The 71,640-nt window shown below is 47.0% G+C and overlaps 1 protein-coding gene and 1 non-coding gene across 2 annotated transcripts; both read left to right on the top strand.

The window, feature by feature from the left end:
* Positions 1-12,865: 12,865 nt before the first annotated feature.
* On the top strand, positions 12,866-68,034 carry CAPN13 (calpain 13). The gene is made up of 20 exons (XM_068981028.1): positions 12,866-13,063; positions 21,530-21,608; positions 23,233-23,348; positions 28,801-28,934; positions 35,233-35,407; positions 36,327-36,401; positions 41,237-41,322; positions 45,789-45,863; positions 47,844-47,992; positions 50,005-50,156; positions 56,139-56,341; positions 57,606-57,642; positions 57,981-58,037; positions 59,667-59,724; positions 59,817-59,875; positions 61,777-61,845; positions 64,047-64,122; positions 66,216-66,344; positions 67,386-67,441; positions 68,008-68,034. Exons 1-20 carry the CDS (start codon positions 12,866-12,868, stop codon positions 68,032-68,034), a joined length of 2,010 nt encoding a protein of 669 aa, XP_068837129.1.
* On the top strand, positions 26,199-26,270 carry TRNAC-ACA (transfer RNA cysteine (anticodon ACA)). Its single transcript has one exon. It is a non-coding gene; the product is annotated as a tRNA-Cys (tRNA).
* Positions 68,035-71,640: the final 3,606 nt, after the last annotated feature.

The following is a 71,640-nucleotide window of genomic DNA, read 5'->3' as shown; positions in this document are numbered from 1 at the left end:
TAAATGTCCCTGGTAATTTTATCCCTGGTAACACTCTTTGTTATGAAGTCTGACTAATCAATCTACTAAAAACATTCACACCAGCCTTCTTATGATTACTTTTTTCCACTTATATTTCTTTTTGTCCATTTTTTTTTCAAATTATTTATGGCTTTGCTTTTAAAGTATGTCTTTAATAGGCAGAAAATAGTTTAGTCTTACTGTCAATCTCTGACTTTTACTGGAATTAAATTAACATTTAATTATTAATATAGTTGGATTTAGGTCTATTTTATTTGTTTTATCCATCTTCCACTTTAATTGATTTCTGTTGATTATTTGAATATGTGTTTGTATTCCATTTTAATTTGCCTATTGGATTTTGGGTATATCTCTTTTTGTTAGTGGTTGTCTGGGAATTAGGGTGCATATACTTAACCTTTCTCATTCTATTGTACCATTGCATTCTAAAATGCAGAATATTTGCAACTATATGCATCCCTTTAATTCCCTTCCACTATTCCTTATGTTATAGTTATCATATGAATTATACCTGCATATATTTAAAATCTCTCCCGATAATGTTATAATTTTTGCTTTACACAAATATGTATTTTAAAGAATTTAAGAGGAAAAATAGTCTTATATATTTATTAAGATATTTACTATATACCACTTCTGAAAATTCAGTTTTCCCTATTATTACTCCCTTTTATGATTTATTACTGTTCTTTATTATTTATTTATTACTTCTTTTATTATTTCTTCTGAGACATATCTCTGCATGATGTCTCTTCATTTTTGTTTATCTGAAATGTCTTTATTTTTATTCTTGAAATTTTCACTGGATATGGAATTCTAGGTTGACATTTCTTTCTTTCAGCCTTTTAAAGTTACTCCACTGATTTCTGTCCTCCATGGCTTTGGATAGGAAATTTGTCAGTATTGTCTCCATTTTTCCTTTCTGTTTAATGTGTTATTTTACTCTAACTTCTTTCAAGAATTTTTCTTTCTTTTCTCTAACTTCTTTCTTTATCTTTGGTTTTCAACAGCTTGATTATGATGTGTCTAGTTATGGTTTTCTTGACTTTGCATGCTTCTCTAGTTCATAAACTCATCATCAAATTTGGGGAGTTTGGAGCCATTATTTCTTCAGGTACTTTTTCTGCCCTGATATCTTGATCCTCTCCTTCTGGGTTTTCAATTACACATAAATCAGACATTTTGATATTACATCATGTGTCTCCCTGTGGTTATATTCTACTTTATTTTCAATGTTTTATTCAGTCTGTTCTTGGGATGGATACTTTTTATTGATCTTTTCCCTCATTCCACATATTCTTTCCTCTGTCACCTTCCTTCTGCTCTTCAGCCCATCCAGTGAATTTTTTATTTCAGATTTTATATTTTTAAACTCAAAATTTAGCTTCGATTTGTTTCCTTTTTTTAATAACTTCTGTTTCTCTATTGAGATTGCCTACCTTATCATTCATTTCTAGTGTGCTTTCCTTTATTTCATGGAGCATAGTTTCGTAGTTGCTTTAAAACCTTTTCTTTGTAATTTCCACATCTAAATCATTGTGACATTCTCATTTGTCAGTTGTGTTTTCTCTTGTAAATAAGTCAGCTTTTCTTAGTTCTTTTATTTTGAGAAGTTTGAGATTATATTCTGGACAAAGTGGATGTTATGTTGGATAGATTTTGTGTTCTGTTATAATCTTCTGGGGAATGTTGATTATTTTTAGGAGCAGGAATCAATTTTATTAAGTTCAGAGTATACATTCTAGCTCACCTTCTGTGGAAAGTGACTCAAATATCAATTTATTTCTTTAAAGCTCTGCTGTACTGATTTGGCTCTGGACCACACATCTATAATACAGATAGGTTAGGCTAAAACAAGTGCAAGCTTGCTAACATAATTAGACAATCTCATTCTCTAGTGCCCTCTCTTCTTGGCTTCTTTTCCCTAGAGTCTTTCTCCCCAAGTCTGTAGGAATTCCTTTCCCAGAAAAACAGCAGGGTGTCCATCAAAGCTTCAGTTATCTGTACTGGGACACTTGATGACTGAGCCCCGTCCTCATAGCAAAAGTATAAGAGGGAAAAATCAAAGACCTGGAAATTCACCCTCCTGCTTTTTTCTTCTCCAAGTTTTGACTCCCCTGTACAATTTGCCAGCTTTTGTTTTCAGATTCCCAGTTTTTATTGTTTCCAGAGGTTATAGTTACAGTTATAATCAGGAGGACAGGTAGATTGTATAGGGGGCTTCTTATATTGCCATAAAGGAACTGGAACTCCTCTCTATAATTTTTAAAAGCTGAAAAATAAGGAAAAGTAAAATAATTCAATATAGAAATGCATAAATATGTGATAAACCTGTTTTTCAATAAAAGCAAGAAAATGATAAATACAACATTCTGGTTTTGGCCTCCTCTTGGAGAGGAAAGCACAAGTACCTTCATAAGTATTGGTGTGTTCATAACCTTGGTGGTAGGATCATGAGTGTTCGTGAGATTATGATATTTCATAGTCTACATAGCTTATGTAGGTCAAAGGCTAACAAATTGAAGCAGGTCAAAGGCTAACAGAGTTTTGCCAAGAGAACGTGCTGATCATAACAAACACTCTCTTCCAATAGTACAAGAGAAGACTCTACACATGGGCATCACCAGATGGTCAACACTGAAATCAGATTGATTATATTCTTTGTAGCCAAAGATGGAGAAGTGCTATACAGTCAACAAAAACAAGACCAGGAGCTGACTGTGGCTCAGATCATGAACTCCTTATTGCCAAATTCAGACTTAAATTGAAGAAAGTAGGGAAAACAACTAGACCATTCAGGTATGACCTAAATCAAATCCCTTACTATTATACAGGGGAAGTGATATAGTTTCAAAGGATTAGATCTGATAGACGAAAGCCTAAAGAACTATGGATGGAGCTTCATAATGTTGTACAGGAGGCTGTGATCAAAACCATGACCAAGGAAAAGAAATGCAAAAAGGCAAAATGGTTGTCTGAGGAGGCCTTACAAATAGCTGAAGAAAGAAGAGATGCTAAAGGCAAAGGAGAAAAGGAAAGATATACCCATTTGAAGGCAGAGTTCCAAAGAATAGCAAGGAGAGATAAGAAAGACTTCCTCAGTGATAAATGCAAAGAAATAGAGGAAAACAATAGAATGGGAAAGACTAGAGATCTCTTCAAGAAAATTAGAGTTACAAAGGGAACATTTCACGCAAAGGTGGGCACAATAAAGGACAGAAATGGTATGGACCTAACAGAAGCAGAAGATAGTAAGAAGAGGTGACAAGAATAAACATAAGAAATATAAAAATAAGATCTTCATGATCCAGATAACCATGATGGTGTGATCACTCACCTAGAGCCAGACATCCTGGAGTGCAAAGTCAAGTGGGCCTTAGGAAGCATCACTGCAAACAAAGCTAGTGGAGGTGATGGAATTCCAGTTGAACTATTTCAAATCCTAAAAGAGGACGTTATGAAAGTGCTGCACTCAATATGCCAGCAAATTTGAAAATTCAGCAGCAGCCACAGGACTGGAAAAGGTCAGTTTTCATTCCAATCCCAAAGAAAGGCAATGCCAAAGAATGTTCAAACTACTGCACAATTATACTCATCTCACATGCTAGCAAAGTAATGCTCAAAATTCTCCAAGCCAGGCATCAACAATACATGAACTGAGAACTTCCAGATGTTCAAGCTGGATTTAGAAAAGGCAGAGGAACCAGAGATCAAATTGCCAACATTCATTGGATCATCAAAAAAGCAAGAGAGTTCCAGAAGAATATCTACTTCGCTGTATTGGCTACGCCAAAGCCTTTGACTGTGTGGATCACAACAAACTGTGGAAAATTCTAAAAGAGATGGGAATATCAGACCACCTGACCTGCCTCCTGAGAAATCTGTATGCAGGTCAGGAAGCAACAGTTAGAACTGGACATGGAACAACAGACTGGTTCCAAATCAAGAAAGGAGTACGTCAAGGCTGTATATTGTCACCCTGCTTATTTAACTTCTATGCAGAGTACATCATGAGAAATGCTGGGCTGGAGGAAGCACAAGCTGGAATCAAGATTCCTGGGAGAAATATCAATAACCTCAGATATGCAGATAACACCATCCTTATGGCAGAAAGCGAAGAAGAACTAAAAAACCATGATGAAAGTGAAAGAAGAGAGTGAAAAAGTTGTCTTAAAACTCAACATTCAGAAAACTAAGATCATGGCATCTGGTCCCATCACTTCAAAGCAAGTAGATGGGGAAACAATGGAAACAGTGAGAGACTTTATCTTTGGGGGCTCCAGAGTCACTGCAGATGGTAACTTCAGCCATGAAATCAAAAGACACTTGTTCCTTGGAAGAAAAGCTATGACCAACCAAGATAGCATATTAAAAAGTAGAGACATTACTTTGCCAACAAACATCCATCTAGTCAAGGCTATGTTTTTTCCAGTAGTCAAGTATGGATGTGAGAGTTGGACTATAAAGGAAGCTGAGAGCCGAAGAATTGATGCTTTTGAACTGTGGTGTTGGAGAAGACTCTTGAGAGTCCCTTGAACTGCAAGGAGATCCAATCAGTCAATCCTAAAGGAAATCAGTCCTGAATATTCATTGAAAGCATTGATGCTGAAGCTGAAACTCCAATACTTTGGCCACCTGATGTGAAAAACTGACTCATTGGGAAAGACCCTGATGCTAGGAAAGATTGAAAGTGGGAGGAGGGGAGGACAGAGGATGAGATGGTTGGATGGCATCACCAACTCAACGGACATGAGTTTGAGTAAGCTCCAGGAATTGGTGATGGACAGAGAAGCCTGGTGTGCTGCAGTCCATGGGATCACAAAGAGTTGGACACGACTGAGTGACTGAACTGAACTGACATAGCTTATCAGTTTCTCATGATGTACTCTGCATAGAAGTTAAATAAGCAGGGTGACAATATACAGCCTTGACGTACTCCTTTTCCTATTTGGAAGCAGTCTGTTGTTCCACGTCCAGTTCTAACTGTTGCTTCCTGACCTGTATACAGATGTCTTAAGAGGCAGGTCAGGTGGTCTGGGATTCCCATCTCTTTCAGAATATTCCACAGTTTATTGTGATAGTCAATAAGGCAGAAATAGATGTTCTTCTGGAACTGTCTTGCTTTTTTGATGATCCAATGAATGTTGGCAATTTGATCTCTGGTTCCTCTGCCTTTTCTAAAACCAGCTTGAATATCAGGGAGTTCACGGTTCACGTATTGCTGAAGCCTGGCTTGGAGAATTTTGAGCATTACTTTACTAGCATGTGAGATGAGTGCAACTGTGCGGTAGTTTGAACATTCTTTGGCATTGCCTTTCTTTGGGATTGGAATGAAAACTGACCTTTTCCAGTCCTGTGGCCACTGCTGAGTTTTCCAAATTTGCTGACATCATCTTTCAAGATTTGAAACAGCTGAATTGGAATTCCATCACCTCCACTAGCTTTGTTCGTAGTGAAGCTTTCTATGGCCCACTTGACTTCACTTTCCAAGATGTCTGGTTCTAGATTAGTGATCACATCATCATGACTATCTGGGTTGTGAAGATCTTTTTTGTACAGTTCTTCCGAGTATTCTTGCCACCTCTTCTTAATATCTTCTGCTTCTGTTAGGTCCATTCCATCTCTGTCCTTTATCGAGCCCATATCTTTGCATGAAATGTTCCCTTGGTATCTCTGATTTTCTTGAAGAGATCTCTAGTCTTTCCCATTCTGTTGTTTTTCTCTGTGTCTTTGCATTGATCACTGAGGAAGGCTTTCTTATCTCTTCTTGCTATTCTATGGAACTCTGCATTCAGATGCCTATATCTTTCCTTTTCTCCTTTGCTTTTCGCCTCTCTTCTCTTCACAGCTATTTGTAAGGCCTCCCAGACAGCCATTTTGCTTTTTTGCATTTCTTTTCCACGGGGATGGTCTTGATCCCTGTCTCCTGCACAATGTCACAAACCTCATTCCATAGTTCATCAGGCACTCTATCTATCACATCTAGGCCCTTAAATCTATTTCTCACTTCTACTGTATAATCATAAGGATTTGATTTAGGTCATACCTGAATGGTCTAGCGGTTTTCCCTACTTTCTTCAATTTAAGTCTGAATTTGGTAATAAGGAGTTCATGATCTGAGTCACAGTCAGCTCCCGGTCTTGTTTTTGTTGACTTTATAGAGCTTCTCCATCTTTGGCTGCAAAGAATATAATCAATCTGATTTCGGTGTTGACCATCTGGTGATGCCCATGTGTAGAGTCTTCTCTTGTGTTGTTGAAAGAGGGTGTTTGCTATGACCAGTGCATTTTCTTGGCAAAACTCTATTAGTCTTTGCCCTGCTTCATTCCGCATTCCAAGGCCAAATTTGCCTGTTACTCCAGGTGTTTCTTGACTTCCTACTTTTGCATTCCAGTCCCCTATAATGAAAAGGACATCTTTTTGGGGTGTTAGTTCTAAAAGGTCTTGTAGGTCTTCATAAAACCGTTCAACTTCAGCTTCTTCTGTCTTACTGGTTGGGGCATAGACTTAGATAACTGTGATATTGAATGGTTTGCCTTGGAAATGAACAGAGTTCATTCTGTCATTTTTGAGATTGCATCCAAGTACTGCATGTCGGACTCTTTTGTTGACCGTGATGGCTACTCCATTTCTTCTGAGGGATTCCTGCCTGCAGTAGTAGATATAATGGTCATCTGAGTTAAATTCACCCATTCAAGTCCATTTTAGTTCGCTGATGCCTAGAATGTCAACGTTCACTCTTGCCATCTCTTGTTTGACCACTTCCAACTTGCCTTGATTCATGGACCTGACATTCCAGGTTCCTATGCAATATTGCTCTTTACAGCATCGGATCTTGTTTCTATCACCAGTCACATCCACAGCTGGGAATTGTTTTTGCTTTGGATCCATCCCTTCGTTCTTTCTATAGTTATTTCTCTGATCTCCAGTAGCATATTGGGCACCTAATGACCTGGGGAGTTCCTCTTTTGGTATCCTATCATATTGCCTTTTTATACTGTTCATGGGGTTCTCAAGGCAAGAATACTGAAGTGGCTTGCCATTCCCTTCTCCAGTGGACCACATTCTGTCAGACCTCTCCACCATGACCCGCCTGTCTTGGGTTGCCCCACAGGCATGGCTTGGTTTCATTGAGTTAGACAAGGCTGTGGTCCTAGTGTGATTAGATTGACTAGTTTTCTGTGAGTATGGTTTCAGTGTGTCTGCCCTCTGATGCCCTCTTGCAACACCTACCATCTTACTTGGGTTTCTCTTACCTTGGAGGTGGGGGTATCTCTTCACGGCTGCTCCAGCAAAGCACAGCCACTGCTCCTTACCTTGGATGAGGGGTATCTCCTTACCGCCACCGTTCCTGGCCTTCCATGTGGGATAGCTCCTCTAGGCCCTCCTGTGCCTGTGTAGCCATCGCTCCTCAGCTTGCTTCTCCCAGCTGCAGGCCCTGGCCTTGGGCATGGGTGGCTCCTTCCAGCTGCTGTCCCTAGCCTCGGGCCTGGGGTGGCTCCTCAGGGTCACCACCCCTGGCCTTGGACATGAGGTGGCTGCTCCCAGCTGCCGCCCCTGAACTCGGATGCGGGTGTCTCCTCTCCATCGCCCCTGACCTCGGACGTGGGGTAGCTCCTCCCGGCTGCCACTGACCTCGGACACAGGGAAGCTCCTCTCGGGCGCTGCCCCTGACCTCGAACACAGGGTAGCTCTATTCTCGTATATATCAAAATGGCCTATTTTAAAAACTAACAAATGCAATTGTTTGTAAAGTTTAAAGACTTTGGCCGTGCTGTGTTGTGCTTAGCTGTTCACTTGGGTCTGACTCTGCTACTCCATGAACTGTAGCCCACTGTCCATGGGCTACATGGACTGTAGGCTCCTCTGGCCATGGGATGCTCCAGGAAGGAATACTGGAGTGAGTTGCCATGCCCTCCTCCAGGGGATCTTCCCAACCCAGGGATCGAACCCGCATCTCCTGCCTTGCAGGCAGATTCTTTACCATCTGAGCCACTAAAGAAGCCCATGTATTCTTACAGCTATCCATCTCTGAGTGGTAGAAATGCATGAAAGTTTAGGACAAGTTTATTGGAGTCAGAGAAATAAGAAATTAATTTCTTTGTATAATGCTTCATGATTTATATCTCATCCCACCTATCTTTTCATTTTATTTTTCAACAAAGTATCATTGTACCCATTTGACAGAAAAGAAAACTGAAGTTCTAAGTGTTTAGAAAACATTCCTGGGCTCATATGACTGATAAGGGGCAGAATAAAAACTTGAGTTGGAATCTTCTGAAGTCATTTAACTTTGGGACATTTTTTTTCTTCTGAAGTCTTTTAATTTTCGTCCATCTTCTCTTTATGTTAGAATGGCTATCATTAAAAAGTCTACAAATAATAAATGCTAGATAGGGTGCAGAGAAAAGGAAACCCTTGTAAACTGTTGGTAGCAATGTAAATTGGTACAGTCACTATGAAAACCAGTAAAAAACTAAAAATAAAGCTACCATATGATCCAGAAATCCCACTCTTGAGCTTATATCTGGAAAAGATGAAAGTTCTAATTCAAAAATATACATGTACTCCACTGTTAATAGCAGTGCTGTTTATAATAGCCAAGAAACGGAAGCACCCAAGCGCCCATCAACAGATGGTTTAAAAAGATATATAAATATACCGTAGAATAGTGCTCAGCCCGCAAAATATTGCCATTTGCAGCAATATGGATGGACCTAGAGAATATCATACTAAAAAAGTAAATAAGACAAAGAAAAATATGATATAATTTATATGTGGAATCTAAAAATTAATACAAGTGAATATATATATAAAACAGGAAAGATTCACAGACATGGAAAACAAACCTATGATGACCAGAGGGGGAAGGATAAATTAAGAGTATGGGATTAACAGATACAAACTACTATATGTAAAACAGATAAACACCAAGGATTTACTGTAGAGCACAGGGAACCATATTCAATATCTTATAATAACCTATATTGGAAAATAACCTGACATATATGTATATATATATACACATATATGTCTGAAAAAAACTTTGCTGTACACCTGAAACTAACACAATATTGCAAATCGACTATACTTCAGTTTTAAAAAAGAACTTGATTTCAACTCTTTTTGCCATTTTTCTAGCTTCTCCTGTGCCATTTTCATTTTGAGGTCCATAGGATACTGCAGCAGCAAGACTAGGTACATTCTGACTATCAGGTAGGCCTTCCATCTTTCTTTTTTTCTTTCTGTTTCTAAGATAGCTGAGTCTTCTCCTGCCTTTGTTTATTTTGCAACGTGAAGCAAGTATGATATAGAAGAAAAGGAATTAGCCAAAGAGTCCTTGCCAAAGTGACAGGTGGAAATATTGTTTGGCCTTTTCTACTGCACGCAAAAGGGAGATGTTGTCAACTTCTGTAAACCCTTCATGCCCAAGAAAGCAAGTCTACAGGCTCTTCCCTGGCAAAGCCATTACCAATTCAGAGAGCAAGAAGGTGAACCCAGTAGGTGTGATATCTGTGCCTATGGAGGCTCCCTTCCAGCCTATTCTCTCTTCCCATCAGTATTCTCCTCCCTCCTGGAGCAGCAGACCACCTCCTCCAGCAACGGGGCCAGGTGGCAATGGAACCAGGTCTGCCGCCTGGCCCCCAGAGTCTTCTCCTTCCTCACTGCGCTCTTGGTTAGTGGATACAGAGCAGTGGCAAAGCCAAGGACACGGGTCTGGTGTACCACTCCTGACCCTTACCCATGCTGGCCCTTCTGGGCCTGGCCCATCATTCATAAGAGCAAGTCCTCCTCTTACAGGGTGTATGACTTTTGCATGTCCTTTCATGGCCAAAATGATAGTAATGTTAATTGTGCTAATAACCACTGATCAGTGGCCAGTTTCTGTTGATCAGTCAGTGCTAAACATTCAGCAAGCATGGTTTCATCTGAGTCTCACCACAGCTCTATAGCTTGTCTATTAGTGTCATCTCCATTTCACAAAAGAGGAAAGAGAGTCTTAGAAAGGCGATTCCTAAAGCTACCCAGCCCACTGCCCAGCAGTGGGCAGTAAGGGCCCTGCAGATGAGCCTGGATCTGATCCCCAAACAGAAAGCCTTTTTTAAAGATTCTCGTGGAGAAGTCAAGCCAAACTCTTCTGACTCATTTTTAGCTGTAATTAAGAGCTGCTTAAGAATAGTCCCATAATCATAGGTCAATGGCTTGGCGGTGCTGTATTGGTTCCACCATCCCTGAGCATGTGCAGCGTTGGCAGACCCACAATTTTCACAACTCTCCCTTATCAGGTGTCGTTGCCTTGTCTTTACTTGGAAACCAAATTCTATTATTTTCTTGTTCTTGAATTGTACCTGACTGTTATTTCAGCTTTATCACTCTTACATAATTTGTTGTAGGTTTTCCTCTTAACCCTATAGTGAGTGGTGAGGTACACTGACATATTTTCACCTGTTATTTTCCAAGAACTAGAATGAAGAAATGTATATATCATACAGGACTAAACCAAATAAAATTGCCCATATTTGCTTTCATATGGCCCAACCTAGTAGTTTACATATAAGTTATTCTTACTTCATTTATTAGGCAATTGTATATATAATTCTCTCTAAATATGTGTGTGCAGTGATACTTCATTGGTGCTATTCTGTGTATTTATTTGTGTTATCTAAATAATTTGCAATATACTATTATATATTAACTGTAAGAAAATTATAAATTATTTTTTGTTTGCATATTTTTTCTGTGATCTGAAATCTTGTTTATAAGCTCATATTCTTTCTTTATGAGTTGTTCATGTTCCTCTCTAGTTCTTTGTCATCATTTGATTGCTTTTTCACTGTGAAGTAGGTATGGATAGGACATATGAACCTTGGGGTCTTTTGTGTCACCTTAACAGACTCTGGTCAAAGAAGCTTGAAAAGTACTAGTTTAAGAGCTAAACAGGCTTTTCAAGTCCCGCAGCTAGTAAGTGTGGATTCAGGTCCAAGCCAGCTTGTCTAGCAGATGGAGGATGTGATACACATTTTGTTAAATGGCAGCAGTTACACCCCTGTAGCTTCCTGAACAAGAAAACCCAGACTTCCTTGACTTCTCTTCAGAGAAATTAGGACGCTGGCATTTATTGGCTGCCTACTGTTGCCAGGTGGCTCAGTGGGTAAAGAATCCTTCTGCAATGCAGGCCATGCAGGCAGACATGAGTTTGATCCCCTGGTCGGGAAGATCCTCTGGAGGAGGGCATGGCAACCCACTCCAGTACTCTTGCCTGGAGAATCCCATGGACAGAGGAGCCTGGTGGGTTACAGTCCACAGGGTCACAAAGAGTTGGACATGACTAGAGTCTGAGTGAACTCCGGGAGTTGGTGATGGACAGGGAGGCCTGGCATGCTGCGATTCATGGGGTCGCAAAGAGTCGGACACAACTGAGCGACTGAACTGAACTGAACTGAAGTGACTGAGCATTATTCAGTCTGTTAGGTTCAACCTCATTTAATACAGCAATAAACACTCCAAGACTGGTATCATTAACCTGTGCAGGTGGAGAAATAGGTTCACAGGGCTGAATACTAACTCATGATTGCAGAACTGGATATGTAGGTGGTGAGAGCAGAAAGCAAACTCAAAACTTATTTGATTGTTCATCACACTGCCTTTCCTTTTTCCTACCCCACATCCCCATATTCTACCTATATCAAGCCCTATATATTCTACCTATAAAATGACTCTGGAATCTCTCTCTCCACCATCTTCATGACCACTGCCGTAACACTGACCTTCCCAAGGACAAATGCAGCAGCCTCCCAACCTCCGCCCTGTCTCAGACCCTCTCCACTCTGCCGCGTGGCCTCCAACTTGCTCTGTAATCCCACAAATGGATCTTCAATGGCCCTGCAGCGCTTGAAGGGTAGAAAACAAAAACAATCCAGCTTTCCAACCTACCTTCCTGGCCTTGTCTGGCAACATTCTTTATCCCCAACTCCCACTCCATTGACCCTCCAGCCCCTCCCATTCCTTCTAACACCCATGACCTTTCCAATCCAACTCCTGGTCCTCCATGTACTTGCTACTCGGGAGGGACTTTAAAAATATATATATATATATATATATTTATTTATTTATTTTGCTGTCCTGGGTCTTAGTTGTGGTATGTGGGATCTAGTTCTCCTCAGGGATCAAACCCATGCCCCCTGCATTGGGAACACAAAGTCTCAGCCATTGGACCACCAGGGAAGTCCTGGAACTTTTTTTTTTAATCTACCTACCAGTTCTCCACCTGGAAAATTCTTTTCCCCCAAGGCCAATTGCAGGGTGAGAACTCGTGGGAGAAACATCTCTTGGCAGTTCCTAGGTCCTCCTCTTTATATCCACAGGACAGGACTTTTTACACATTTTTAAGTAGACCATTTCTGTTGAACGATAGCTAGTTGTTGAAATGTCTAATATATTTTGCCACTTGATAACGAGCCTCCAGGGGATAAATATCATGTCATATTTATCTTTGAATTACCGGCATTCAGAAAAGTGCCTGGTACAAGGTCAGTATTTAATAAATGTTCATTAATGTGCAAATAGTCTCTCATGCATGTAAAAGCATCCTGAAGTAGGCAGATTGAAAACTGACCTGGAAGGAAGTTTTCTTGGATTCTAGTCTGGGTTTACCCCCCACCAACTGGCTGGGTCCACAGGGACAGAACTTACCTGGTTCCAGTCTCACTTGTGAAGGTGGCAGACATCTGAATGCCTTCCAGGGCTCACATCCAGTGATGCAAAGTCCCTGACAGCTTATCCCTAAAAATACCTCTTTTTCTCACCCAAAAGGAAAGATCTGGTACCTCTTCTAGGAAGAATCATGGCACACAACCAGCAGTTTCCAGCCAAGACCCCCATCATCAAATTCAAGGAGCAGGACTTTTACTCCTTGTGGGATCATTGCCTAAACAGAGGGCTGCTGTTTGAGGATGAGACATTCCCTGCCGAGACTTATTCCATAGGTCTGCAGCTCCTCAAGGGAAAAAACCTCTCCAACCTAAGCTGGATGCGGCCAAAGGTGAGTGAAATTCCCCACCAGGGACATGCCCATCTCCTGGGCCCTTCGACTGTCTCCCATGGTACTTCCCACTGAAAGGATGGGCTTGAAACCCTGTTTTCAGGGCTGGCCCAAACCAAACTGGAAGGAGACTGAAATTCGTCTGATCCCCTCAGCTATAGTGTTGCATCCACAGTGGGATGGAAAGACTCTATACCAGGAAACAGGACCCCTGGGTTTTAACACAGTTCTAACACAGCATATCACTAGGTTACATGCCTCAGGATTCCCACATAAAAAATGGGGAAGCAAAGGTATGAGGATTGTAGTAGTAGCTGTAGGGTCTCTTCCATCTCCATAAACGAGCCCCTCTGTCAGTGTTCATCACTCTTTATTCTGTTCAGGTATCACTGTCTTTTTCTTTTTTCTTTCCTAGTTAGAGTTTACTCAAAGGGAAGATAACATGTCAATCACTTGTACAATAGGATGAATTTCAACAGTTGCCTTGCCTCTCTCACATGTATTTGTATTTTTAGTCTTGTAAAGGCTGATCACCTATGAAAGAGTTTTAGACATCAGTTGTAAAATTAAAGAGATATTTTGTGGCAATGTTCAAACCCCCTGACTCCCCAACCCCAACAGATGACCACTAACTCCACCTTGCAGCCAAGTGAGCCCTCTTGGTTTTTCTAGAACCATCTCACTCCAGTTTCAGGACATGAAGCTCCAAGGGAAATTTCTCAGTCCACTAAACATTCTCGTGTCGTCATTTTCAACGATACAAAGGACCTGGCTAAGGGCCACTTTGAGGGCACTGATGCTCAAACATCCTGTTCATGCTTCCAAAAGCAGACAGCAGAACCTAAAACAAGAGGGCAGAGTATAATGTCTAGTAAGCTAATGATTATAATATCACCAGGGTTACTGAATGTGAATGAAACGCCAAGAACTCTGTGGAACACACTCAATGAAGCCAGGTTAGGTTATACAGAATAGATGTTTTCTGATGATGGAACAAGACATAAACCCTGGAGTAACCATCTCTTGTCCTAATTCAGGACCGATTTGTAGCTTTGGGGAAGGCGAGGGTGAGTGGGGATCTGATGGAGTTGAGGATGCTGCTTAGTTAAGATGAGGGTGCTTCAAACTTCTAGGATCCATCTCACCAGCCAGAAGCAACAAGTCCCCAGTGACTCTCTTCTGGACTTCACTCCTAAGGAGAACTGGGCAGAGAACTCTATTTGAAGCTTGGAAGGATTATATTTTTCCTCCCTTTGTTATTTTCAGATGAGATTCTTTTAGAATGTTTTTTTTTCCCCCACAAGGTACTGAGGAATAGATGTGAGACTATATTTGTAGTGTTGGATTTATAACATTTTTATTTAGAAAGGATTGAGTTTTTTATTATCTAATTCCAGCAACATCTCAACTTGTGATGTCTTTTGGGGTCAAGGAGAAACTGAGGCAAACAGAAATGAAATGACTCACACAGAACCATTCCAGGAACCCATAGCAGAGGCAGCCAGGGGCCAAGTACATTTTACTCCAATTCTTCATCTCACCCAAAAGCTTATCCATCCAAAAACTCTACCAGGGGATCAATTTTCATTCCCACATTTCTTTTAAAATGTATATGAGGATATTTCTTTGTATCCCTTATCGCAACTGGCAGCACTCAACACTTGTATTTTTCAGAGCTTTCCATATGTCTTCTCTCTCTCTGTTTTTTGTTCTTTCCCAGTTTTATGAGGGAACAGGTTCAGACAGGTGATGTGACTTGCACAATGTGACATAGTTAGGGATAGAGCAGGATTTAAACTAAAATCTCTGACTTCACATACTATGTGCCTGCATCCTCAGTTGCTGTCATGTGACTCCTTGTGACCCCATGGACTGTATGTAGCCCACCAGGCTCCTCTGTGCATGGGATTCTCCAGGCAAGAATACTGGAGTGCATTGCCATTTCCTTTTCCAGGCGATCTTCCCAGGGATCAAAACTGCATCTCCTGCATTGGCAGGCGGATTCTTTACCACTGAGCCAACTGGAAAGCACCCCCTCCTCCCCATACTGCACTTTCCCTCATATTGTGTTTTAGGCTCCTGTTTGCTACTAATAATATCTTGTGCATCAATAGAATCTCCTGCTTTGTCTGAGTAACCAGGAATCAATCTCTGTCTGTGTTCTGCCCTTCTTTTCATTTTTTTTAGGTGAAAAGAGTGAGGATAAAAATGGTACCAATGCCTAACAAGATTATTTTAAGGAATAAATGAAGACAATACATAGAACATTGTCTAGCACATTGTAAGAACTTACTAAACACTAGTTATTGTTACTCCGATTAATTTGAGAGGGATGGCATAGTGTAGCAGCTACAGGGGCCATCCCCTAGGATTCCTTGGGCTTTCACTGTCCAGTCATCTCAGTTCCAGTCTTCAGCCAATTTCAGCAGACACTTTTAAGGAGAAATGTGGGTCAGAGGAAACCATCTGGGGAGCCCAGAGGAGGCTGGCAGGGAGTGTGCAGTGTCCTCTCACATTCTGCTGTCTATCTCTGTTAGAAGGGTGCCTCCCAATCTAAAGCTTGCTCAGTGCCTGGCCAGAGACCTGACTGGCATCCCCTGAACTTCAGGTATATAGCAGCTGAGGTGGCACCAAAGCTCCTTAGGCCATTTCTGCATTCTGTGTTTTCTAGACAATGGGAAAGCATCATACTCTAGGGAACTGCTAAACCAGCATGGATATCATCCTACCTCAAGTACTCACTCAGGCTTGGTAGGTTCAGCAACAGAGCGAGAGTCAGGGACATGAAACGAGGCTTGGCTTTCTACACGAAGAAGAAAGGTTGTTTCCCATGTAGCTTATGCTCTCTCTCGTTTTGTCTACCTCTTCCTTCTTCTTACCTCCTCTCTCTCTAACAGTTAAACCTGATCCATTTTGCTACTGTAGAAGCTCCTCCCATTGCTTCCTTCAGCTTTTCTGGGTTTAAGGAATCAGTAACCCACTCCCCAGACCCTCCCTTCCCCTGGCCAGCAGGCAGTCAGGTTCCATAAATGCCTGTGACTGTGCCCAGAGCAAAAGGCGCTGAAAGGACCCAACTCCTCATCCTCCTCAACGCTTCCTGCAGCCCCAGCCTCGGGAGGAGAGATGCTGAGAATTACGCCTGTACTCAGAGACTCTACATGAGATTTCCTTGAACTAAATTTGGTAGAGTCACTTTCTTCTAAAAATTTTATCTCATGAATAATATCAAATTCCATTTATCAAGCATATCTCTATGCTAAGTATTAATCTAAGCACCTTACATACAACATTTCATTTAGTTGCCATAACAGGCCTCTGAGGAAGATGCTATTGTCTGTGCGTGTGTTAGTCGCTAGTGGTGTCTGACTCTTTGCAATCCCATGGACTGTAGCCCTCCAGGCTCTCTCCATGGGATTCTCTAGGAAAGAATACTGGAGTGGAGATCCAGGGGATCTTTCCAACCCATGGATCGAACCCAGGTCTCATGCATTGCAAGCAGATTCTTTACCATCTGAGCTACTAGCGAAGCCCAGATGATATTATCCTCATTCAATAGATCAGCACCATCCAAAAGAACTTTCGCAAGGATGGAAATGTCCTTTCTGCAAATACAGGAGCCACTAGTCGCATGTTGGTATCAAGCAATTGAAATGTGGCCAGTGTGACTGAGGTGTTGAAGATTTAATTTCATTGAAATGTAAGTGGCTAATATAGCTTGGGGCTACCATATTGGAAAGCACAGAATTGTAGACATAGATCTTCGCAGCAGAGTTGCCAATATATCAGGCTATGTATGCATGTTCAGTCATGCCTGACTCTTTGTGACTCCATGGACTGTAACCCCCAGGCTCCTCTGTCCATGGAGTTTTCCAGGCAAGAATACTGGAGTAGGTTGCCATTTCCTTCTCCAGAGGATCTTCCTGATCCAGGGACTGAACCCATGTCTCTCATGTCTGTTACACTGTCAAGCGGGTTCTTTACCAGCTGAGCTGGATTTAATTGAATTTGAATGTAAGTAGCCAATATGGCTTGTCGCTACCATATTGGAAAGCAAAGAATTGTAGATATAGGTCTTCACAGCAGGGTCACCAATATGTCAGAGTAAGAGATTGAAATTTCATCTTTGTCTTCATTCTCTAGTGAAAAACATGTTCATTACACACCTGAAGAATGGGCTGTGGGCCCAAAACAGGTTCAGGGTTCAGCACCCAGGCCCACTGTGGATTCTGGCCTGTGGCAAGCCCAGCATGTCACTTACCCAGATGACAACATTCATCTTCCAAGTAACCAGAGCAGAGTTTGCGAAAGGACCATTTACTAGATGTGATTCATCTTGGTTCCAACATAAGTTGTCCCAGAAAGGAAGGGGTTAACAATAGGTAACAGAAGGCAACAGACAGAGAACACGGCAACAGACAATTAGCACAGCACCAAAGAACTTTGATTCCAATAAAGCAAAGTTCTCTAACAAAAAATAGAAAAGGGAGTGACGCTGCCACCTGGCCCTGCCTGAACTCTGGTCACTGGCTGAAAGGGGCTGTGTCTGAAGGCCAGCACGCTAAGCCTGGTGTTTCCCCATCCCAGAGCAGCAACCGTCTGGGGCAGGGCATGAGGAGCTAGTGAAAAGAACACAGGAATCATTGTCCAGAACATAGGAAGTGATGCCACATTAGAAAGACCCCTCCAAGGATGACTGCAGTGGAGTGCCTGTCATACCACTTCAGATATGGGTGTGGGTGTGGATGCAGAGAGGGGAGAGGTCGAGATCTCCTATAGGACATAACCAATAGTAACTGCACAGATATAGCCTGTGACTTCATCTGTTATGAGGAATTGGCACACGTAGTTATGGAGGCAAGACATCCCACAGTCCGCTGTCTGCAAACTGGAGACGCGGGAGATCCGGTGGTGTAGTGTAGCCTACACGGGAAGGCCCAAGAACCAATGGGGCTGATGACGTCATCCCCAGCCCCTGGGCAGCAGTCAGGTAGAGAAGGGGTGCATTCTCCCTTCCTCTACCTTTTGTTCTGTTCAGGCCCTCCGTAGCTTGGATGGTGCCCATCCACGTTGGGGAGGGCAGTCTTCTTTACTGAGTCCCTTGATTCAGATGCTAATTTCATCTGGAAGCACTCCTTTGAAATAATGCATAGCCAAATATCTAGGCACCCTGTGAGCCAGTCAAATTGACACATAAAATGAACCATCATAGCTTCCTTCTGTACGGATGATGTTGCAGAGGCCTCAAAGGGCCAATCTATGTCAGAGAATCAGAAAATACTGAAGACCCTGCCTGCTGGTGTGGTCCACGGCAAAGGCACTCTGTGGGTGGAGTGTCTAACGCACAGCCTGCCTCCTGTGTGACCTAGGATAAATCACTTAATCACCGGAGGAGCTATGTAGATCCTGAACTCTACCTCCACTGACCTACATCCAGCAGCCTGCATATCTGCAAAACTTCTGGGTGATTCTGAGTCACTCCCGGGGTGGAGGCTGCCCATCACCAGTCCTGCCACAGCCCCTTGCCGTCATGGTGCACCCGGCCCACGTGGTGACAGGGCACCTACCCAGAGCCAGAGGATTTTTATCTTCCAAGCATATTAACCTGTTTTCTCTGAGGGCCTGGTCTCAGAAAGCCGGCCCAGCAGACTGAAATGCTTCTGGGTATGATTTCTGTCTCCTCCTTCCTTTGCTCTTTTGGGATTGCCCAGGACTCTTCTTAAACCAGGGTGAGGAAGGAACGGGTGGCTCAGAAAAAGAGACAAAAAATGCTAGTTTTGTGCCCAACTTTGATGCACACACTTCTAGTGTTTGTCCATGAACTTGATGTTGATGACTGATTTTTGGTTTGAAATAATTCCCATTTAATCTTCAGAATGTTAAAGTATCCTTCTGTTACTACTTGGCAAAATTTGCAGTTTTTTAATTTTAATATTCTGGTGAATCAGAAAAAGTTGCGCATTTATGAAATGCCTTCATGGCATTTACTGGAAAGAGAGCAATTATTTTTCTTTTGGCCTACGTAAATGTCATTTGATGTCATCAGATATCCTGATAGGAATCCATCCTGGCATCCTACATTTCTATGGCAAACCCTACTTGATGATAGTGGGTTAGTTGTATAATTTATTGTTGATTCCCTTGCCAGGTATTTATTTCAGTATTTTTCCATAAGTGAAATCAGTCTGTGAGGGGGCAGTGTGTGTGTGTGTGTGTCGGGTTGGGCATCCAGGCTGTGCTGGCTTCTTAAAATAAACAATGACAGGATTCTTTTTTTTTCCCTAATGCTGAAACTATAAGCAACACAGGAGTTGTTTATTCCCTGAAAATTTGAGAGAACTCAGCAACAAAATTGTGTGTAGAAGCCTTGGCAGAGATATTAGGAAGATATTCTTTAATCATTTAAAAAAAAAACTATACCAAGGTCATTGATTGTCAGGTGACTTACCAACTTGGATCATTTTGGGCCATATTAACTTTTATCCCACAATCTTCAGTATGTTTTAAACCAATTAGTATAGAATTTTACATCATGTTTTTATATTGTTAAACCAAGATTTCTAATTTTATTTGAAATAAGATTCTCTACCATATTAGCCAAAGATTGGGTCTAAGTAAACCTTCTCCCCAAATACAGTGTATTTGCTGATCTTGCTGTGTTTCTATTGTGTAATTCACCAGTTGTTCTCTTCATCATTTTCTCCCACCTATATTTGTGAGGCTCTTTTTTTCTTTCTTTTATTTATAATTCGACTGTGTAATTCATGTTTTTATTCTCTCTTGTTTAATAATGAATGCATTGGAGACACTAGGTTTATCCATGAGTGTGGTCTTTTTTAATTTTGCAAATATTACAGAAGCAGGGAATCAATATTTATTGAACAGGCCCCTTGTCTGACGCTACGCTAATATTTCACATCCTTCCTCATTTGTAAAATAATGAAGACTCCTGTTTGGCAAGTCCGTCAGGAGATCACTGTGAATGAAGCATCTCGTCCTCCATGAGGGTTGGGTCACAGCAGCCGGGACATCATGACTTTCTCATTTGATGCCCATTTTCTTACACTTGAAGAAACCGAGGCTCAGCAAAGTAAAGGAAGTTGCTCAAGGTCGCCCCAGAAACAATGCAGACAGGATTCCACACCAGGTTCTGCTCTTCTGACCCTCAGCACACCCACCCCTCTTCTGCCCATCAGGGTGGTAAACCAGGAGTAAACGACAAAGAAGCTGCAGCGTTCTTTATGCAGTGGTCAAGAATCCTGAGCCAAAACCCAAACGCCTTCACCCTCTTCTTTAACTCCCTTGAGTGGAGGCTCTCCAGCCAGCCTCCACTAAGACCTCGAGTTCCCTCTTCCAGAAAGGGAGGGGACAACTAGAGCCACCGAAGCACCCCAAGTTGCTTTGACACTGGGAGAGCTGATCCCTTTAGGACCCTGTGACAGCTCTGCCCTTCCTGTTGGTGTTAAGAGAGACCCTGAGTTCTGTGCAGCCAAGGGTAGGGCAGAGGGTCAGCTCAGGGGCTCCACTGCAAGGACCTGGGCCTGAGGGCCCCCTTCATGGTCATCAGAGAGGGCCAGTTGTATGCAGAGAAGATGGTGGGAGGAGGCCTGGTGCAGTGGGCTGGCTGACTTGTTTGCAAGCACTCACAGCTTTGTGTGCCCCATGAAGGCTCCACCAGGAAACTGGAAGGCAGTTTATGAAGGGCTGACAGGTCTCACAAGCTACAGGACTTCACATGTTCATGGCTGTTGAGCAGATGAATCCGTTTCCAATTTGCAGCCCCGTTTTCTGGGAACTCTCTTGTCAATGTGAAAAGAAATTATACAGGAACAATTATACCAAATCATGCAAATCCATGCAATGGAGCTACAGGACACAGAGAGGACGCTGAGGAAATCCTGTGGGCTCCTGGTTGCAGGAAAACCTAGAAGCTGCCTGGGGTCTTCCAGAATCAGTCTGGGTGTTAGCCAGGGAGTGGGCAAAGACCTGAGTAATACACAGCCTGCATCCTGTACAGCACGTGGCTGGACTTGAACCTGGAGCTCCGAATGCCTATACTGACTTCTGAGAGATGACATTTCACAAGGACAGTGTGATTATGTTCGTAAAAGTTTCCTCTAGTAAATGCATCCTTTTCTTTCTTGGCTGTTTATAGACTTAATGAGACACTGCTGTTGGGCCCAGGATGGCTGATCATTTGATGTAAGGATCCTGGTCCTTATCTCCTCGTGCAGTCTGCCCATGCATTCATAGCCTATCTGGGCAGTTACACATATGCCCCTCTGACATCTGCCTCCCTGTTAGCAACAAAACCTGAAGAATGAGGGGAACTTTCCTAACTCAGATCCTAAACACCTCTTTACAAAGTAACCTCTACTCCTCAAAGACGAGGAGAGTGATGTCTTGGGTACCACCCTGGGAGACAGAGGGATAAAAGATGCTCATGGCTTTCCCCTGCTCTTTTCTAAGGATTTATTGAAGGGTAAATCAGAGCCTCTCTTCATCCTGGAAGGTGCGAGCAGATTCGATATCCAACAAGGAGAGGCAGGTAAGAACTCAACCTCTTTCTTCTTGGACCTGGATGGAGGCAGGCTGCCCATAGTCCACCTCTGAGCAGCAGTGGGTGGAGAGAAGTGCCCCTACCCAGCCCCATAGAGGCCGGCACCCTCAGTGTTGCTGTGGTTGGACTACTCATGCTCAGACCTTCAGCCTGCAAATCAGCTTAGCTTAGTTGGGTGTGCAGAGCCCTTTAGGGAGAGGAATTGTCAAAGAAAAGGACAAAATATGCACAGAGTTTAGTCTGAGCACTGAGTAGAGGGAAGTAAATGTTTATTGAACTTCTGCAAGGCTTTGCTAGATACTTTGCATGAAATAGTTCATTAACCCTGCAACATCCTCATTTTATATATGCGGAAGCTAGGGGTCCAAGGGACACAATGATGTCTTTCATGTCACAAAAGCAATACATGACAGAGTTGAGTTTGAATATAGAGCTGTGTGACTCCCTCCAACCCACTGGACAGGCACAGGGCGGAGTTGTTGCTGAGACCTGAGGAGTGTGGCAGAAGAAGGGAGGCCCCTGGGCGGTAGCAGGTGTGGCCATGCAACACCCCTGAGCAAGAGCCCTAGGAGTGGGGGGCGAAACTCCTTGGGGTGGGCAAGTAGGCATGGAGCCCAGAGACATAGCAAAATAAGGTACAACCCTTGGGACTCCCCTGGAGGTTCAGTGGCTGGGGCTCTTTGTTTCCAGTGCAGGGGGCCCAGGTTCGATTTCTGGTCAGCAAACTACATCCCACATGCCAGAACTAAGACCCAGTGCAGCCAAATAAATAAATAAGACACAACCCTTCTGACAGCAGGCCTTACGCCCTTAGAATGTCACTTTCCAGTTGATGCCCTGGCACTTGGAGTTCACCTGGTGACTTTGATAGAAGCCTGCCTGGCTTGCTGTCTGTGTTGGAGAAAGTCCCCTCCAGCCAGTAGCCTCCTGACGGGAGAAGGGACCTCTCCCAGGGCATCCTTGTGGCTTCTGCACCCAGCAGCATGCCTGACTTGAAAGGGCATTCAAGCCATTGTGTGAAGATGGAGAGAAGACTCAGGAGAAGAGGGTGAGCTTACTCAAAAGGGCTCACAGCGACCTTCAAGGAGAAACTCAAAGCCATGTTCCCTCAAGGGGGAAGAGGGGAGAACCTGGATATGGGCTGGAAAGGCCCCCAAACCAGGAGGGACTGAGTAAATATTAGCAAAGAAAAACAGAAATCTGTTCTCCCCAATTTTAGAGTGCACCATTGCCACCGATGCTGGCAACAAAATTTGCTGTAACTTTGGTTCTGGGCACCTTGGGCCAAAAGAGAATCAGAAGGCAAGTTGGCCCATCCGCTTGGCTGGGGCTCTCCTGACTACACTACCGTCACCATCATAGCAGCACCAACACCACCATCCCTATCACTACTCCACCCCTATCCCCACCACTGTCTCCATAACTATCACCATCACCTCTATCTTACTTGGAACTGACCCCAGTAAATCTTTCCCCCAATTCTGCTCTCTCAGACAGAAAAAAAAAAAAGCATTATTAGGGAGGAGGTACGCCAACTCTGAGCAGCGCATGGGGTGGGGCTTTCAGGTGTGTCCAAACAGCATCTCATGACTTACGTCCCCCTCCCCTCCAGGGGATTGCTGGTTCCTGGCAGCACTGGGGGCCTTGACACAGAGTCCAGGGTATCTGAAGAAGATCCTCATAGACCAAAGCTTTTCATACCAGTATGCGGGGATTTTCCATTTTCGGGTAAGTATGCTGCTGGGGTGCTCCTTAAATGGGATTCTCTGTGAGCCTAGGGAGGCAGCTGTCTTGAACGTTCTCTTGGTCTAGCAGCCTGAGATGGGGGAGAGACACGTAAGTGTTAGTTAATGTGTGTTAGCTCCTCAAAAGGATTTGAACTCAGGATCTGGCAACACATAGAGAAGAAAACAGTTAACATGGTTTCGTGTAAATATTGGATTGGCCAAAATGTTCATTTGGTTTTTTCCATAGCATCTTTTTTTTTTCTTTTCTTTTTCTTTTTTTCCGTAGCATCTTATGGAAAGATCTGAAAGAACATTTTGGGCAACCCAATAAAAAGTATGGCAGAAACAATCAGCCAAAGAAAAGAATTATTGATCAAAGACCCTGCACGCCATTGTGATTTTGTCTGTCTGGCCTGTGCCGCTCCCTGTTGTTTTGATTTCAGCAGCTTCAGAGTGAGCTGTGACAGCTGGTGGCACATGCTCTCCTTCATTATTCAGTGTCTTTCCCTCAAAAATATTTTATCTTGTTGATTCTTGCACATTTGTTCTTCTGTGAGAATTTTTAAATCATTGCTTCTAATTAAAAAGAAAAGCCACCATGAAGCAGAATAGAGCAGCATTAAATTTATTTATTAATTTGGAAAAATCACATTTTTATTATTGTAATTATTCCTTTTCAAAAGCACAGTATATCTTTCCATTTATTCAGAACTAGTTTTATGTCCTTCAATAAAATGCTATAGTTATGTTTTGATATTCCTTCCATACCCTTCTTGATAAATGTATTCTCAGATATTTTACAATTTTGTAGCTAACATGAATGATTTTTCTAACTATATGTTGATGAAAAGAGAATGCTAGTCCTTTTTTTATGTTAAGTTGTATCTAGCTACCTTATCAAATTCTCTTATTCTAATTTTTTCTTTATTAATGTCTGGATATTTTTTAGTTATCTAGTATTATCTACAAATAAAGATACTTTTGTCTCAATATTTATTTTTTATAGAGTTATTTTGTTTTGCTGTATTAATTAGAAGACTGTAATTTTGAATGAGGTGACGAGAGCAAAATTCTGCCTTCTCTTGATTTTAGTGGCATACTTTCTGGTATACCATTCTTTTAATCCACTGTTGGATTCAATTTGCTAAAAATTTGTTAGAATTTTTACATCTATATCACATGTACAATTGGATTCCAGATTTTTGTTGTTTTTCTTTGGAGTTATACTAGCTTTTTAATATAAGCAAACTGAGATTTACTTTGATCTGAAATAATTTATATAATGGTTGTTAATCATTGATTATCTGTTCTTCGCAAGTGAAATAGACAATTGTTAAATTGTCTGGACCTATCTCCTTTTAAAATATTATTTCTTTAACTCTTCCAGTGTGTTCAATAGCTATTGATCTGCTTGGGCCTCTTATTTCTTCTGGAGTTAATTCTTGAAATTTATATTTTGCTGGGAGAATCAACTATTTCTTCTATAGTTTTAAATGCATTGCCCCAAAGTTGCTTACTTAAGTCTCTGAAATTTTATTTAATTTCCTCTAATTTGTGGTTAAGTCTACTTTATCAATCTCTTTGCTATATATATTTTTTTAATATATTATCCAGTGGTTGTAAGTTTGATCTATGCAATCAAGTTCTCTGATTTATAGATTATATGATCTGCAATTATCTCTTTTGTCTTGGCTTATCTTTTGTCTGTTTGATTTGTCATATTCTAAAAGAAGTGAATTAAAGTTCTTTCCTGAAGTTAGTTATAGTTTGGAGGGTTCCTTTTATGTTTTGACTTTATAGTTTTCTTGCTCTATTCTTTTGTACCCAAATAATTATGTGTTTGCTCTTCAGCTTTTAGAACAAAACTTACACAATATCCCTCTTTGTTATGTATGAAGCTTCTAACCTTGACTTCCTCCTCACCTGATTTTCACATTGCTACTCTAGATTCCTGTTACTTACATTTCCCTGTTATATTTTTGCTCATCCTTTCACTATCAATTTTACTCTCACTATGTTACAAGTATGTTTCTTGTCCAAAATATATTCAAAACTCACCATTCAAATTCACCATTGTTTCCTTCAGCCTTCATTTCCCCTTAAGATTTTTGTTCTAACTTCATTATCATTTGGTAGGAGTAATTCCTTGAATAGTTTCCTCAGATTACGTGAGTATTTTTTTTCACTTGCTCTTTCTTTAAAACAGTATTTCAGTTGGATTTAGGATTTTTGGATTACATTCCTTTTTCTCAAAAATCTGTAAACATTTTTCCATTGTCTTATAGCTTCTCCAATGTTGCAGAAGAAATATCGAATCTACTTTCTTGACCTTGTAGGCAACACATTCTTTCAAATTGCAAGTTTGTATGATCAAAACTGTGATCCCACTCAGAGTCTCATCCGATCCCAGTCACAGTGTGAGGTGGTTCTTACTCTTACCACCATTTGATAGATGAGGAAACTGAGTCACAGAGAATTAAGCATCTTATCCAATAGCTATTGCTCAGGATAAAGCTGGGCCTGGAGCATGGTTCCACTGACTGGACACTGGCTCCTACACTTTGCCATCAAATCTCTCTCTCTCCTTGGTTCAGAAATTTCTTTAAAATATGTCCAGATGTATGCCTTTTTTATAATTAAATGTATTTATTTTTAATTGAAGGATAATTACTTTACAGTATTCTGTTGGTTTCTGCTGAACATCAACATGAATCAGCCATGGGTATACCTATGTCCCCTCCCGCTTGAACCTCCCTCCCACCTCCCTCCCCATCTCACTCCTCTAGGTTGTTACAGAACCCTGGTTTAAGTTTCCTGAGTCATACAGCAAATTCCCATTGGCTGTCTATTTTCCCTGGTGGCTTAGATGGTAAAGCATCTGTCTACAATGCAGGAGACCCAGGTTCAATCCCTGGGTTGGGAAGATCCATGGGAGAAGGAAATGGCAATCCACTCCAGTACTACTGCCTGGAAAATCCCATGGACAGAGGAGCCTGGTAGGCTACAGTCCACGGGGTCTCAAAGAGTCAGATACAACTGAGCTACTTCACTTACTTACTTAATGTATATGCTTCCATGTTACTCTTTCCATACATCCCACCTTCTCCTTCCTCCCCCACCCCGCTGTGTCCGTAAGTCTGTTCTCTATGTCTGTGTCCTTTTGAAGAATAGTCTTGCCTGGAATTCAGTAAGCCCCTTCTTTCTGAAGACCTGCCTCCCTTTTCTGCTCAGCTGTTGCCTTCCATTTTTTTTCTGGGCATCCGCCTTTATCCTGTTTTCTCTTCCTGAAGTCCAATTATTTGCATGCTAGGTCTTCTAACAGATGATGCTGATATTACTGGTCCAAAGATCACACTGAAAAGTTAGCCAGAAGGGGCAGGGTTTAGCTGTGTCCAGGCTCACCTCAAAGCTACAAGTGGTGGACAGACAGGTGGTTAGGACAAATTGAGGTCTAGGCAGGGTATGCTCTGCCCTTCTGGAAGGTGAAGAAAGTCCCACGGTTCTCCAGAAATAGCTGCAGTATTGACCTCTGTATATCTGTTCTTTCTGAGTTTGGGCACAGTTCTCAGTAAAGAGCCTTGTATCTGGGCAACTTGGATGCTTTGCCCCAAACCCTTCTGGTTTCCTGCAGATACTTGGGTGCTGGTCAGATGGCTGCTTGTTAAAGGGTGCAGACATTATCTAGGGGCCAGCCCTCCTCATCCAGAGAAGTGAACTAGGAAACACAGATCGCTGACCTCATTCTTGACAAGCCCATTTTCATCAGGCCATTTACATCCTTTCTGGGAACAGTGATCTTATCTGAGGTTCCCTTTGTATAGGGAGAGCAAGTCTGGTCAGCTCTACTGGCCTGGGAAGGTGCAAGTAAAGGTGGAACCAATCAGAGGGGCTCATTCAAGCCAGGACTCACTCACTGTTGGTGGCCTACTGCTGGGCACGATCCTAGGTGCTGAACAAAAAGGCTATTGAAAAAACAGTTCCTTCTTTCAAAACTGTGATCCCACTCTCAGAGTCTCATCTGATCCAGTCAGTGTGAGGTGGTTCTTACTCTTACCACCATTTGACAGATGAGGAAACTGAGTCACAGAGAATTAAGTATCTTATCCAATAGCTATTGCTCAGGATAAAACTAGGCCTGGAGCATGGTTCCACTGACTGGACACTGGCTCCTACACTTTGCCATCCAATTAAACTCCAATCGGTCTGTGCTTCTGGTACTCTCCATCCAAAAGCCAGGGTTATCTTCCTTGGTGCTTCAGACATGTTCAATGATCTCACTATAATAGCGTCTCTGTTGGCTCCCCACTTCAGCCGCCTGTGCATCTGACCGTAGTGGGGACGCAGACCCACAGCTGTGAGAACACCAGCTCCAGTGGACTGGTTCATTAAAGACTGCAAGAACACCTTCTTTGTTTTGTCTCCCCTGACATCTCTGTCTTGGTCTCCATCTCTGCTTCGATAATGCATCCTCATGCAGGTGCAACAATCCAACACCTGGGACATTCAGCTGTGGACAAGGCCACGCGGATGGCTCCCCCTCACCACGAGCAGGTGATGGATCACATCCACCCGGCCTTACTCTGAACCATGCTGTTGGAGGCTTGCCTGTGTCAAGACTCAGGCCTAAGACCAGAAGCCCTGTTGCTGATCCAGAGACCAGCAAACAAACTCCAAAGAGCTGCCTTTGTTATGAATTTTCGTCATTTGGCAGCGTCCCCAGGTGAACCATTAAGAGTTGAATGCTGAGGATTAAACCAGTCTGTTTTGGAGAGGAACATCTGGTTCGCTTGCGATCTTGGCGGCAGCAGTGCCAGCCCCGCTTCATTGCTGCTGCTCTGATGGCAGAGCCAGCCGGACGTGAGGACAGGAGGGCCAGGGTGAGGCTCAACCTGCTCAGTCCTCCCCGGCAACCTCACGTTTGGAGGCCTCCGCGCCCTGCCCACTCTGTGGCTACCATCTGGGATGCTTTCCCACCTCCTTGCCACCTGCAGGAATCCTGCCCTTCTTCCCTCGAGCCTCCAGCTCCCCAAAGGCTCTCCTTCCCCATCAGGACACTCCCAGTCACCCATTCTCCTCTGCTATCAGCATCTGCTCTTGCTGCGCCCATTTCGTACACAAGATGTACCTGGAGCCTCTTGCGTGTGTCCGAAGCTCACAAAGGCCATGCCAAAGTGAGGCAGGAATTAGTAGCAAAGTCCAGCTAGACCCGAGACGCCTTCCTCCCTGCCTGTGTTTTCCTTGATTAACTTGACCTGTGACTCACCTGTCAGTGGAGATGACAGGCCCGTCCCCTGTCTGCCAACCTGGGCTTGGATTTTGATCTGCATAGACTTCTTGTCACACTGTGGTGGTCATGTGGCGATGGTGGTAATCTTTTGGCCTGGGTTGGGGGATCAGCACCTCCCTCCTGCCCCAGCTCTACTAAGGCATATATTTTGCTCTCTCTCCTCCAGTTCTGGCGGTGTGGCCAGTTGGTGGAAGTGGTCATTGACGATCGCCTACCTGTCCTGAACAACGAGTACCTCTTTGTCAAACCTCGCAACAAGCGAGAGTTTTGGCCGTGCCTGCTGGAGAAGGCCTACGCCAAGTAAGGATGGGCCTGTCCCCATGCCTGGGGTCTGGATACTGGCCCTGCCCGCCGAGCCACTAGCCCTGACAGATGCTCCCCACCAGTCGGTCCTGAGACTTTTGGCAACTCTGCTCAATTCAAGCAGTGCCCCTGGGAGCCTCAGAGCCTTTGCCACCTTGTGGGACATCCTATATAAATAATCACATGTGCAAGGCTGTGTTAGACACAACCATTGGGAGGGACCCAGAGGCACACAGCGAGGGGTGGGCGGGGCAGAGCTGGACAGAAGTAGGGACTGACAGTGGTACTATTTTAGGGGCTGGTGTACAGGCCCAAATAAAATACAATATCATAGGCAAAGTCTGCTGAGAGGGCAGAGAAGAGAGACAGTAGTTCTGACTTTCTGACTCACCAGAGAGTCAGCTGACGCTGCACAGTGGAGGTGGCAGTGAGCGAGGCCTTAAAGGATGGGTGAGATTTCAGAAGAGGGAGAGGGGACATGGGGGCATGGACATCCCCAACAATGGGAATGATATGAGTAGCAACCCCAGCAGACAGTCTGGGGCCTGGTGTGGGTACCGTGAGATTGGATTTATGTGTGGGGGGCAGGGCAGGAGCTGCTTATTATCATATGGTCTAAACACCCTGTGTCAAGGACTATTTTCTGGTGTTCACAAGCTGAAGTACCTATGAACTCCTCAAGTCACGTGCTTCGCTTGCACCATTTGTGTTGATTTTATTCAACAGATGTTTATTGTGCCTTTCGTCATAGTCTAGGCACTGCACTACATGCTGGAGTAGAGATGCTCAGGCTGGCCCAGGTAGGGTATACAAGAGTTATATGTGTGTAAGAGGTTGCTAGCATCAAGAGCCACACAGGGAGGGACACGTCACAGCTAGGAATCAATACTAGGAGACAGAAGGCCAGGGGACCCCACATTTCGGGAGAAAATGAGTAGTGGAGAGTGTTCTGGAATCAAGTTCCCCAAAGATCTTCCTAACCAATGCTTCATATGATGAATGGGGAAGCCAAGACTCCGAATAGTGATGTGATGGCAGGTGCAAGTGATTAACTTGAGTCTACTGAGGTCTTTGGTCCTTTGATCAGGCGACATTATTTGGCAAGGCTGTAGACCCCACCCCGCCCAGTCTTGGGCTCTGAAGAATGGTTCCGACCCCACAGACCACTACCAGTCCCTGTCCTGCGGAAGGGCACATAGCTAGCACTCTTTTTATACATTGTTTCTTTTGAGTCAACTTGTTCCAAACTAAAGCTGTTACTCATTTCCAGTGTCAGGAAGAGCTGGACATTAACATTTGAGAATGAAGCCCAGAAAACAACCAAGGTGGTTGAAACAATCCATATGTTTTGGGAGGTTAATTCACTTCTAAGCTTCTTATGCAAATACTGCCATTATCTTTCTTGGGTGGATTCAGCACTCACCATTCCAGGGCTTCATTTTTTTTTTTTTTTTCCTTAATTGAAAGGGGGGAGCAAGGCGGTTCACTTGGAGAATTAGAGATCTCGAGAAGGAAGTGATGACTTTGACCCCATTTTGTTAACAGCTGACCTAAAGATGTCATTCAGCTTGAAAAGAAATGGGAAACTGGACTCAGAATCCACACTGAACTGCCTGAAGAAACCTAGAGCCGGAGAAAATGTTGCCACCTCCAAAGCTATTTAAAAGCTTTCCCCTCCATCCAAAGAAGGGGATTGTAGAATGTGGAAGAAATCAAATAGAGCACGTCAGAGCTAGACGGAGCCTCTGTCAGCATCAAACCCTACCTTCTCTGAAAGATGAAACCGAGGCTAGTGGAGGATGCCCAGAGTCACAGTGTTTGAGGCCTAGCGGGGATCAGATCTGTCCTCCCCAGGCACATGCCTGTCCATCATCCCTTGACACTGCCAGTCCTAGAAGAAAAGGATTGTCTTTTGCTTCTTTTTGCTTCAGTCTCTGGCCCACAAGAACAAGCATGGAGAACCCACATGTCTGAGTGGAGACGGTCCTCTTTCCCTCCCAGGGTGTAGCCCATACTGAGTGAACACTTGGATTCCAGACTTTGAAACACTGTTGCAGCTGGGGAGTCTGGAAATGAATTGGTCAAGTGAGTCAGGAGGGGAAAAAATATATATTTGCCTGTTTTTTTTTTCCCCAGAGGTCACAAAACAGGAGAGTGGGGGACAAAATCTGGTAGGCTGCCTAGCATCCTTTCTGGGATCTCTGCAACTCAGAATTACAGCCTTTCAGCATCCTTCCTGGATCCGACCTGACATCTGAATTCTTCCCTCTCTCCTATCATTGTCAGGTAGAGAGACGTTTTTCTAAAATGAGGCTGAAGCTGAGGGGTGAGAACAAGGCTCTCTCAGAATTCCTGGGTCCAGGTGACAGGCGTAGTGACAGGTGTGGCAAACGCAGCACTCTCTGTCTTTCCCTCTTCTATTTCCTGTCAGCCAAGGTGGCTGAGAAGAGCTGCCATGTCCCTGAAACACAAGCAGGATCTGTGAGCTCGTGTCTGTAAAGTGGAGAGAGAGCTCTGTCTAAACACCCAGCCACTGCTGGGACAGGAGACATAGGCATCAGGGAGACATAGCGAGAGGAGGCTGTGGACGACGCCGAGAGAGGGGCTGCTGGCCGTGGGTCGTTCCCCTTTCCTTTGGTGTCTCTGTGATGGCTGCAGAGGGTAGGGTGCTGACATCAGATGCAAGAGTCGTATGTGTGTAAGAGGTTGCTAGCATCAAGAGCCACACAGGGAGGGACACATCACAGCTAGGATTCAATACTAGGAGACAGAAGGCCAGGGGACCCCACATTTCGGGAGAAAATGAGTAGTGGAGAGTGTTCTGGAATCAAGTTCCCCAAAGATCTTCCTAGGGGAAGCCAAGACTCCGAATAGTGATGTGATGGCAAGTGCAAGTGATTAAGCTGAGTCTACTGAGGTCTTTGGTCATGTGATCAGACATTATTTGGCAAGACTGAAGACCCGGGACCATGCAGTTTTGGGCCCTAGAAAAAGGTTCCAACCCTATACACCACCACCAGTCCCTGTCCTTTTGGAGGGTGCATTGCAAGTACTGTTTTTGTACATTGTTTCTTTTGAGCCACCTTGTTCCTAACTGAAGCTGTTGCTCATTTCCAGTGTCAGGAAGAGCTGGACGTTAGCATTTGAGAATGAAGCCCAGATAACAAGACGAGGCTTGTAGACACTGAGGTCGTGGCCCTGGAGTGACGGGACAGAGCCAGCAGGGCCTTCCTGGTGTGGCTCTGGTGCGGTTCTATTTGAAGCCAGAATGGGGTGTGGCAGCAAGGGAGGCGGGTCATGCTGGTGGGCTCTGGAATAGATTCTAAAACCCTGGTCTTGGGCTTCCCCGGTAGCTCAGACAGTAAACTGTCTGCCTGCAATGCAGGAGACCTGGGTTTGATCCCTGGGTCGGGAGGATATCCTGGAGAGGGAAAGGGCAACCCACTCCAGTATTCTTGCCTGGAAAATTCCATGGATGGAGGAGCCTGGTAGGTTACAGTCCATGGGATTGCTAAGAGTCGGACACAACTGAGCAACTTCACTGGTTCACTGGTATTGGTGACCTTCTGGCACCCTCAGCACCCTCTTAATCTATGACCCAGAGCTTGAAAACATGTTGAAAATCAAGTGAGTCAGATATACTGAGACCCACCTGGGCACAATCGTGACCAAAGGGAAGCTTTGCAGTTGACTCAGCAAACATCAGAGATAAGAGTCTAATACCAAACATAACCCTAGTCAGAGAGAGGGAGATAAGATTTAGAACCAGTTTAATAACAAGTTAAGATCCATCTGTCATCTGTTTCCTGTAGAATGGCCGTTGGGTTCTGTGGGTCCTTTGCTTTCATTAATACAAGGCTTTCTCAGCATCCATGGTGTTTGTACCTGGGACAGTGTTCTGCAGAGAGCGGCTGCTTATCTGTGCTTGCTGGTGTGGGTTTATGTGAATTTTGGGGGTCTCAGGGGAAAAGAACAGCAGAGTTGGAAGTATGCTGAGAGAGGGATGTCTGAGGGGCCCCAGAACAGATCTGGGTGAAGGGTTGAGGACTGGGAGGGGTCTTATCCGAGGCCATGGGCCCCAGTAGAGGCGGCAGCAGAATGGACCCACGCCTGACCTTCATCACCAGAAAGCAAGCGAAGGCCAGGGCTTTCCCTGGGAGGGGCTTGGCCACTGCTTGCCCGTCAGGGACAGGAAAGCTGAGATCCCTGGCCAGGGCCCAAGTGACCAGGCAGTGATGGGGAACATGCCCACCAGACAGCTTTGACTATGGGAGGCAAGGTCTCCCACCCAGCCCGGCTCACCTCGTGTTGTTGTGGGTTTGCCCTGCCTGTATTTTAGGACCCCACAGTAACCTTTCCAGGTCACCCCATTGACAGGAATTTGAGTTCTCAAATCAAATATGACCTCATCCGTCCGGCCCCTGCTGCAGGCTTTCCCCGTGATCTATCAATCTTGCCTCTCCCAGGAGCACCAGTCAGTCCATCACTGGCCCCACTCCACCACACTCTTCCAGCTCCAGAGCCTCCCTGACTTGTTCTTCCTCCCCAGAGTGTCTGTCCCACTGTCCTTGTTGTCCAGTCGCTCAGTCATGTCCGACTCTTTGTGACCCCATGGACTGCAGCACGCCAGGCTTCCCTGTCCATCACCAACTCCCGGAGCTTGTTCAAACTCATGTCCATTGAGTCAGTGATGTCAGCCAACCATCTCATTCTCTGCCGCCCACTTCTCTTACCCTCAATCTTTCCCAGCATCAGGGTCTTTCTCAATGAACCAGCTCTTTGCTTCAGGTGGTCAGAATATTGGAGCTTCAATATCAGTCCTTCCAATGAATATTCAAGGTTGATTTCCTCTGGGATTGACTGGTTTGATCTCCTTGCAGCCCAAGGGACTCTCAAGAATCTTCAATACCACAATTTGAAGGCGTCAGTTCTTCAGTGCTCAGCCTTCTATATGGTCCAACTCTCACATCCGGACGTGACTACTGGATAAACCATAGCCTTACTTGGATAAAACTTAGTTCAGAGTTGTGCCCCTTCTCAGAAACTTTCCCAGAACCCCCAGTCACTTCCTCTCTGTTCCAAGTTGATCCACGCACTCTCATAATTAACAGACACCCGAGGAAGGCCAAGCAACCTGCCGTGTCCTTTGAAGGGGAGAGCATCTCGGTGGCGAGTGCTGCTGTTCAGGGGGGACAGTAGAAGCAGGGAAGCAGGGACTTGCTGTCCCGATTGTGCCCATGGGAAGCACACCTCCATGAGCCAGACCCGCTCCACATGCTGTCTGTGCTTTACTGGCAGCACCACTGCAAGAGCCTGTTCCCTGGATGAGCAGAGGGGACCTTGAGAAGCTCAGCCTCCTGCCCAAGCCTGAGACATCATGACAGGGGAGGCCAGGAGGTGGTCCAAGCAGACTGGCTCTTGAGTCGAGACTGTCTGCCTCACCAGTAGGTGATTGGGGCTGCCACAGTTGGGAGAAAATTGGGAGGAAGGCAAGATAGGGGCAGTAAGGCTGGGCTTTTCTCGGGGTGTGGGTCCCGAAGCAGAAACCCCATGGGAGGGTGGGAGAGGCACTTTGGAGCACGGGTCTGAGAGTTTAGGTGGTATGTATGGGGGATGTGTATGGAAGCCTCGTCCTCACCTGTGTTACCTTCAGTGACATCACCTCCCTGATGATTCTTGGGGTTGGGGGAGGGTTAGTTCTGAGGATGGAAAGGGAAATTCTGCATCAAGCTTCACACAAGAGTAAGGACTAAGGCTGCTTATGGTCACAGAGGGCATCAGAGTTGTTGACTGTGGTCTCTTGGAGGGCAGAGGTCTCACCTGTCTTTGAATACAAAGTACCCTGCACACAGCTAGTACTTACCACCGTTGTTAAACAGGAAACAGTGGATCCTCATTGTATTAACAGCCAGTCTTTATTAAAGGCTTTCCACGTGCCAGGCACTATGTGAAGCCCAGCCCTAGGAGGTTAAGTAACTTAGATAAGGTCAAGCAGTTAAATATCTGGGGAGATTGGGATTTGACCCTTGGCCTGTGGCCCCAGCACCTGCATTCCTAACCTCTATATAATGCTGCCACCTGTGAGACTGCCCAGGGGACCAGGAAAAAGAAGCGATAAGGGTGGCACATTGCTAGAATCTTTATCCAGGAGGACAGAAGTTGGGCGGATGGCCACAGCCAAGGGGTGGTTTGGTAAATCCTTCCCCTGGGAAATACACAGAGGTCCAGGGTGCTATCTCCCTTCCTGGAGGCACCAGAGGCACCGCTGGGGTTGATCTGCCTTCCTCTTTCTCAGGTTTCATGGGTCCTATGCCAACCTGCACTATGGCTACCTCCCCGATGCCCTGGTGGACCTCACGGGAGGGGTGGTCACCAACATCAGCCTGCACTCATCCCCGCCTGACCTGATGACGCTGGTGAAGACGGCAGCGGAGGCAGGCTCTCTGATGACCTGCGGCACCCTGGCCGGGGTGAGTGGATCAGGGATCTTGTTACACTGGTTTGAGCCTTTCCTCACCCCGGAGTGTTCAGCCACTGGCCCATTCAGTTAGTAAGGGGAATGGCCAAGTGACCACCATGGAGCACGGATGCTGTGCTTTATTGACACTGCCTCATTTAATCCTCGCAATAGCCCTCCATGAAACAGGGCGCACAGAATTCACTTACAGAAGAAGAAATGGGCTCAGGGAGGCTAGGTGAAACGCCCGGCATCACACAGCCGGTAAGCGGCTGAGCAGGGCTTCAGGTGCTGTCGTCTAATGCTGAAGCCTTTGCCCACTTCTCCCTGTGACCAGAAGCAGTGGGGTTCAGAGTGATCGGGGGAGGCCCTTTGATTCTCACTGGCTGTAAAGGCAGCACCCCAAAGGCAGCATCCCCCATTCTGAAAAGCTTGGCTGGCCCTCCAAATTATCTGATTCTGTTCCAAGGCAGCCAGTGCCCTATCCCTGCAGATCCTTCCTTCACTCTTTAACCACGTGGGCTTTGAGTCACACGCCCCTGGTCTGAAACACCACCTGAAACCAAAATGCACTTTAAATCCCAATTCCTCATGGCCTGGAGGTGGCAGGTCTTCCTGACTCCCACAAAATGCCCAGAAGATATATGTTGGGGTATGTCTCATTGATAACAAGCCATTAGAGAAAAGCAAGCAGCCCAGGTCCTCATAGGGTGGTCACCTGAGGTATGAAGTCCTGGGGCCTCAGACACCCTACAGCCTTCAAACTCCGCCGCTCTAGGAAAGAGATCCAGGAACACATGGCATTCCAGCGTGAGTCAGTGGGAGGCTTGTCATCTAGCCCCGGCTCAGCTGCTAAGTGATTGTGCTTTTCTGGGGTTTTTTTTGAAGAACACATGAGTGCTTACTGCTTGGTCTTCTTCCCTCCTTTGAAGCCCATAAGCGAGTCCGTGAGGATGGCAAATGGACTGGTGAGCCGGCATGCCTACACGGTGACTGGCGCTGAGCAGGTAAGGCTCCCTGTGGACACGGTGCCCCAGGGTTCTTGCTCCCCTAAACAGGAATCAGAATCGCATGCCAAGGTGAGCCCAGCAAAGCTGAAACGGGTACTGATCACTCTTGCCTCTGCTTTGCCCAGGCCTGTCATGGACAACCTCATTCCCTCTATTGGTCCAAAAGTTCTGGTGTCTGGTATCACCATCCATCAGGGACACCCACCCCCCAACTAGAGATCTACTCTCCTTAAATGTCCTCAGAGAGGCTGAGTGTCTAGCCAGGTTGGGGGATTAGCCCCAGAAGAAAGCAGAATAGCTACCCAATTGACTTTGGAGGAGAGTTTGTCCCGAAAGGGTTTTATTTGCTACATACCAACTTAACTATGACAAAGACTCTCCAAAATGTAGGGGCTCAAACAAGATCAAGTTCATGCCTCAGGTGAGCAGGTGATTCCAGAGCTGGTAGGTGGCTCTGCCATCTGTAACATGGGGCTTCTACCTGTGAGTCCAGGACAGCTGCCTCCAGTCTGCTCATCTCCCAGCCTGGGGAGGAGAAAGAGGCTAGGGACACTTAACACACCCATCTGGAAGGCATGTGTCAGTGCAGGCACACACCTCTCAGATCCCATGAGTCTGGACCTAATCGGGCCACCCCAAGGCCCAGGGGTATCTGGAAAACATACCTGGTAGGGCCACCATATGCCCAGCTAGAACTTTATTCCCACAAAAGAGGGGAGGGTGGCTCCTGGGGGACAGTCTTTCTCCCCAGTGCAACAACCGACTTGGGTTGGACAAAAATGCATGTCACCAGTGTGTGCAGTAACATTTATTCTGGAAAACATGACTTAAGTCCAGCCTCCTTCATTCATAAATGAGAAGCCAAGGGCTGAGGGGGGAAGATCAGGGTTGCATAGCTGCTTGCAGGGGCTGGGCTCAGACATCACGTCTCCTTAGTTCCCATCTATGCTCATCACGCAGACATGCAGGGAACGTCCTTCCTGGTCTTGTGATGATTTCCCACAAATGCTACCCCCACCATGATCCCTGTATTTCTCACAGCTCTTGAGGTCTGATAATGTTTTCTAGGGCCCAAGAGACAGAGTTACAAACCCCAGGGTCCATTTTTCACATGTATTTATGGAGCAAGGAATGCAAAGCCTCAGCTTCTATTTCTGGCTTGTTTCTCGTATCTCCCTTCCCTGTGCCAAACTGTCTCTCTTGTCCATTGACCAAAGGCCAGTTGCTTCACTGTTTTGTGTTTGGGTGAATGTTCCAATCTGCAAAACAGAGGCAATACCTTCTGTCTCCTGCCCCCCTGCCTACCTCCCTAAGGAAATCAGGACCAAAATGCTTCCTCTGCACAGCACCTGGAGGATAGTAGGCACCTAATAGATGCTCTTGGATCAATGGATGTGGGCACTTGCCTGCGTGAATCAATGCATTTGTTCTTGGCCTGTGAAAATGACATCATGGATCCTCCATCATAGAATGTATGTGAGGAGCTCAAATATTTCTCAGAAGCAAGGAAGAGGCCCTGACAAACCCAGGCCACAGAAGATCCCAGTCCCAACGGCTCCGATGCACTTCATCTGGAACTGGCCACGCCCTTCTCTGAATTCTCAGTGGAGACAGACAGTACTGTTATCACATCTGACCACGGATGGATGCTCTGCTCCCCCAAAGCTCCCCATCCCAGATATGGACAAGTCTAGGCTAGGGAGAGCAAATTGGCTTTCTCGTGTGCCAGCCTTGATGCTGGCACTGCTGCCTAGATAACTGTGTCGACAAGACTTTGGCTCTGCTTCCATACTTGGAAAAGAGAGCTGTGATCAATGAGTGACATCTCTGCTGGGCCTGGAAGGAAAGAGCCGTGGTACCTGTGTGATGTGCCGGCCATTCCTGGCAAGGCCCTTAAATACATTGAGATAGCCTCTGTTTCTCCTCTGAACACCGAGGAGAAGGCACTTTGTGTATCAAGAGGTCCAGATGGCTGTGGAATGTGAGTCCTGCCGAGGCTGGGCCTGGGGATAGCAGTGACAGAGTAGCCAAGTAAACTTCTAGGGCAAGCTCAGGGAGGCAAACTGGGGAGTCCAAGTGTGGGTTTAGCTGGGGTTTGGGCTCCTGATGCTGCTGCTCATGGCCCTGATGTTTTTCCCCCACAGCACATGCTTTGAGTGGTTCTTACAATGCATTGAGCAGTCTGAATAGGACATTCTCCTGTGACAGTAGGTGATGAAGACCGTGTGTCCTGCATGGTCCATTCCCGCCATTCCTGCTGTTCTGTGGCTACTAACACTTCCCAACATGTGCTCTCAGCAGTGCCAGCCTGGTGAGATACTCTGCGAAGGCAGTATTTGGATGTTAGCATTTAAAGGCTCTGAGAAGGCCTGTATTAACAACATAAGTGCAGCTTGGTTTTAATGTACCGTTAGCCATGAAACAATTTTCTCTAGGAGTCACTATTAACCACCTATGGAACTCACATTCAAGAGGATACTTTCAAGGAATTATTATCCAGGAGAGATGACCTGGATCACCTCTTCCCAGTGGCTCCCTTTCTGAGAGATCTGACCAGGGTCAGGGTACAGTCAGTAGCCAGGAGAGTAATGCAAGAAAGCTCGCCCATTCTCAGATGCAGCCGTGACCTTGGCCTTGAAGGTGACCCATGAACCACTTGGCCAAGGCCCATGTGATAACAGAGCCCTGTCAGAAAGAAGAAACACAGTCAGACAAGGACCCAAGAACTTGATTAAAGATTCTTCCTCTAGAAAGAGGGGCTTACAACTCTGACCACAAGTGCTAAGATTAAACCAGCCCATAAATGCAACATGCTTTTTAATCTGCTCATCCTCCCTCTGGGCGGGACACAGACAGGAAGATAAATGAAATTGGCATTTTTTACTATGCACCTAGCTGGGTCGGTGACTTCCCGGGGCAAGGGGATGTGTGTTTCTCTGCACGCGTCATTTAGCGCTGCCTCAGCCCCTTCCAGTCACTGGCTGCTCTTCTCCTGTGCCTGCCTGAGCCCCTGACTGTCCCTTAGGCACTGAGGGTGGCTTATTAAGCTTTTTGGACCACCAGAAGATTGTTTCTCACATCCCTGTTCCATGGGCTCCATCATATGCTGGCGGTTAGTAATATACCATGTACAAACCCTGGGGCCCCAGGGGATGGGGCATAGAAGGGCAACCCCCATCTCATGTGGCATTAAAAGTCAGAGTACCTTCCCCTGCAGTGTCAGCCAGACAGAAGTGGACAGAAAAGAACTGTACCCAAGCTCGGTTCATGTGACCTTCTCTGACCCCATTGCTCTCTCATGTATGTGTGTTAGTTGCTCAGTCGTGTCCGACTCTGCAGCCCTGTAGACTGTAGCCCACCAGGCTCCTCTGTCCATGGAATTCTCCAGGCAAAAATTCTGGAATGGGTTGCCATACTCTTCTCCAGGGGGTCTTCCCCACTCAGGGATTGAACTCGGGCCTCCTGCCTTGCAGGCAGATTCTTTACCATCTGAGCCACGAGGGAAGCCCCTGGCTCCTTCATGGCACCACCCTTTCGGTAATCACATGCTCGCCCAGGGTTTCCATGCAAGGTCAAAGTCTCAGCCACATCCCAGAATGAGCTGGGCCCTGGAGCAGCTGTATCCTTTCTCCACTCCCAATTTCAAAATTAAGAGCCTGGGCTTTGGAGACTGACCGTGGTGAGGATCAGAATTCCTCCTGTGCCACTCACTGTGGCCTTGGGAAAGTTGCTTAACTTCTCCGATGCTCCTTCTCCACTTCTGCAAGACAGGGGTTACATGAACATTTACCTGGGAGGATTGAAGGCTACAGCACACATCACACGCTCAGTCAGGCCTGGCTCTGGGCCTGCCTCCACACATGTTTCTTTCCCACATGGGAATATTCCACTCAGGACTTTCTCCTCTGACCTGGAATCAGTGAACAAATCCTCCCCTTCTTCACCCCTCTGTCTCTTCCGACAGCATTAACACCGATCAATATCACGGCTGCAATTCAATCATGCTTTAATTCCTCTTCCCAGGCAGAGGCCTCCTGGATCCAGGAACTTAGGTTCAAAGGGTTGTGATTGTTTTAACTTTGCAACAAACAGTCCTGCCCTCTGGCCTCAGTGGTTTGCTGACCTCGGTATCTAGGAGGGATAATGATGTGACCCCTTCCACCTCTACCACCCCCCCCACCCCCCCCACCCCCACCCCCAGGAAGGAAGGAAATTTCAGAGTACTCAGGAGATGCCCCACAGAGACAGGCTGCCAGAGCCAGGTGCAGCCCCCACTCTGCCCCCCGCCCCAACTGCAGGCTGGGGGAGGGCTCAATTCCCAGGCAGTCCTCTTCCTGCTCAGATCAGCCTCCTCTATTGGCCTTGCTCAGGACAGTGCTGTGGAGACCCCAGCACAGCTCCCAAGGGGCTGCCAGCCAGGAAGCAGCTATTTCTGTGGAATAGAGATGCCAGCTGCAACAAGATGTGGAGGAGGCTAGGGACCCATAAAGATCTCCCCTCTGCAGCCGTGGCAGCAGCATCCTCAGTGTTTGTCTGCCAGGCAGTCTCAGCTGGTGCAGGCTTTAGGATGCAGTCTTATGGAATGAGGAAGCCGCACCTGCCTTCAAGGTGCTGCGCAGAAAAAAAAAGGACCATTTGCTTCTCGATCTCATTCCAGCTCCACACGGGCAGAAGCATTGATTTTTTTTTCCTTTCCATTTTTTCTTCTGGCTGCAGCCAAATGAGGTCAGAAGTTAAATTAGTCCTTGGAAGTGAAAAGCAGCTGCATTCATATCCTTTCTGCCAACTTTTGCTGGAGAACACTGACAGTTTACCGTTTCTGTTCTTTGCAGATTGAGTACAGGAGGAGCTGGGAGTATCTTATCCGCCTGTGGAACCCCTGGGGCAAGACTGAATGGAGAGGGCGCTGGAGCGACTGGTATGGCTTCTGGAAACCTCTCTCTCTCTCCTTCATGGACACCTGGTGTTCAGAGAGCACCCTGGCCCACGAGGGCAGCAGGTGGAGCTCCCTGCGAGCCTATCCAGCTCACACCTGTGTGGCACTGTCCATCCATCACACGCTCCCATGATGCCACTTACCAGGCATCATGTAGACACCTACTGTGTACTCTGTACTAAGTACACTGCGGGATGGGAGCTGTGGGACAAGAGACAGTGTCTGTCTTCCAGTGGGTACGCCAGAGCAGTGAACTCATACACTGCCTAGAAAAAGTAAAAAATTAGAAGGGGTGGGGCAGGGCAGACGCTGGGTTCTACTTGGCAGACAGAGATGGAGAGCAGGAACCTCAGCCCATAAAAGGATCCCATGGGATTCAGGTCCTGATGGTGCTATGTCATCAGGATGGAAGCAATGGCACCCCACTCCAGTACTCTTGCCTGGAATATCCTCCCATGGACGGAGGAGCCTGGTAGGCTGCAGTCCATGGGGTTGCTAAGAGTCGGATACGACTGAGCGACTTCACTTTCACTTTTCATTTTCATGCGTTGGAGAAGAAAATGGCAACCCACTCCAGTGTCCTTGCCTGGAGAATCCCAGGGGCGGGGGAGCCTGGTGGGCTCCCGTCTATGGGGTCGCACAGAGTCGGACACGACTGAAGTGACTTGGCAGCAGCAGAGGGGGATTGGCAAACTGAGGCACAGATCTGGCTGATTTTTTGACTTGGTCCACCTGTGTTGTCTCTCCTGCCCTATCAGTCCAGACGCACCTTGCTGGTGGTGGGAGTGACGGGGGGAAGTGGGTCTTAGTTGTGGCTGTGTTCCAGGCAGCTGCTCGCTGGCCCAGCTGACCAGTGGGCCCCCTCCTGTGTGGTCTGTGGTTCCTGGGGAGCTGGGCTGGCCTTTCCCAGCTGCCAGGAGGACTGACTCCTGGTCCCCACCCCTTTGCTAAGAATGACACGGCAGTCCTGAGCAGGGATGGAGGGCCAGCCACGACAGACGGGCTCCTCTCGGCTCCTCTCCTCCAGTGAGGCCCAGCCCATCCACAGGCCACTGAGGACCTGTGTTAGGTCCATGGACAGAGTCCAGAGGCCAAGGCAGCTTAGCACAAGGAAGAGACGATCCGAAAGGAAACGCAAAGCATTCAGGCAAACAAGAGAACAGGCCCCAACAAGCCCTGAGCATCAGTGTGGGGAGAAGCGTGTCCGGAGGCAAAGGCCAGCGTTGCTCCTGTCCCCGTCCTGACCCCTGTGCCCCAGGCTGAGTGGTGTGTGATCCTGTATGGGTCCCGGGATCCTGTGTGAGCCCCAACAGCTGAGGTGCCTACACAAGTGGGGCTGGAGGGTAGTAACGTGAGAAAGGTCGAGAGAGGAAATAGGTAACCTGACTTAGAGTAAACCTGTTGTGATCTCAGATACCCTCTGAAAAAGGGGCAGCTAGTCCCCCCTCCCCCAACAGAAGGGGAATGAACTTGCAAAACCACGAACCACTGGACAGCATTTTTGCTCCCTGCTGCCCTCCCTCCTTTTACTGTACCTCTGTTCTTTTCTTCTTCCCCAGGGGTATCCATGGCGCTACCAAGTCCCTCCCCCCACCTTCCCAATCATCACTCCAAGCTGCCCACTGTGGCCGGGGCAATCAGATTAGCTGGGATCCCTAACCGGGGCTGGCCATGACAGCAGGAGTAGAGGAAGGGAAGGTGTCTGCAGTACATCCTCCTTGAGTGAAAGAAGCAAGAAATTCACACGAGCTGATGTTCTGGCCACAGTCTCTGTGCTAGAGATCAAATGGCCAGTGAAGGCAACTAGGGACCCCAGAGATGAGGGAAGAAAAGCTTCCCACAGGCAGGTCTGTTCAGGGATGGATGGATGGCATTGAATGGAGTTCAACCAAAAAAAAAAAAAAAGGTATAACTCACTTTGAAAGCGATCCCTAGGCAGGAGGGAAGTGTCAGCTGCTGTGCCTAGACACATTTATTGGTAGTGTGTTAAGAGCCAGGAAGCTGGCCTGGGGCAGTGGAACGAGAAAGACGTGTCACACCCTGGAGCCAGGGAGCCTGGTGCCTGCTGAGAAGTTTAGATTTGTGCCCTAGAGTCCTGGGGTTCATGAAGGCCTTTGAACAGGGCAGAGAAGTGTGCAGAGCAGGAATGGGGGTGGAGCCCACCACACCTTCTCTGGTGGATCATGACTGAGGGCTGAGGTTCACAATCCCCTACCAATGACCAGGCTGGAAGGAAGTGGCATGGCTGCATCCTCACTTTCCCCGTGCGCTGGTCAATTACCTCCCTAGTTTTTAAGAACTGGAGAGTGGATGGTCTAATCTCAACCATAATGGAAATTTCAGTCACACACACTTAAAGGCAAACTTGCATGAATCAATAGCGTATTGATTTACACTACATTTATTTTCCTTTACACACTGCAGAAAATGTAATTATCACTCAATTATAAAATTACCATTTTACAATAACACATCTGACTGGCTCAGCCTGCAGCCAGAAGCCGGAGTGGTCCCTGCCTTGCTCTCCTGTCTCAGAGGTGACCCAGCCCCACCCTGCAAGTTACTCCCAGAGAAACATCTCATTGCACTTTTGTGCCTATGGGGCTCATCTCCTATAAGCATGCCTCTGCTTTGAGGAGCAGGCTGGAAAGGAAGGGACAGCTACTCCCTTCTGTCTATAAGAGTATCCTTCACTGTAGACCCTAGGACTAGCTTCTGGAATGCATCATCCCAATGAAGCAGACAGCTTTAATTGTTTATTAAACCAGGAAAAAACTATGGCATTCTACTATATAACTTTCCTGGTGGCTCAGAAGGTAAAGCGTCTGCCTACAATGCGGGAGACCCGGGTTGAATCCCTGGGTCGGGAAGATCTGCTGGAGAAGGGAATGGCAGCCCACTCCAGTATTCTTTCCTCTCTCCCACCCCCCACCCCAGCAAAAAAAAGGAGCTCAAAGAATCTAGACAGCTTCCCTTGTGGCTCAGAGGATGAAGTGTCCGCCAACAATGCGGGAGACCCGGGTTCAATCCCTGGGTCGGGAAGATCTGCTGGAGGAGGAAATGGCAGCCCACTCCAGTATTCTTTCCTCTCCCCACCCCACACCCATGAAAAAGGGGCTCAAAGAAATATAGACAGCTTCCCTTGTGGCTCAGAGGATGAAGTGTCCACCTACAATGCGGGAGACCTGGGTTCGATCCCTGGGTCGGGAAGTTCCCCTGGAGAAGGAAATGGCAACCCACTCAAGTATCCTTGCCTGGAGAATCCCATGGATGGAGGAACCTGGTAGGCTACAGTCCTTGGGGTCGCAAAGAGTCGGACACGACTGAGTCACTTCACTTCACTTCACTTCTTCTACTATATGCCAAGGCATGTGTTCAAGCCCTATGTTGGATGATGCTATGCAATGCTGAGCAATGTCACTGATCTCATGGACCTTGGAGGCTAATGAGGGACAACAAGAAATATACAGGCACTAGTATCAGAGGGTGCTAAGTGCTGGGACAGGAGTGGTACAGTGTGCTGTGCGGGCTCAAAGGAGGGGCACCACAGGGGACAAGGCAGGTTTCCCAGCAGAAGTAACTTTTAGGAGGAAAAATGAATAGAAGTTATTGGGCTTCAGGACTGAAAGGAGGAGGAGTATTCCAGGCAGAGGGAGCATCATGGTGAAGGCCAAGGTGGGGCGGAGGTTGGGTGCTGCCACGGCCGCCAAACAGACCAGCATTTCTAAGAAACAAAGATATTCATTATTGTTGGAGTGTATAGTTCAAGGGCAGGGAGAACAGATCGCTGCTCAGGTAAAGCTGGAGAGGTGGGCAGAGGTCAAGTTCTGTTTCAGAGTTTGAACTTCATCCTGAGAGAAGTGGAGCAGTGCTTCATGTGTTTATGGAACTGCCATAATCAGACTTCTGCTTTAAAAAGATCATTTTGATTGGAGGTGTGGAGAATGAATAGGAAAGTGGGCAGGGCTGAGTTCTGGGAGGCCAGTCCACGAGGGAGATGAGGGTTCTTGAACACAGCAATAAGGATGGAAACAATTGGATGGTTTTGATAGGGGTTTAAAAGGTAGAATCAATGCATCATTAATATTTGGTGATGGCTTGGACGTGGAGGGTACAAGAGAGAATAACCCTTCATGTTCTCCCTTGGGCAATAGGAGAAGACTGGGTGAGTACCGTTTGGAATAGGTTGATTTCAAGGTCATGGTGGGGCTCTGGTGGAGACAAGGGATGAAGCATAGCATGTATCCTTCTAAAGCTCAGGAAAGAGGATAAGGCTGGGGACAGTGTAGAAGCTATCAGCATAGAAAGAATCGTCAGGTAGAGTAACACTGTCCACTCGCACCTGGAAACTTCTGAAGGCCCGTGCAAAGGGCCCCTGTCAGGGCACGTGTGGTTGAAATGAAACCTCCTAGGAGGTCTCATCCTATGGTCTGTCTCTCCATGCCCAGGTCTCCAGAGTGGCAGGAAACCCACGACCAACGGAAAAGCCAGCTGTATGAGGATAAGGACAATGGCGAGTTTTGGTACTTTATTATTATTATCATATTTTAAATCTTTAACCATTGCCCAAACCCTCAATCCCCACCCTTTCCCTAAACTTTTGTGAGAATGAGGATTAGCTTTGCAGAGACCTATATAGAAGGAGCTTATTTTCTCCACCAAGACACCAAAGCTTTGAAAAGGATATTGTGTATTCTCTCTTTGCGTGAAAGGCCTTTCAGCTCTGAAATATTAGAACTTGCAGCAGATGTTAACGGTGAAAAGGAATATTAGCACTAAAGCTTTGAAATCAGCAGTTTCCTGGCAACCAGGATACATGGTTATCAGGCGTGTAAATTCTTTGGCATCTTTTTGGAACCCTGGAGTGCCACAGTCTTTCCTGGCATGAATCATAAAAGAGCGACTTGAGGTTAACCTCCCAGCCCTCTCTCTAGAGTTCAGAGTAAGATGTCAGTGTCATAACTCAGCAGCTATGTAAGACTAGATGCTTTAAAACATATCGTCAGATAAAGAAGATGTAGTACCTATATACAATGGAATATGACTCAGCCATTAAAAAGAATGAAATAACGCCATTTGCAGAAACATGGATGGACCTGGAGAATGTCATACTGAGTGAAGTTAAGTCAGACAGAGAAGGAGAAATATATGACATCCCTTGTATGTGGAATCTAAAAAGAAATGATACAGTGAACTTACAAACAGAAAGAGGCTCACAGACTTAGAGAATGACCTTTATGGTTGCCAGGGGCAAGGGATAGTTAGGAAGTTTGAGAAGGTCATGTACACACTGCTGTATCCAAAATGGATAGCCAGCAAAGACCTACTGTATAGCACATGGAACTCTGCTCAGTGTTACGTGGCAGGCTGGGTGTTGGAGGGGAGTTGGGGGACAATGGATACGTGTATATATATGGCTGAGTCCCTTTGCTGTCCACCTGAAACTATTGGAAATTTGTTAACAAGTTATACCTTAATACAACATTAAAATTTTTTTTATTTTAAAAAATTTGAAAAACATCCTCAGCCCTACGCTCACATTGTAAAGGATAAGATGGACATTTCTTTGATGAATTGTCTAGTTTTTTCAGTGACATATCTAAATAAAATTTAGCATGTGTGAAAAAGAGACTAGGTCTAAGTAATTGAGAATCAGAGGGACAAATATAAATTAGAAGGAAAAATATTTTCAGCCTTGCAACTTTAATCAGAGGCATGATTTTAGGTGTTGAGTCCATTGTATTCTGATAAGGGCTTCCCAGATGGCTCAGTGGTAAAGACTCCACCTGAGATGCAGGGGACACAGGATATATGGGTTCCATCCCTATGTCGGGAAGATCCCCTGAAGAAGGAAATGGTAACCCCTTCCGGTATTCTTGCCTGGAAAATCCCATGGACAGAGGAGCCTGGCGAGCCACAGTCCATGGGGTCACAAAGAGTTGGACATGGCAGAGAGATTGAGCACACACCAGCACAAGACTTCAATAGAGCATTTGGCAAAGGGCCTATGGAAAAGTGACTTTATTAGCACAGTGTAGGACCCAGGACAGAAAGAGACTGACAGCCATCTTGCTGGCCAGGAAAGGGGCCTACAGAACCCGTAATTTGACTGTGTCCTTGGGCTTCCCTGGTGGCTCAGCTGGTAAAGAATCTGCCTGCAATGTGGGAGACCTGGGTTGGATCCCTGGGTTGGGAAGATCCCCTGGAGAAGGGAACAGCTACCTAGTCCAGTATTCTGGCCTGGAGAATTCCATGGAGTATTCCATGGGGTCGCAAAGAGTCGGACACGACTGAGTGACTTTCACTTTCACTTGTCCTCCCAGGAGAAATCAGAAGGGCATTTGCCCACAAATGAACCAGAATGGGGTTCTGGTCTTTGGGTAGGATAGTGGTAAATCAATGGACACTGTAGTTGACAGGCAAAGGGACAGTAAAGTGATGGGAACCTCCACCCAAGGAACAAACAAATGGTCACTAAAGCGATGTGTCTCTGTTTATAACAGGATGTCATGTCAAGATTTCCGAGATAACTTCTTCGGCCTGTTTATATGTAACCAAGTTCCAATCAGCCTGGACCATGGAAGCATGCTCCATGAAAGATGGTCCCAAATGACGTTTAAGGACCACCTAATTCCAGGAAACACTGAAGGTAGCTATGACAGTAATTATTCTACCAGGTGAGAAGCTGCCAGCTCTTGCCCTGTCCTGGCTTAAGCTCTCAGTGGCCCTTGATTCTAGACCATCAGCCTAAAGAAGGGGAGGACTTTGTCAGCCCAAAGGGACAGCTGTGTTTCTCCAGGAGAAATGATTGCTGGAGGGGGTGGGTGGGAGGCTCTCAGATGTGTCTCCCCTGGCTTCTTGCTTTCCCACAGCCCTTCTGCTAACCTCCACCACCTCCCAGGACTAGAATGGGCCCACTGCACTTCAGTGATTATCCAGGACTTTGGGAGGGCTGTGAGAAGAACACTGGACATGTGTCAGGCCCTGGGTTCAACCATTGTCTTTGCCACAGGTTGGCTTTGTGGCTCTGGTCTCTCTGTCCTCAGTCTCCCTAACTGTTCCCAGTGGAATTAGTCATCTCTGTCTGCCCCTGGAAGCCACAAAGCCCCATCCAGGCACCAGGGAGCATACTCCTGCCCCTGTTGGTTGATGTTGACTGGTACCTGCAGGCTGCAGCACTGTACTGAGGTCCAAGAGGTGGGCGCCTCAGAGCCTGTCTTTGGGCTCCTGGAAGATGAATTTTATTGATGAGATTTTAAGGGAGTAAGTGACATACTCTCACTTGCCTCGGCTCCCCTTTTCTGACATGGATGAGTGAAATATCACCCTCTGAAGATGAACCTGAGTGTGATTACACACCCTGGATAGTAAAGGCTATGCAAACAATGTATTTGTGTGTGTGTGTGTGTGTGTGTGTGTGTGTGTGCGCCCTTGCACCTCGACATGCGCATCCCCTCTCCTTGGCACCAGTCTGCCAAGTATAGTGTGTTTGAATGATCTCACCACCCACCCTCCCCCAGTCTTTTCACTCTGCTGGTCAGAGAAGCTAGTCACCAGGAGGCCATGGGCAGATTCTGAGAAGTCACTGAGTCACTCTTAGGCAGCAGGTTGACTGATTTAATCTTCCTGAGCTCCACCTACCCAACTGTGGGGCTAAAGCCCTCTTCCCTAAATATAGTGCAGGTCGAGGAACTAGCCAGAATTATACATTGGTGCCATTGTTAGTAATTCCTTACAAGGGAGAGAGGGCAGGGCGGCAGCCAACAGCACCGGCTCTGTGCTGCTAAGCGCACCTGGGTGCATCACCTTAGATCCTCACAAAAAAGCTGACAACTGTGATGGTCATGTATGTCTTCCCTCTTTGCCTTTCAGAGTTCCCAATTGTGCCTTAACCTTCTGATGTTTACTAATTCATCTCTCTCTTGATTTATCTTCATTCATTTTTCATATGTTATCTCCCACGCATTTGAATCTCATGGTTTTCACATTAGTGGTCTCCCTCTGGCTTTGGTGAGGACACTCGGGTAGCAGAGTTCTATGAATTGACATCTCTCAGCCTCCCTTCCTCTGTCTCCATGTGTGCTTGAGGGTTTGACATCATTTCACGGCTCCATGGTTGTCACCAGTGCATAAGCTCATGCATACCTGAGGCCTCGGGAATCCCACTTTAACAAAAATTGTTTATGTTTAGTCACCAAGTCATGTCTGACTCTTTGCGACCCCATGGACTGTAGCCCACCTGGCTTCTCTGTCCGTGAGATTTCCTAGCTGAGAGTACTGGAGTAGATTGCCATTTCCTTCTCCAGGGAATCTTCCCAAATCCAGGGATCGAACCCACATTTCCTGCATTGACAGGTGAATTCTTTACCATGCACCAGGGAACTTTATAAAAATAGCCCTCCATTTTACAGTGGAAGAAACATTTTCACCACATAGGAACTATACTTTCCCTCCTTGTTTTTAAGAAGAGACTAAGGCTCACAAAATAAAGCAGCTTGTGCCACAACTAGTAACGATGGGGACTGGAACCCTGGTCTTAGGTCTTCAAATGCAGAATTTCTTCCACAACCCACTGAACTGGGCTTGGCTCTCTGAAGTGGTCATGGTTCCATCCCAGAACCCCAGGGACAAGCTGAGGTCAAATCTCTGCTATTCTTCATGCAGGATACCAGAGGGGCATGCAATACACCTTCTCTGTGCCAGACAGCATGGAAAACAACAATGTCATCATGTCCTTCAACATTGGGCCACAAAATATAAAGGCAAAAGACAGGACATTTCCAGTGAAGTATGAGGTGTTCAAGGTAAGGCAGTATGTTTCAAGGCGTGCCCTTTGGGGACATTTCCACACACCTTGGGTGGAGAAAGCAACTGACTAGCCTGGGAAATTTCACTCGGCAACAGACTCAGAGATAAAACCCAAAGGGCAATTGAGTTCACCGGGTTCAAGTCTATAAATTTGCAGGGAAATCCTGAGACAGAAGAGTACAATGGGACACACCTCCTGTCCTTGTCACTTGTCACAGTTTCCTGGTACGCTGGTGGCTCTAATGCTTGTTCCTCAAAAAGTAATCTGGTCCAAGGCCAGCTGTTGCAACAGTGCGTATTCCCAGGACCACCCTCCAACCTGCTGAGTCCCAGTCAATCCCCCTGGACAGAGCCTGAAAGTCTGCATTGTAATGAGCTCTCTGGAGACTGCGTATACCCAGGAATGTTTGAGGATCATTGGTTACACTCTGGGAGGAGTTTAAGGAAAAAAAACAGTCCTGGGTATACATCTGGGAGGTACATTTTTCTCTCATGCTGAAACTAAAGTCTGGTGAAAGTTCCATGGTTGGCTTACAAGCATCTGCTTGGCCACTCATCCGAGGCCAGGTCTTCCTCTCTACCCAACCTCCTCTCCCCTCCCCTCTCATGCCTCTCCCAGCCAGCCCTTCAGCTCTGAAGGGGTCATCTCCTCTCCTCACCTACTCATACTCACCTGCACACACCCTAACTGTGAGTAGATGATCAGGGTATTCATTTTTTTAAAATTCCATGTAAAATAAAGGAGTTACAAAAGAAAATCTGACACCTTTGATCCCTTCTCCTTTCCCAAATAATTTAATGCATCCCAAAGATCAAGTGAAGGGTCCTCAAAGCATACACCCTGCAGCCTCTGCACAAACATGGATAGCTAAGTGCACCAACATCCAATGCAGGGATCCTCTGTCCCCATGTTAGAGGTGAAGTGACATTGTCAGAGTTAATGGCAGATCTGGGAACTGGGCACCAGATGTCTCTCAGGCCTTCAGTACACCCATCATCTGTGTGACTGGAGCTCTGATTATGGCATCTTTAGGATGGAGCCCAGGAATGTTACCCAAGACTAAGGCAATATTCACATCTAGGGCTTCAGCCTCCTCATGGACAGGCAGAACTTCTGGGTCCTGAAACAGTCTTGTGTACTGGCTATGGTTCACTCTAATAGGAAGGCCTTGCTGATAGAGAACTTCAGAGTTCCAAGCATGTTCACATTCATTGTCTCAAAAACCCTAGTACACCTGCTTTTATAGATGTGGAAGTCACAGGTCAGGGAGAATGAGTGTCCTGCCCAAAGTGCAGCAAGATGGTGACGGGGGTGTGCTTGAGACCAGAACTTGTGGCCCCAGGACCAAAGCTCTCAGCAGGACTTAGGCATGTGCCTTTCTGGTGATGCTCACAGTGCAAAGAAAAACAATGCTTCTGGTTCTAGAAGGTGGAGAACCCTTTGGATCCTGCTCTCTCTGAGCACATTTTCACTTCTAGTTGCATGAAATCAAAAGACCATACTTTTGAGGCACCTCAAACCAGCAGAGACTATCAAAAGAACATCTTTGGATGCTGTCATGGACAGTTGTCCTTTTCATCACCACTGGGCACATGTGAACCCTTTCCATGTGGGCAGGGACTAGGCAAGGCTTGGTCTCCCACTGCGGCAAAGAGGTCAAATATTGCCTCTCCCAGCCCTTGGATACAAAAGAGTAGACTGTTGGGCCAGGCTTGTCCGATCAGATGTTCTTGATCACTCTAGGGCTTGAGTCTTGAAAAAGTAACTAAAGGTGTGGGGTCAGCCAAGGGATTCTTTGCAGCAAATCTTTGGGCCCACAAGCAGCAATGCAGTCAGATCCAGTGGTGGTGTCCAGCTGTGTAGCCACCTCTTTTCATTCCTGCCCACCTTCCAAGTTGCATTCCTTAGATTTCCCGTTGATTCTGTGACTTTCCTTTCCATAAAAGACTTTTTTCTCACTCCACCCTAGATTGGTTTCCACTGTGTTTGGCCAAGGATCCCAACTTATTCAGGTGCCCCCTAAGAGGACCCTCAACTTAAAAGTCCCCCAGCTCTCCACCTCCAAGAAAAACAAAGCAAAAGGAGTTGGGAAAGGCTGGGAAGGAATGAGGCATCTGGTATACCCAGGTAGACTTTTACAGTTCAGGACCAGACAGGACTACTAAAAATATTTCAGCCTACTCTTCCATTTCCTAATGAGAGAAGTCCAGAGAGGATATAGGGGCTGCTCTCAGTGCACAGAAGTTGGGTGTGCACTTTTTATTGTCATTTGGACAATGTAGCAGCCTTGTGTTTACTGATTTGCTCGAAGTCTTTATCGTTCAGGAGCAAGATTGTAATCATATCTGTTTTCTAAATGTTGCCAAGCCTGTTTGTCTACTTTTCAACTAGAGCTGCCTTATTTCTCATCTGCCCACCTTGCTGAAGAGACATGCTGACCTCAGCTTCCCAGGTGGCTCAGTAGTAAAGAATCTGCCTGCCAATGCAGGAGACATGTCTTTGATCCCTGGGTCGGGAAGTTCCTCTGGAGAAGGAAATGGCAACTCACTCCAGTATTCTTGGCTGGGAAATCCCATGGACAGAGGAGCCTGGTGGGCTACAGTCCATGGGGTCGAAAAAGAGTCAGACAGGACTTGGTGACTAAACAACAACAACGTGCAGACCCATGAGCTCCTCAGGCTCCCTGGAGATCCCACTGGATCTTGTAAAATCCTGATTGAGAGGGTTCTAAACACCAAAGAGCAGTCCAGACCTTGACATCTCAAGAGACACTGGTGGGGTCCTTCCATGGTTCTGCTGAGAAATAGGCCATGTTAATGCCAGCAACTAGGCTTTGAAGTCTCCAGGGCTCCAGTGGTGTTGTGAGGACAAGGCTGCCACCTTGGCACGGGCTTGTGACCCTCCAAGTGTTATGGGATCAAGGCTTTGCCTTGCATCATACCAAACATGGGTGATATGCAAATAGGCAGGGAGAAGACCGAAAGGAAAAAGGGAAGGGTGGACAAGCTTCATCCTCCCCGAGCCTGGACTTTCCACCTCCCTTCCAGCTTACCCATGAGCTCCAGAGACGTCTGAGGAAGGCAAGTCAAATGGTCTGTACACCTAAGTGGAGCTGAGGATCAGCAGTAGAATAGAACTGAAACCCATGCCAACATGAAATACAGTGTCTGGAGGTGGTGGGTATTAATTGAAAAGGAAGCAACACAGCTTTCTCTATTCTCACGTCCGCTACTGAGACTGCAGAGCCTCAGTTTCCACACTCATAGAATAAGGAGCCTACCTTCTGCTTGGGATTACTGTGACAATCTAATACATTACATGGAAGTACTTTGTAAACCCTGAAGTGGCTTAAAAATGGGACTCCATCTTCGGTGCTTCCTTCTACAACATGGGCAGACTGGAACATAGACATTTCCCCATTCAGACACACACATACATCCCTACAAACACTGGGATACAGTGGGGTGGGGGACATTAGAACAAACTCCCATCATGCTTTACAGCAATCTGACAGAACAAATTTCCTTCTCATTGGAGCTCCAGAGCTGGAGAATTTGCGCTTGATCCTGTCCCCTTCACCGTTTACCTTTTCCTCTCAATTTTATCATCATTGCTGTGAAGAGCAACCAAGCTGAGATGATAAAGGAAGACTCTCCTCTCCTCAAACCCCTCCCCCACCCTTGATTTCCTTCCCCTTCAGGTCTCTACAGCAGCTGGCTTTCCTTTCTTGCAGCTTCACATGGGGAAAGAGTGATGGTCCCCATTCATCTCCCAGGTGTTCCAGGGAACAGGCTGGGCGTGCAAGAAAAAGGAACACAGCCCTGGACTAGGCTGCTCGGATCTGCTCACCTTTGGGTTTTTGTTTTGAGTTCCTGAACCTGCCTTTCTTCTCTTCCCACAGGTCGACTATCAGGTATGGCCACCGCCCTTGCTGTCTGTCATTATTGCTGTGCCTCTTTCAACACCCTTGACCTCCATGTGTCTCTCGCTGTTCGGTGGCTGCCAGTTCAGTCTTGCTATGTCCTGCAACAGACACAAGCTTAGAACCTCCAAACAGGTCAACAACACAGAAAATATTTCAGCTGCGCTCATCTAAAGCTGGATTCCTTGGGTTGTTCTCTGGCTTGACATCCCAGAGAGGCTGCAACCATGAAACCATCCTCAACATTTGGCCCCTGATAGATAAGATTGATACTGCTGATTCCTTCTAAGACGAGAGACAGGACTAACGGGTATCTTTAGCCTCCTGTATTCTTTTTCAGCCCCCAAACTCACCACAGCTAGGATGCATGCAATGCAAATACAAGCTCAAGGCATGTCCTCCAACCCTTCTTACAACATCACCGCCACCACCCTCCTGCTAGCTGCTGCCTCCACTACAACCCCACCCCCCACCCCAGTAAATATTGTGGCTTGGCATGGGTGAAAGGTGACCAAAATATGGGTAAGGATGGAGAAGGAAAGACAGAGTTTCGGAAACCTGACCTCCCAGGCACTCAGACTGCTTAAATAGATGTGAGCTCTGTGGTGCTGTTGTTGCCAAAGGGAGGTGCATGTGACCAGACTGAGGATGGAAGGGAGAAGAGATGGAGCAGGATGGAGCCACAGTCAATGAGTAGTGACTGCAGCCTGCTGGCAGGTCCAGGGACCCTCCTCCAGACCTCCCAGAGGTACCCCGACAGGGAGACAGAGGCTGGGACCAGGGTCTCTGAGCAGGGGACACACAGAAGCCCAGGCAGACTGCAGACAGCGAGGAGACCTGTCTGTCACAGTGGCGGCACAGCCACAGAGCTGCATTTAGGGTCTGACTCTGGTTCTCAGCATACCAGTCATGAAATTAGAACTGCGGGAAGGACTTCAAGGGCAGCACTCAAGTGCAAGAAACAGGTCAGGGTTCTAGTTCTCAGAGCTGGAGAATGAAATGAGGACTTGATTAAAGAAAAGGCATGAGCCCCTTCCCTGGAATTACAGGGTCAGGTCTTGTGATTGTAGGAGGCTCAAAGCCCACACACCTCTGCACACACTGCCTCCCCATCTGCACCTGCGCACACACACATCTATGTATACACACACACACATGCAGAACAGTGCTGACTCTCTGGAGAACTGATATCATTGCTTTTGCCAGAAAGGCCCAAGCGAGGTAGGCTCCAAACCTACTGGGGCTGCTGCTGCTGTCAGCAGAACCACTGTGGAGCCTCAGCCCAGCTCCCTGCTGCTCAGCAGCCACCATGGTCTCCTCGTGCAGCCCAGCCTGGTCCCCAGCCCCTGCAGAGAACCTCTCCCGTCTCCCTGCTTCCCTCCAAGGCAGAGCTCACAAGCAGTCATTTCACGCTGTGTGCTCATTCTAAATGGAATCCCAATCTCAACCGTATTGGGGAAAATTTATTTAGTAAGGGGTTTTTATTATGTAATATGTATGTGACATCCAGTAATAGGAACTGCGTTATATTTATTGTTTTGTCTCTAAGCAAATATTGAAATAAAAGCAAAATGATCAGGGCCTATTATTCTCCAGTGAGAAGGCATTTCAGGACTTCACTGGAAGGACCAGATGGAGGGAGTGAAAGGCCCCCAGCTGCACAGTGCTACAGGGGTCCAAGAGTGCTTTGCAAAAGAGCCCAGGGAGAAGGGACTTTAGGGGCTCCGAAGGTAATCTAGTACTGGAAGAATCTCACTGGTTTTCATGGGATTCGTCTTTATATATAAGCAGAGCGATAAACCCAGAAGCCCAGGATGCTGTAAGGTTTAATGAAGTAAAGCCATGTGTCATATTTCCTCGCATTCATTGCAGTGTTAGCATCTATATTAAATAACAGTCTGAACTCTGTTGCATTTTGAGACTTCAGGTAAGCAACTGTCTCTCCCTTTTCAGGGCCTGTAGGGCTGTTCTGAGGGATAGTGAGGGGCCTGGGAGGAGGGGGGTCTCTCTCAGTGGCTGGGGCCCATAGACATAGGGGATTTCTCACCGACATCCCATCTCCTCCAGTTCCAGCACTTCCAAGACAGATTGCCATCCACCTTCTTCTCCAAATTCAGGATTGCTGAGAAGGGCATTGTGTCTGAAACCACGTGCAACCTCACAGAGTGCTTCAGTCTGAGCCCTGGGACCTACGTGGTGGTCGTCTCCGAGGGCAGAGAAGCTGTTGAATTCTTGCTCCGAATCTTCCTGAAGATGCCAGACAGTGACAGGTACAGAACTTCTGGGATTCTAAACGTTTTTATCCTACTTAATTTTATAAGAACACATCACATCATTCTGTACAGCAATGCACTGTGTCAGTGGGGTACACAGCACAGCCCTCACTCTGGAGAAACTCAATGCCAAGTCCAATGCCAAGACGAAAAAGAGGGTGGGGATGTTGTTTGATAGAAGGCAGGGTCACATGGGAGACAGCCAGGCAGGGACCCATCTCTGGAAAGAGGGCCAGACGAAGGCTTCTTGGGGGCATGGCATGTGAGCTAGTCCTTGAGAAAAACATAACTCAGAGTTTCAAAGGGGAAGGCAGTGCTGTTGTTCAGTTGCCCGATAGTGTCTGACTCTTTGCGACTCCATGGACTGCAGCACACCAGGCTTCCCTGTCCTTCCCCATCTTCCAAAGCTTGTCCTGACTCATGTCCATCGAGTCGGTGATGTCATCCAACCATCTCATCCTCTGTTGTCCCCTTCTCCTACCTTCAATCTTTCCCAGCATCAGAGTCTTTCCTGATGAGTTGGCTCTTTGCATCAAGTGGCCAACGTATTGGCGCTTCAGATGCAGCATCAGTCCTTCCAATGAATATTCAGGGTTGATTTCCTCTAGGATTGGCTGGTTTGACCTTCTTGTAGTCCAAGGGACTCTGGTGGAGGAAAAAAGCATGAGTAGAAGCAGGGAGGTGGGCAAGGATGGGGCTCATTGAAGAATAAGCAATGCTGTCCGTAACACGCAGGGAGGTGGTACACGGCATGCATGGTAGTTGCCTGAAATGTGGCCAGAATGTGGGGTCACTGCCAAGTCGGCAGTCAAGACTGGGACCAACAGCACACTCGCTGCTGGGGCACCGAGGCAGGTATCACTGCTGCCGGGGCAGTCTTCACAGCTGAGTGCAGATGAGGCTTTCTCAGTCCAGCATGCCATGCGGTCACTGTGCCACGACTCACTGTTGGAACCTAAGACAAATCTTATTTGCCATCCTGGCAATGGAGGTCACTAAACACCCATATTTGGGTGTGAAAGGAACAGTTTACTAAATGTTTTGAAGGCCAGGGGAGGCCCGCCCTGAAGACTGGACATGAGGTCACAATGTTCATCTGCCTCCTGACTGCCCACTTCACAGCCCGCTGTGCTGAGGACTCTCCACGCGTGTCCTTGGCATAGATGCCCAATGTCTCCAGAGGTGCCCACTGTATGTAAGCATGAGCCTCCTTTGAATAGTGAGCTGGTCATCCTTGTCACACTGTCCCCTGGTTTTCTAGGAACCTGGATGGCAGTCTCAACCTGATAGCCCTGCAGGTAGGTTGGCAGCCTTCAGTGGGTCATGGCCCATCCCCAAGAGCTTCTATCTCCTTCCTTCTGCCTCACCACTGACCAGTGAAGGAGAGACACCACAACGGGCTGGTGACAGCTCCAAGGGGGCAGGCACGAGGGGAGAAGCCCAGGCTTCAGAGGCCAGGCTGGACCCAACCGTCTTCCTTCCACAAGCTTCCATTTTCCTATTCCCCACAAAGGTTTGATCCAGTTGCTGGATGAAGCCTCTAATTTCCAAGTGGGAGGTTCTGGGACCCTCACTGTATCAGACAGGGGATCCCTTTCCCAGAAATTTGATCTTGGCTGTTCTTCCTTACATCCAGGCAAGTCTTCCAGGAAATGGCTCCCAGCAGAGCATTTTCTACAAGTATGCTCAGCAGGTACTGTACTTAGCAATGTGGCCATGAGGGGCCCTGCCTAGGACAGGGATGAAGAGGTGAGAGGAAAGAAAGGCTCTCCCACGTCCTTACCAGGCTAGAGAGGAAGATGACCAGCCTCTCTCCCTGGATGCCTCCAGAACTGATCCGGGGAGGTGGGACACCCCAACTGGGTGACATCTGGGGTGAAGTGTAGAGTTTTGAAAGGGAGGGGCTCCTTATAGAAGGGTGGGATGTATAAATCTTTAAACAAGCCGTCGGCAATGCCCCTGGAAATCTTCCCTTCTCCCGCTCTGCCGCCTCCCACTGCCGTTGGCACCCTTCCTCCTGGGAGATGGCCAGCTTTCAGAAAGCACCACTAGCCTTCTTCCTGCCAAGCCACCTATGTGCACAAGGGATTTTCTTAATGGTTTAATAAGCTGTTATAAAGATCCTTGACTTGTCAGGAGAAAAACAGCTGCCAAGGGCTCCACACGATGGGCCTCCTACCATTAGTCATCATGTCGGTGTGGGAAACAGAAAGCCATACGGATGACCATACACACCGAGCTGGCCTCGGGAAGACAGGTGGGCAGTTCTTGGGCCCTTGCTGTGTCAGACAGGTGGCCTTCTTCCCCAGAAATATGGGTTCCCAGAAGACCCCCAAGGAGGCATCTTCTTCCCCCTGACCTCGTGGTGCTCTGCAGAGCCGCTGCTCAAGCCCTCTCGCCAGCTCCTTCTCCCGTAGACAAGCTTTCCCAGGGTGGTGACATCTCATTATGCCCTCACTGTTACCAGGCTGGGTGTGAGAAATGCCTGCATGGGGAACAGCTCTGCTTCTCCATACAATCATCATGGAAGCCACTGCCCGTAAAGCTGGTCAGGGTCCCCAGCAGAAAAGGGAAGGCAGTTAACACCTTCAGGAGTTCAAGCCAGGAAGAGCGTCTCTCCCCTCAACCTCTGTTGCTTTCTGTTTTTTATCCAAGGGAAACCATGATGTCTCCCTTTCTAGCTTCTGTGGCTGGGAAGATGAGTGCTAAGTCATGTGCTCAATTAGAGCAGCTTCTCGTAGCCTGGATTCCTGGCATGTGTGTCTCTCCTCACCACACACACACACACACACAACACATAGTAGCCATGTTTTGTCTCACTCCCATCTTTCTGGAAGCAGATGGGGACACACACCTGCAGGGCTGAATTTATTCATTCAACAATACTTCTCCTGAGGGGCTCCCAAGTGCCTGGTATGATGGGGAAGAAGCAAACACTGCTTTCAGCCCAATAATGAATACAGAGATAAATGCAAGGTGACCCTCACCAGATATCAAGTGTCAGGAGTGATCAGCACTGCAGATGTTCAGGGAGGGAGTTATGGCCTGGAGCAATCAGGCAAGCCTTCATGGGAATTCCCTGGAGCCCTGGTGGTTAGGATTCCATGCTTTCATTGCTGAGGGCACGGGTTCAGTCCCTGGTGAGGTAACTGAGATCTCACAAGTCACGCCGCGTGGGCAAAAAGAAAAGAAAAGGCTTCATGACAAAGGTGAGATGGGAACTTAAGTGCTCAGAAATCCCAGTGCTTTCAGTCAGGCAGGCATTGCCCCTCGGTTCCTGGGCACTGATGTGATTCCTGCATCCCTTCATCGTTTGGAGCAGGGGCTGGACATTGATGCTACGCAGCTTCAGAGCCTTCTCAACCGGGAATTCCTAAGAGGTAAGGACCTGCTGGCCCGGCCCCATCCCCACAGCCGCGCCAGGCCAACGCGCCCTCTCGGACCTCTCAGTCCTTTCTGCTCTTCCGCTCAGGACCTCCAGGGGACGCGTTCTCCTTGGACGAGTGCCGCAGCATCGTGGCTCTGATGGATGTATCCTTTGCAGTCACCATCCACCCCCCACCGCCTCCCCAGCACTGAGAGCCTGTCTGCTCCATCAGCTAACCCCAGGGGTCTAACTGGGACAGTAGAGAATCTTTTTTCACTCTCACTGTTTTCTCTTTTTCCTTGGTTCTAAGGGCTCACCAAAGAGCCTGGGCTTCTGGGGACTCTGCATTAACTCACTAACTCTCTAGAACCACCAAGGCAACAACAACAACACTTACTATATATCAAGTGTCTACTACAGATGGTACTGATATTTTTTCCCTTATAGTTCTTGCAAGAATCTCTGTGATATAAGACATATTGTCTCATGGTACAATGGAAGAAACAGGGGTTCAGAAAGGTTTAGTCATTCACCCAGATCACACGGCTAGTCAGGATTTGTGCCTGAATTTGAACTTAAAGTTTTCAGCCTCCGAAGCCCATGTTCTAATAGTATTCTTCACTGCTTAGCGAAGGATAGTATCCTAATTTCTTTCCTTCTACCCCTCTCCTTACCACTATTTAAATCCCTTGCTCAACAAAACCCCAGTTCAATAAAGGTAACAACCACCAAAGTGAAAGTCGCTCAGTTGTGTCCGACTCTTGCGACCCTGTGGCCTGTACAGTCCATCCAACTAATGTAGGAAACCCTGGGTCCGCGTAGCAGTGACTCCCTGTTATTACTATTCTGTTGCACTGACAGATGAGGCTGGGCTGGGCAGTGCAGTGACTTGCCCTAGTTCCGTGGCCACAGGTGGCTGGACTGGGACCCAAGCCCAGGATCTCCCACCTCCCTTCCTGACTTCCACTCCCCTGGGAGCCATTTCTCCCCTGCCACCCCATCTCCCTGCTGGTGGGGCCTGAGGGGTCACCTTGCGACTCTCCCCTCGGTGTGCACTGTCTCCCTGAGGGGTCACCGATCCCCCAGCTCGTTCGCTCTTAACAAGGCTCTACTGGGGACCTGAAGCTGGGCATTGTCGAACAAGAGCCATCTTGATGAACTCGTCAGTCAGGCCCTGTCTCTTGACTGTTGTATAGAATCACTCAGAGACACTGCTCATCCCTGCCCATAAATCAGAATGACACTCAGGAGCCCCGCAGCCTAGGGCAGGTAACCCCAGGGGAGGTCATGTCTGTTGGACCCTGGCACAGAAGACCAACCTTTTCTACCCTTCCTCCTGCTCACCCGTCATCTCCCCTCCAGTGCCAAAGAGACCCATTCTTTCCATTAGTTCTCATTAAACCGTCTGTATGGGAGGACCAGGCTTCCCTGGTGGCTCAGATGGTAAAGAATCCACCTGAAATGTGGGAGACCTTGGTTCGATCCCCAGGTTGGGAATATCCCCTGGAGAAGGGTATGGCAATCCACTCCAGTATTCTTGCCTGGAGAATCCCCATGGACAGAGGAGTCTGGTGGGCTACAGTTCATGGGGTTGCAGAGTCGGACACGACTGAGCAGCTAAGCGCAGCATACAGCATGGAGGGACCAGGGCCGGCTTTAATACTCAGATTGTGGTCCCTCCAAGGCCGCACACTTAGCACATGCGCTCATCTCTCAGCCTGCCTCAGGAGTTGCAGTGACCTCCCCCCCTCCGCTGCTTCCCACCCCTCTACAAGGGGGCCCCACCCCAACTGGTGAAGGCTGTGTTTGGGGTTCAACCTCTTTCCATGGGTGCAATGACATTGGCACCCCTTTCTCAGGACTGCCTTCTTCCAATTGCCCGTTTTCTCCTGTGAAATGAATCTAAGGCAGGTCCCTTTTAGACACATCAGAGCCAGCTGGTGTGGGGCCATGTCCAGGTGACTCTGGACCGCCTGTGTTACTAGGTGATGGATGGAGCCTCTCCAGGCCTGAGGCCCCTCTGCTCACTGCACACAAGACTGCTTGACTCTTAACTCCCCACCAGCTGAAGGTGAACGGGCGACTTGACCAAGAGGAGTTTTCAAGGCTGTGGAGCCGCATTGTCCACTGCCAGGTACCAGCGTGTTCTCTTTTGACGAGTGTTCATTCCAGTTGGGTTGGCACAGATTTACTGGGTGCCCGATTCTGCCCCAGCATTGAGGGCTGTGAAAGAAGGGGAACCTCACCCCACCCTCAAGCAGAGCCCCGGTTTAGCTTGGGGAGATGTGCGTGCAGCACTGGACGGCTCAAGGCCATGCTCAGTCAGGCGGCAGTCTGAGGACCGCTCTAGGAGGCCAGAGGAGAAAGGGTCACAGTGGACTGCCAGCTGGCACTGCCCTCCCCATTTCTCTGTGGGCCCACTGCAGCATCCCCCAAGCCACTAGTTCACCTCGTTCCCCTCCCCTACCTATGCCAGAAAACAGATCAGTGTCACAGTTGTGGTCTGTGGCCTCAGTGTGGCCTCACCATTGTTCCCAGGACAAAGTCGAAACTCACCAGCTGTACCCAAGACCCTCTGAGTTAAGACTCCACTTTGGGGTCTAGAGAAGCCCCCACTCATCCCATCTGCTCCTTTGAACCCTAATGTGAGACTCCTCACTTTCCCCTCCCTGCAATGGGAGCCTGCCTGGTGCCCACCCAGCCTGAGAGTCCAGACCCCAAAACTCCGTGGGGGCCTTGCCTCCCCTCTCCAGATCCGGTTAGTTCCCACTCAGCTCCCAACACCTGAACTCACAACAATAAGATGCAAACACTTCCTGTTTAATACTGTTTATTTATATCACCTGCCTCTGATTGGAGTGATTGGGTTTCCCACTGGACACGGCGATGACTGATGGCCCATCCATTAGACTGCAGGGTCTTCCCGGGCAGGGAGCCCTCATGTTCATCCTTTCCCTCAGTGTCTCCCACGGTGTCCGACACACAGCAGATGCTAAACAGTGCTGAACAAATGAGTGAACGAGTGCATGAGACTGGGTCCCTACCTAATTGAGGACACCTGGGACTCTGAACTCACAAAAGCCAAATAAGGCCAGGAAAAGTTCTCAAGCTGCCCGTTCACCATAATTGGCTCTCACAGTCAGCCCGGACTGAGCACCTGCTGGGGGTATTTTGGTTTGAAACATCCTGGGTTCAGTCCTCTGGTGCTTGTCTGTTTCATCAGGGCACAGGACTCACCAGCCCATGTTCTCACCTGGGAAATAGGAGGCTGAGGGTTAGAGTGAGAATTAGAGGGAGGTAGAAAAGTCCCCGGAAAAGGCAATGGCACCCCACTCCACTACTCTTGCCTGGAAAAATCCCATGGACGGAGGAGCCTGGTGGGCTGCAGTCCATGGGGTCGCGAAGAGTCAGACATGACTGAGCGACTTCCCTTCACTTTTCACTTTCATGCACTGGAGAAGGAAATGGCAACCCACTCCAGTGTTCTTGCCTGAAGAATCCCAGGGACAGGGGAGCCTGGTGGGCTGCCGTCTATGGGGTTGCACAGAGTCGGACACAACTGAAGCGACTTAGCAGCAGCAGCAGCAACAGCAGAAAAGTCCCCAGCAAATGGAGAACTGCCCTGTAAAAAAAACTGAGGTGTTCTGGGGACTCCACTCTGAGGCATCGCCTGGTCCCAGAGACAATTCTCACCTGCCTTCAGTGCTGCCTACACTGCGCTCACTAGCGTGCAAGGTGTGCTTCTAAGCTCTTTATAAGATGTGCTCATTTCTTCCTCACAGCAAACCTACAAGGTAGGTAGTACATTAATTAGCCTTGTGCTGCAGAGGGGGTAGACTGAGGCCCAGAAAGATTGGGTCACTTGCCCAAGGTGACACCGCTATAAATAGTTAGGCTGGGATTTATACCCAGCAATTTGGTTGTGAAGTCTGTGCTCCTAATGCCCATCCTAGGCAAGCTCTTTAGCGAGCTCTTCACGTCCCTGGAAAGTGACAAGCCGCCCTGGGTGGATGGAGCGCAGTCTATGGGGCGTAGAAGCTAAAGGAGAGCATGTTGGGAGGGGGGAGGTGCAGACCGGAGAGAGGGGCCCGCAGCCCTGCGGTTAGCAGCCAGGAGGTCGGTGGACTTTAACAAGCGGAGCCGATGCTGCCTCCCCTTCCCTCTCCCCCTCCTCCCCAACCACCATCCTCAGCTGCGCACCCTTCGACCTCTGAGCTGAGCCCATCGTGTTTTAGTGAAGCAGCCTCCAGGGATGGGTACAGGATCTTCCAGGACACTCTCTTCCACTTGGGCACTGGGACTCATACGGGCTTCTTGCTTCTTTCTCCATATCAGAGTGTTTTCCAGAACTCCCCAAAGAATGCTGGCATTTTCCTCAGCTCGGATTTGTGGAAGGCCATAAAGGACACAGGTAAAGCAGACAACCCCTTGAGCTTTGATGACTGGCAGTGGCAGTGGCGTGTGTGTGTGTGTGTGTGTGTGTGTGTGTGTGTGTGTGTGTGTGTGTGTGTGTGTGTGTGTGTGTGTGTGTGTGCGCGCGCGTGTCCGCCCTCTGTGGACCTCCTGGCTGCAGACTCCAACTCCACCCTCCCCCACCTGAGTTCTTACCTCCCAGTCAGCTCTCCTAATTGCCTTCTCTCCCCAGCACAGCGCTAACTGTGAAAAATGACCCTGAATGGTTGATACCCTACCAGAAATCTAACTTGCTTGAGGACACATCCACCTCAGCATCCAGGCCATGAGGATTAAATACCCACAGGCCAGCTGATGCCCTCTCTTCGCAGAGGGTCTGGGGTTAAGTGAAATCACATGTATCTGTTTGCTTCAAGGAGGCAAGAGCTTTCAGTCCTGGGAAAATGATAATAATACTGAAGGGCAAGGATGCATCAGAGTTCAGCCACAACTTACATGCGCATCACCTCCTTTGATTGTCTAAACAGCTCTTGAACTGGGCAGGGCAAGAGTCATTGTCCCCACTGTCCCTGCAGGGAAATGGCCCACAGAAAGGTGAAGTCAGGAAACTGCCACCTTCCCTAATGAAATGTAAAATCAGACTCCCACAGGTCACTCCTGAAAGCACAGCCTCAGTGGGTCTTCCTCCTGGGGCTCCTGGCCTGGATGGAGAGCAGGTAGAAACCTGAGCTCCTGCTCCCCGCCCCTCCCCCCACTTCTGCCTCTATCCTTCCTCTTCTGCTTACAAAAATATGTGTTTATTTGGCTGCACTGAGCCTTAGTTGCAGTAAATGGGCTCAGTTGCCCCACAGCATGTGGGATCCTAGTTCCTCGACCAGGGATCAAACCCACATCCCCTGCACTGGAAAGGGAATTCTTAACCACTAGCCCACCAGGGAAGTCCCTCCCCTCCCTTAATTCTTCACAGCAGAGGGTTGTGTTTCTCATACTTGAGGTTGAGGAAGACCCTGGGGGCTTATGGAAGCAAGGAATGTTGAGCCTCGCTACCCACCCCAAGGTACTGACTCAGGAGGACTGGGGTGGGACTTGAGAACCGGCATCTCTGTCAAGTTCCCAAGTGAGGCCAAAGCTCCTGGTCTGGGGATCACACTTTGAGAACCACTGAATGGCCGGTGGAAGTTGAAACCTTTAAAGGAGACCTCACCCATGACTCCAGAATAATAAAAGGGAGAAGGAAAATAGCTGGAATTCAACTGAAAAGCTTGCAGGGGCCAGCAGGTAACTGAAGAGGGCCATGGAGCTGATGTGATTTGCGGGGCAGTTTGGGAATGTACAAGCTGCAGGCATGTCCTATCTAAAGGCATTCGAATTCACATTTAATTAATTCTGCAGGAGAAACCAACGTGTCTCATACTGTGTGGGGTCCGAATGCCTCCAGCCTCGTCCCCATGATGGATGGTCCGGTTTATAGGGTTCTGCTAGCTCACTGGGGTGCATAGACGCCCCCCTCCCAATTTTCAGTCTGCCCTTGTCAGTTCTGTTGTCGGTGGCTCCCTGGAGCTTATAGCTAGACACGTAAGATCACAAGACCCAAAGAGGGCAAGGCAGCTCTGTCCTGCCCACCTGAGGTCTCTGCTCTGAGATCCAGCCTCATCCCTGGATGACCAACCTAGGACAAAGCCCCTTCTCCAGGAACCACACATGAGACCACACATGGTCCAGGACTAGGCGAGGAGGGCTGTTGGAGAGGGTCACCAGCAGAGGGAGGCCTGACAAGGTGGGGCTAGGAGCAAACTTTCCAGGGGTCCTGGCAGCTCCCATCCCCCACAGGAATTATCGGATGATTGTGAAGGGTCAGGAGTGTTTTGAGTTGGCCTCTGGCCAAACTCTAAAACAGTATTGTTGGGGCCTGGAAGCTAACATTCTAAAGAGTCAAAAGTACACAGAAGAGGAGTGGGCTGGCCGCTGAGCCAGGTGGAGGAGGGGATGGTGGTGAAAGGCCACGCGGTCTCCGCACAGCTGTTTCTGATCTCCCGAGGTCGAGGCCCACTCCGTTCCTCCCTGCTCACCAGCTCCCCTTCTGTGTCCCAGACTTCCTCGCAGGGATCTCTGTCACCAGCGAGCTGCTGGACCTCATGAAACTCCGGTACAGCGACAGCACTGGCAGGGTCAGCTTCCCCAGCCTGGTCTGCTTCCTGATGCGGCTGGAAGCCATGGCAAGTAAGTGTCACCTGGAGACTATCACGCTGACCTGAGAACACAGCAGAGGACCAGGAATGCGCTCTGGCTCCAGGCCTGGGCAAGGCCTCAGTAGCGGGACGGGCTGGAGTCCTGCAGAGGAGCCTTCATCCCGATGGGCAGAGCCAACATCAGCCTAGGTGACCGTGTAGCTGGCCTGAGACCCTAGCCTCCCTTCTGCATCCTTTTCTCCCCAGGACATTCCACATCCCAGATCATTTATTTCCTCTTCACCCTTCTCAGCACCTCTCTCACTTAGGAACAAGGTTAAGTCCCCGTGGCCCCCCTCCAGATTGTTCACGGTTCAAACCTACTCTTTAGTCATGCAGTAAATGGTTTGATCTCTGCTGAAGGATTTCACAAATGGTGTCTTGGCGGGTGCAGGAGGTCCCCCCAAGGCCTCAGAAATCCAGCTATGTAGGCCAGAGTTTTTGACACTTTTTAGCAGCATACCCCTTTGTTTGAAATGAAATTTCATATGAAACCCCAAACCACAATAGAGCTGCAAACGGAGCTGTGGTGGCTGAGTTGAAGTGGGGTCTGGCCTCCACTGCTATCATTCCACCCCCTCCTCCCTAACCTCCTCACCCCACCACGTGGTCCTTAAACCCCACAGCTCTGGCCCCACACCTCTCAGCTAGGCAGTTAACAGGACAGAGAGCGGAGCCCTGGGAGGGTAAAGGAGAAGCCAGAGGCATAATCTTGCTCCAGAGAATTCGCAGCTGGGCAAGAGCGCTGCCCTTGACATGCCTCCTAAGACAAGCCCTCTGCATCTCTATGCCCAAGAATAGAGGGTCTGAAGTGCAGGGAAGCTAGAGAAGGGAGGGGCGAGGTGGGCAGAGCAGTCAGGGAGCTGTTTTGAGAGCTGAGCCCTGAGCTGTCTCACGGGTATGGAGTTTAACTGGGAAGAGAAGCAGAGAGGAGGCCAAGCACAGCCTGTGGCTTCTCATGGGATCAACAGGCTGGCTTTCCTCTCATGTGGGCCCAGGCCCATCCTGATTCCTCCCCTCCTCTCTACCCTAGAAGCTTTCCGGAACCTCTCCAAGGATGGAAAAGGACTCTACCTGACAGAAATGGAGGTGAGGTGCCTTCCCCTCCCAGAGACAGGACACAACCCTGGCCACCTCTCCTCACCAGGGAGTCCAGGGAGCATTTCCCTCCCTGAAGCTATTGAACCGTCTGTCAAAGGCCAGCCAAGCTGCCGCCCCCCCTGCCTCCAATTACTGCCTTTATATATTGCTAGCTGCCAAGGCTGCTTTAGGATCTTGGCAGACAGATTTTATTTTTTTCCAATAGCTTAATAAAGCAGAGGATTATGTGGGAGTCATAAATCCAAGAGGGAAGGAAAGAACCCCTGCTGAGCTCACTGTACATTAAACTGACTCCCAGTGAGTGTTAGAGAGAGCCTCCTGGCCCAGCCAGCTGGTCGACCTCAGCTGTCCCTCTCAGTGCCTGGCTCTTCAGGGAGTAGCAGACGACAATGCTGTAATAGGGGGCTGAGACCTCCTGCTTGGGTGGGAATTAACTGGAAAGAGTTGATGAGACTAAACTGAGATCTTTCGAAGGAAGAAGAAACCATTCGCCCCGCTCTGTGTTAAGCTAACAAGTTTAAAGACTGGTTGTAACAGGGATGTTTATTTTTCAGTGGATGAACCTGGTGATGTACAACTGAAGCCAGGAAAAGAACAGGCACCAGAGCCCAGGTAAGACATGGAAGCTTTGGAATCATTTCCTCCCAAGGGCACAATGTGTCTTTCCCTCCAGGAACTACACAGAAGACTCTCTCCCTGGGGGCAGCCTCCCCAGAGGTTACAGAGCCCTCATCTGTGTGAGTCAAGGCTTACAAGCTGCTTGGTCTGTGAGTTTCAAAGCCAATACTGCAGATTTCATCCAAGTCTTATGAACATTCATAAAAGGGTGTGGCCTGGAAGTTATGAATGAGGAATTTAGAATTTTTTTCATTTATTTTTATTGAGATATAGTTGATGTTTAACACTGTGTTCATTTTAGGCATACAACATAATCATTTGATATATGTATGTATTGTGAAATGATTACCATTACAAGTTAATTACAGTTAGTATCTGTCACCTCTCATAGTTACATTTTTTTCTTGTGATGAAAACTTCTACAATTTACGCTCTTAATAACTCTCAAATATACAACACAGTATTGCTAATGATAGCCACGATGCTGTATGTTACATCCCCAAAACTCATAACTGGAAGTCTGCACCTTGTGACACTTTCACCCATTTTGACCACTCCCTCCCCTTCCACCTGTGGTAACCACCACTCTGTTGTCTGTATCTATTCAGTTTGGGTTTTTTATTAGTTTCCACATGCAAATGAAGTTATACAATATGTGTCTCTCTTTGACTTACTTCACTTAGCATAATAATCCTCAAGGTTCATCCACATTGTCGCAAATGGCAGAGACACCACAACGGGCTGAATACTATTCTGTTGTATGTATATATAAATATGTATACCACATTTTCTTTATCCATTCATTCACTGATGGACACTTAGATTATTTCTGTGTCTTGGCCTTTGTAAATAATGCTGCAGTGAATAAGAGGCTGCCTATATCTTTGCAAGTTAGTGTTTTTGTTTTCTTTGGATAAATGCCTAGAAGTGGAATCATTGGATCCTGTGGTAGTTCTGGTAGTTCTATTATTAATTTTTTTCAGTTCAGTGACTATTTATAGAACAGCTCCTATATGGCTATGTGCTGGACTCCAGGCATTCAAAGATTAAGAAAATTCACATGGTTTCCACACTCAGTTGCTCACTATCTATTGGAAGAGATAGTCTTGTAAATAGGAACTAAGCTATAATATACAAGATTCAGTGAACGAGGCTTGGGTGCTGTGTGGATACTAAGAGCAGATGCTTCAGATGATTTCTGCTTTGGACAACGTGATATGCTTGTGGGACACCCATATGGAGATCTCCCATAGACAGCTGAACACACAGGTCTCTAGGGAAATCAAACTCGATCCTTGCCTTGGAGGGTCTTGCTGTGAAATGAAAGAGACAGAAATGTAATAGATCAATTACAGTACTCTGTAGAGAAGGCTAACACAGAGGTTCACGCAAAGATGACGATACAACTAACTTGGCCTGCAAGTTGTCTCTAGGAGACAGCCCAGGAGCTGAGTCTTGAATGATCCAGAGTTGTTATCCAGTGTTGTGGGTAGCTGAGGTCAGTGTTCACATGGAATTCTTTGGATAGACTGAGCAAAGCTTCAAGGCACAAAGACATTACCAGCTGGGGAGCCAGTGGATGATATGCAGGCAGTTGGTCATGGGAGGTCCTTTTCTGAGGGCAAGACACACAGTTTACAGTCTACCTTGATGCAAGTAAAAGATGGCATGCTGTCCCCACTCAAGTGATGGGTGTTTTTTGATGGTCCTAGGAATCAGTTCAGCATCCTATGGAGAGCAGACACCCAGAGCCTATTACTCACTTTTTAAGGAATCTCCATACTGTTTTCCATAGTGGCTGTACCAACAGTGCACAAGGGTTCCCTTTCTCCACATCCTCATCAACACTTGTCTTTTTGATAGTAGTTATGAGGTGGTCATTCTACCAGGTGTGAAGTGATATCTCATTATGGTTTTGATTTGTATTTCTCTAATAATTAGAAATGTTGAGCATCTGTTCATGTGCCTATTAGCCATCTGTATGCCTTGTTTGGAAAAATGTCTATTCAAGTCTTCTGCCTATTTTTTTTATGGGACTGAGTTTTTTATATAGAGTTGTATGAACTGTTTATATACTTTGGATATTAACTCCTTATCAGTCACAGCATTTACAAATATTTTCCCCAATTCACAGGTTGTCTTTTCATTTGGTTGATGGTTTCCTTTGCTGTGCTAAAGCACTTATTATTGTTTTTATTTCCTTTGCCTTAGGAGACAGAGCCAAGAAAATACTTCTATGATTTACATCAAAGAGCATTCTGCCTATGTTCTCTTCTAGGAGTTTAACACGAGGGAATGTTCAGTTCTCATTGTTTTACATGTGACTGTCCAGTTTTCCCAGTGCTACCTGTTGAAGAGTCTGTCTTCTTTCCATTGTATATTCTAGCCTCCTTTGTCATAAATTAATTAACTGTAGTTATGTGTATTTATTTCTGGACCCTCTGTTCTGTTCCATTATCTATGTGTCTGTTTTCATGCCAGTACTATGCTGTTTTGATTATTGTAGCTTTGTATTATTGTCTAAAATCTGGAAGGGTTATACTTCTAGCTTTGTTCTTTTTTCTCAGCATTGTTTTAGCAATTTAGAGTCTTTCATGGTTCCCCGGAGGAAGAAATGGAAACCCTCTTCAGTATTCTTGCCTGGAAAATCCCGTGGATGGAGGAGCCTGGTAGGCTACAATCCACGGGGTCACAAAGAGTCGGACATGACTGAGCGACTTCACTTCACTTCACTTCACTTGGTTCCATTTAAGTTTTAGGTTTATTTGTTATGCTTCTGTGAAAAATGTTCTTGGTAGTTTGATAGGAATTGCATTAAATCTGTAGACTGTTTTGGGTGGTATGGTCATTTTAATAATGTTAATTATTTTAATACAAGAGCATGGAATATCTTTCCATTTCTTTGAATCATCTTCAATTTCCTTCATCTCACCAACATTTTTCATTGTCTATCTTTTTTGTTTTAGCCATTCTGGAGGGTATGAAGTGATATCTCATTAAGGTTTTGACTTATAGTTTCCTGATAGCTTGTGGTATTGGGTATCTTTTCGTTGTCTGCTGGCCATTTGTATATCTTCTTTTGAGAAATATCTATTCAAATCCTTTGTTTAAAATTGGGTTATTTATCATTTGGTTGCTGAGTTGTAAGATATATATACACACACACACACACACACACACACACACACACGTATATACACACATATTCTTGTTACCAGTCCCTTATCATATATGTGATTTGCAAAATTTTCTCCCATTCTGTAGGTTGTCTTTTAAGTTTCTTGTTGGTATCATTTTCAGAATTTGATCAAGTCTAACTTGTCTGTTTTTCTTTCGTCACTTACACTTTTGGTATTGTGCCTAAGAAATCATTGCCTAACTTGAGATCATGGATATTTACTCCTGTGTTTTTCCCCTAAGAGTTTCATAGTTTAGCTCTTCCGTTTTGGTCTTTGACCCATTTTGAGGTGATTGTTGTGTATGGTGTGATGTAGTGGGTCCATCTTCATTCCTTTCCTGCCAGAAGCTTCACCAGGCGAGCCTGGATGTACTCCCATTGTAAGAATACT

The sequence above is a fragment of the Capricornis sumatraensis genome, chromosome 1 (assembly GCF_032405125.1).
Source record: "Capricornis sumatraensis isolate serow.1 chromosome 1, serow.2, whole genome shotgun sequence".
Lineage (NCBI taxonomy): Eukaryota > Metazoa > Chordata > Mammalia > Artiodactyla > Bovidae > Capricornis > Capricornis sumatraensis.
This window is presented reverse-complemented; position numbering and strand designations above follow the sequence as displayed.

Bases quoted from the DNA above. Each gene is read 5' to 3' on its own strand.
- CAPN13 (XM_068981028.1), top strand. From the start codon at position 12,866: ATGGCACACAACCAGCAGTTTCCAGCCAAGACCCCCATCATCAAATTC. The intron at 57,643-57,980 runs GTAGGTTGGCAG...CCTTACATCCAG, and splicing joins TCAACCTGATAGCCCTGCAG to GCAAGTCTTCCAGGAAATGG. The intron at 66,345-67,385 runs GTAAGTGTCACC...TCTCTACCCTAG, and splicing joins GCGGCTGGAAGCCATGGCAA to AAGCTTTCCGGAACCTCTCC.